This window comes from Elephas maximus, chromosome 3 (assembly GCF_024166365.1).
Source record: "Elephas maximus indicus isolate mEleMax1 chromosome 3, mEleMax1 primary haplotype, whole genome shotgun sequence".
NCBI lineage: Eukaryota > Metazoa > Chordata > Mammalia > Proboscidea > Elephantidae > Elephas > Elephas maximus.
The window spans coordinates 19035784-19096791 of NC_064821.1; the positions used below are offsets into that span (position 1 = coordinate 19035784).

General features: G+C 37.3%; 2 protein-coding genes across 2 annotated transcripts; both read right to left on the reverse strand.

Annotated features, from left to right (window-relative positions):
- Nucleotides 1–22422: 22422 nt before the first annotated feature.
- Nucleotides 22423–23361, reverse strand: LOC126070985 (putative gustatory receptor clone PTE03). The gene has a single exon (XM_049875302.1). It carries the CDS (start codon nt 23359–23361, stop codon nt 22423–22425), a length of 939 nt encoding a protein of 312 aa, XP_049731259.1.
- Nucleotides 23362–45617: 22256 nt separating this feature from the next.
- LOC126074077 (olfactory receptor 7G2-like) lies at nt 45618–46544 on the reverse strand. The gene has a single exon (XM_049881410.1). The coding sequence runs from the start codon at nt 46542–46544 to the stop codon at nt 45618–45620; it is 927 nt and encodes a 308-aa protein (XP_049737367.1).
- Nucleotides 46545–61008: the final 14464 nt, after the last annotated feature.

Here is a 61008-nt window from a genome sequence, read left to right on the forward strand (position 1 = left end):
ATTTTCAGTTGTTCCTCAAAATCTGTCCTTTATATTCTTATTTCCATTTAAATGTTCCATCATTTAGGTTCTTATTCCTTGTCATGGATTCAATTGTGTCTCCCCAAAATATGTATCAATTTGGCTATGCCATGATTCCCAGTATTATGTAAATGTCCACCATTTTGTTATCTGATGTGATTTTCCCATGTATTGCAAATATCCTATCATTATGATGTTAATGAGATGGATCAGCAGCAGTTATGTTGATGAGATCTACAAGATTAGATTGTCTTAAGCCGGTCTCTTTTGAGATATAAAAGAGAGAAATGAACAGAGAGATGTGGGGACCTCATACTACCAAGAAGCAAGAGCCAGGAGAATAGCACATCCTTTGTATCTGGGGTTTCTGCACTGAGAAGCTCCTAGTCCAGAATAAGATTGATGACAAGGGCCTCCCTCCAGAGCCAACAGTAAGAGAAAACCTTACTCTGGAGCTGACACCCCGAATTTGGACTTCTAGCCTACTAGACTGTGAGAGAATAAACTTCTGTCTGCTGAAGCCATCCACGTGTGCTATTTCTGTTATAACAGCACTAGATGACTAGGACGTCCCTTGTTATTATTGTTTTAATTAATAGTATTATCAGAAAGCATAGTAATAAACATCATAATTATTGTAAACCGCTCTCTTTACCAACACTAACACTTACTGATCTCTGATTATTGGCAGGCATAGTTTTCAGGATTTACTATACTACCTGTTTTTATTCTCACAATGGACATATGAATAAGGTGCTCCTATTATCTCACATTTTATCCATGACCTCGTGTAAAGGTAAAAGAAAAGTGAAGTTGCAGATACAAAGTACATGGTACTCTGCAAAGAGGTAAAAACAGGATTTGAATTTTGGCTGCCAGAACTTGGAGCTGACCTTATATGACCACTGTTTTGGGGTGATATAATCTCTGAGTAGGGCAGGACAAGGCATCCTGAAGGGGCAACAAATTCTATTACTTGCCTCTTGAAACCTTTCACCTGAATTAAAACCAAGTGCTTTCCCTGGTATTTGAGGTCACTTGCTCTCTGACCACATAGGTAGTATCCAACAGGTGACAGAATCAAAACAGGACCCAAACTCAGGACGTGATGTCAACCTACAATGTACTAGCTGAAACCTTAAGCTTAACAGCTATTATGAAATGAGATTTCCTTTTCTTCCAGTTATTTGAAGATTGAAATATTATTCTCATAAGTTGATATATACCCATTGCAGGTGAGTTGATTTCCACTCATTGTGACCCTATATGACAGAACTGCCACATAGAATTTCCAAGGCTGAAAACTTAATAGAAGCTGACTGCCATGTCTTTCTCCTGTGGGGAAGCTGGTGTGTTCAAACTGCCAACTTTTGATTAGGAGCTGAGTGCTTAATCACTGCGCTAACAGGGCACCCAGGTGATATGCAGCATATCTTTTTTTACCCAAAGCTCAAGAATGGGAGGAAGGAGGAAATGCATGAGCCTTGAAAAAACTGGAGAAAAAAAGCAACAATTTTTTTAGTGTGTTCAAAGCAGAATCTTGACATCTCTACTTATTAACAATTTTAAAAGATCTTTTGCAGCAGATTTCTCCAAAGAAATACATCATTTGATTTCTTGACTGCTGCTTCCATGGATGTTGATTGTGGTTCCAAGTAAAATGAAATCCTTGACAACTTCAATCTTTTCTCCACTTATCATGATGTTGCTTTTCGACCCAATGTGAAAATTTTTGTTTTCTTTATGTTGAGGTGTAATCCATACTGAGTGCTGTAGTCTTTGGTCTTCATCTGTAGATGTTTCAGCCCTCTTCACTTCCAGCAAGCAAGGTTGTGTCATCTGTACATTACTGATTATTAATTCGTCTTCCTCCAAACCTGATGCTGCGTTCATCTTCATAAAGTCACCTTCGCAGATTAAATGGTCAGCATACAGATTGAACAGATATGGTGAAAGGATACAATTCTGACACACACCTTTTCAGATTTTAAACCATCAAGTATTCCCTCGTTGTATCCGAACAAAAGTCTCTTGGTCTATGTACAGTTCCACAAAAGCACAATTAAGTGTTCTGGAATTCCCATTCTTCCCAGTGTTATCCGTGATTTCTTATGATCCACATGTTTATTTGAATGTGTTTGCATTGTCAATAATAATAATAATAATAAAAGATGGTAAACATCTTTCTCGTTTTCTTTGCTTTCAGTCAAGATCTATGCGGCATCGACAACGATATCCCTGGTTCCACATTCTCTTCTGTATCCAGCTTGAATTTCTGGCAATTCCTTGTCGATGTACTCCTGTAATGGTTTTTTTTTTAATTATCTTCAGCAAAATTTTACTTGTGTGTGATGTTAATCATATTATTTGATAATTTCCACATTGTTATGTCACCTTTCTTTGGAATGGGCACAAATATGGATATCTTCCACTTGATTGGTCAGGTAGCTGTCTTCCAAATTTCTTGGCAAAGATGAGTACTTCCAGCATTGGATACATTTGTTGAAACATCTCAGTTGGTCTTCCCTCAATTCCTAGAGCCTTGTTTTTCACCAATGCCTCAGTGTACCTTGGACATCTTCCTTTAATACTATCAGTTCTTGATTATATGCTACCTCTTGAAATAGTTCAACATCAACCAATTCTTTTTGTACAGTGACTCTATGTATATCTTCCATCTTCTTCTTATGGTTCCTGCATCGTTCAATATTATGCCCATAGAATTCTTCGATATTGCAACTTGAGGATTGAATTTTTTCTTTAGTTCTTTCAGCCTGAAAAATGTCAATCCTGTTCTCCCCTTTTAGTTTTCTAACTCCAGGTCTGGGCACATTTCATTATAATATTATACTTTGTTGTCTCAAGCTTCCCTTTGGAATGTTTTGTCCAGCTCTTTTACTTTATTGTTTCTTCCATTTGCTTAGCTACTCTAAGTTCAAGAGCAAGTTTAAGAGTCAAGAGCAAGTTTTGGTCTTTTCTTTCATTCCTGTCTTTTTTAATGACCTTTTGCTCTCTTCAATTATGATGTCCTTCCACAACTCATCTGGTCTTCAGTTATTAGTGTTTGAAATCTTAAAAAGGAAAGGTGCCACTTGGAGGACTAAAGTGTGCCTGACTCAAGCCATGTTATTTTCAATGGCCTCATGTGCATGAGAAAGCTGGACAACGAAAACAGAAGGCCAAAGAAGAATTGGTGTGTTTAAATTATAGTGTTAGGAAATAATATTGAATATACCATGGACTGCCAGAAGAAGAACAAATCTATCTTGAAAGACATACAGCCAGAATGCTCCTTAGAAGCAAGGATGGCAAGACTTTGTCTCAAGTACTTTGGACATGTTATCAGGAGGGACCAGTCCCTGCAGAAGTACATAATGCTTGGTAAAGTAGAAGATCAGCAAAAAAGTGGAAGACACTCAGTGAGATGGATTGACATGGTGACTGCAACAATGGGCTCAAACAATAGCAACAATCTTGAGAAATGTGTGGGAGTGGACAGTGTTTTGTTCTGTGTAGTACACAGGGTTGCTGAGCCAGAACTGAGCCCATGGCATCTAATAACAACAGCAAGCAGAATCCTAAAATGAGAAAGACACAATCTAACAACACAAACACCTAGGCTGCTTGACAGGAGGGTCCCAACAGTAGTAGAAAATTGAGGAACATTGTCAAGTCAGCCTTAAATGAGAAAAAAACACAGAGCAAAGTACACCTGGACACTTCAGATACTTGTATAATTGTGGTACTTAAAAAATGTAATCAATACAAATTGCTTAGCAGGAAGCCTGGAACCTGGTGAGTGTGAAGTATTAAGATTATCATGATAATTGAATAAGATAATGTAACTTTATTGTTTTAGAAATTTCTTACCTTGTCACACACAACAATGTATGAAATAAACACATATATACTCTTTTCTGTTTAACTGCCGCTCACATTTTTACACATAAATCAGTGGAAAAGGGAACCATTCAATTTCAAAAGTAATGTCACAATTAATATCTATTAATAGGTTATTACTCCTAAATTTATTTTCTCATTTCTTTACTCCCTCCCCATATAGCCCACAGTGATCTGTTCCTCCCTTCCTCTCTCCCTTTTTATGGCAGACGGTGGAAAAAATCCCATGCTGCTCAGTAGCTTCATTGATTCCCTATTCCTTTTATGTTTTGACTCAGCATCTCCATTGTAAAATTAGTAGATGTTAGAAAAAGAAATATTGAAAATCAATCATGGAATTTTGGATCTTCTTTCCTCCTGTAGCTGGTTGGGTCCTATCAAAGCCTGAGTCAGGAAATATTGGCCACTGCCTTGTGTGGGAATCTCAAGGTTGTGTACTGAGATCAACTCTAGGACACTTCCATTTCCTATGTTAAGATGAGACTCTCAAGAATATCTGGATCCCTAAAACCAGGTAAGAGTTAACTGACTATGTCCTTGATGCATTTGCCAATTATTCTTATGAACCAATGCTTTAGAAAAATTCTGTGAAGGAAAACTACAAAACACTACTGCAAGAAACCAAAGGAGACCTACATAAATGGAAAGATATATCATGCTCATGGATAGGTAGACTCAACATTCTGAAAAGGACAATTCTACCCAAAGTTATTTACAAATACAATACAATACCAATCCAAATACCAACAACATTCTTTAAAGAGATGGAAAAAACTTATCATTAACTTCATATGGAAAGGGAAGAAACCCCATAAAGCACAACCAGCCAGGTACTGGTTGTCAAAACAGCCTGGTACTGGTACTGGTATAATGACAGATGCACTGACCAATGGAACAGAATTGAGTACCCAGATGTAAATTCATCCACCTATGGTCACCTGATCTTTGACAAGGGCCTAAAGCCCATCAAATGGGGAAAAGACAGTCTTTTTAACCAATGGTGCGGGCAAAATTGGTGGATGTCCATCTGCAAAAAAGTGAAACAGGACTCACACCTCACACCATATTTAAAAACTAACTCAAAATGGATCAAAGACCTAAATAAGGAGCCTAAAACTATGAAGTTCATAAAAGAAAAAAAAAAAAAAGATCAACACTAGAGGCCCTAATACATGGCCTTAACAAGATACAAACCACAACCAACAACACACAAACTCCAGAAGATAAGCTAGATAACTGGGATCTTCTAAAAATTAAATACTTATGCTCATCAAAATAATCCTCCAAAAGAGTAAAAACAGAATCTACAAACTGGGGGACAAAATGTGGCTGTTACAAATCAGACAAAATTTTAATCTCTAAAATTTACAAGAAAATCCAACGCCTCTAAAACAAAAAGACAAAATTGTCCATTAAAAAATGGGCAAAGGAAATGAACAGACACTTCACCAAAGAAGACATTCAAGCGGCCAACAGACACATGAGGAAATGCTCGTGATCACTAGCCATTAAAAAAAAAAAAAAGAGAAATGCAAATCAAAACCACAATGAAATACCATCTCACCCTGGCATTACTGGCTTGAATTAAAAAAAAAAAAAAAAAAACAGGAAATAACAAAAGTTGGAAAGGTGGTGGGGAGATCAGAACTCTTATGCAGTACCGGTGGGAATGCAAAGTGATGCAACCATTTTGAAAAACAATATGGCTCTTCCTTAGAAAGCTAGAAATAGAAATACCATATGATCCAGCAATCCTACTCCCAGGAATATATTCTAGAGAAATAAGAGTTGTCACATGAGTAGACATATGCACACCCATGTTCACTGCAGCGTTGTTCATAACAGCAAAAAGATGGAAACAACCTAGATGCCCATCAACAGATGAATGGATAATCAAACTGTGGTACATACACACAATGGAATATTACACAACAATAAAGAACAATGATGAATCTATGAAGCATCTCATAAAATGGATGAATCTAAAGGACATTATGCTGAGTGAAATAAGTCAATCACAAAAGGACAAATACTGTATGAGACCACTAGTATAAAAACTCATGAAAAGGTTTACACACAAAAAAAAACAATCTTTGATGGTTATGAGGGAGGGGAGGAATGGGGATGGAAAAACACTAAATAGGCAATAGATGAGCAGCAACTTTGGTGAAGGCTAAGTCAGTACAAAATACTGGGGAAGCCAGCACAACTTGTACAAGGCAAGATCATCAAGCTCCATAGACACATCCAAACTCCCTGAGGTATCGAATTGCTGGGCTGAGGGCTGTGGGGACCATGGTCTTGGGGAACATGTAGCTCAATTGGCATAACATAGTTTATAAAGAAAATGTTCTACATCCTACTTGGTGAGTAGTGTCTGGAGTCTTAAAAGCCTGTGAGCAGCCATCTAGGATACTCCACTGGCCTCACCCCTTCGGGAGCAAGAAAGAACGAAGAAAACTAAAGATACAAGGGAAAGATTAGTCCAAAGGACTAATCGACCACATCTACCATGGCCTCCACCAGACTGAGCCCCGTAAAACTAGATGGTGCCCGGCTACCACCACTGACTGTTATGAAAAGGATCACAATAGACCGTCCCAGACAAAGCTGGAGGAAAATGTAGAACAAAATTCTAACTCAAAAAGAAAGACCAGACTTGCTGGCCTGACAGAGAATGGAGAAACCCTGAGAGTATGGCTCCCGGACACACTTTCCGCTCAGTAATAAAGTCATTCCTGAGGTTCTCCCTTCAGCCAAAGATTAGACAGTCCCTAAGACAAAATGAGACTAAAGGGGCACAGTAGCCCGGGGCAAGGACTAGAAGGCAGGAGGGAACAGGAAAGCTGGTAATAGGAAATCCAATTTCGAGAAGGGAGAGTGTTGACATGTCGTGGGGTTGTTAATGTCATAAAACAATATGTGTACTAACTGTTTAATGAGAAACTACTTTGTTCTGTAAACCCTCATCTAAAGTACAACAACAAAAAAAAGTGACAAGTCAGACCTATCAGCTGACTGACAGAGCGAGGGAGACACAATCAGAGTTCAGGGCTACCAAGGCAGTCAGGACTTAAGAGCCCAAAATCCTAGAAAAAAGGGAACACAGAGAAATGAGCCTCCATTACGTGCTGCTGTTTTCTTTCAGGAATGTGTTTTATTTCCTAGCTGCACAGAGTTAAGACACTCAAGTTGAAAAGGACACACAAAGGCTAAAAATAAACCCTGAGCTTTCTCAGCCTTCACAGGCAGGGACTCTAGTAAACACTCCAAGCTTTCATTAATCAATGAGGATGAAGTTCAATAGTCATTATCTTTTTGAAAGAAATGACTGGGAAGGGAAACCGAGAAGACTTTTGAAGCAGTGTCAATGTTGAATTTTTTGATCTAGGTGGTAGTTACATGACCATGTTTATTTTGCAAAAATCATTAATATATTTGTAATTTGTATACTGTTCTGTATGTATGTTAAATGTTGATAAAGTAGAAAACCAGCATCACTTGCCATAAGAAAAAACAAAACATTGCTAACATAGTAATAAAGGGGGACATTAAAAAAAAAAAAAAGTCTGAGAAAGTGTCTATTTCAAGGGTGAACAACTCATTAAGATTCTTATTTTTTTAGCTTAACTGAGCAAGGCAAAAAATTCTCCCCCAACACAAACATCCAGGCTGTTTGACAGGAAGTTCTGGGCCCTGAGAATGAAAATAAAAAACCATAATAGCATCAATTAATTGGTGTAAGGTTTGGACTCACACACAACTAATTTTAATCCAGTATCTTTTTTTAATCCAGTGGTTTTTTTTTTCTGTCAAAAAGGATTTTTTAGAACTCTGAGAATCTTCCATCACCTCATTGTATAATGGGAACCATCATAAAACCTTATCGCAGTTGGCAAGGATGAAAAACGAATAGACAAAAGTGTCAAGCACAGTGTTCAAAATATAACAACCACTCAGTATTTCCCATTGTGATTTGTTCTGTATGGGCACAACATGATGGTTCATTACAGAAGGGAGTAATTGGTGCATCAAAATCGGGGAAGAGTAGAGAAAGAACATCCCTACCAAGATAACTGCAAATTTTAGGGGGAACAGACATGCTAGAACTTCACTGGGACTCCTCCTCGTGTAAAAAAGCATGGAAAAGAAAGGGCCCAAATGAATATGAATGATATCAACGTTCATTTGTAATGGACATATTATAAAATATATAGCAATTAAAATGAATAAATTAGATACACCAACCCAAATAATAAAAACTCAGAAGAGAAAAGCACCTCATATAAAATGACATCTATAGTAATGGAAAATTTAAACAAGTTTTAAAATTACATATACATAAATTTACACTTTTAATTATGAAACATTTCGAGCATACCGAGAAGCACAGAGAAAAATAATAAAAGCCTATTTTCGCACCAGTTTGCACCATCTAATTAAAGCCCACTTCGCCGAACAATTCACGTAGAAATTGTTGACAGGAAACCTAAATTGCTATTTAAATCTTTACCAAAAATACAATAAAATATTATTTAAAAAAAAATGCTGCCATGCTTCCATTGAGAATTTTTTAAAATAAAATAATGTGTACTTATTTGAAATCCTCTTTTATTTTTACACATTCTCAATATTTTTACCTCCCCCAGGGAAACTGCTACACAGAACTTGGGATGCATTAGTTGCCTGTGTTTTCAGTACATATATTATGATTCTATCCATAAAGAATGTTTTTGTTTCACCTTTGATAACTTTTTACAATACGATTGTTTCTTTAAAATAATACATGTGATGATGTGTCAGTATTGCTTTGGTTCATTAACCCCAGCTACCTTCAGATACTCCACTCTTTGATTACATCACAACTTAACCTTTTTCCAGCTGATGGGCATTGTCGTTGTGGTATACATGCACATGTACAGTTAAAATATACCAGAGACCAACCAAATTCAAGAATGTGGTTGCCTGTTAGGAATGGAAGAAGGGAAATGGAGGGTAATATAAAGGGTATCTTTATGCATTCTACTTAGTTACTTCAAAAAAAAAAAAAACTCTAATAGCAAAAGTCAACATTTATTAATTCTGGAAACATTGATACATGGGTATTTGTCCTATTATTCTGTGCTGTGTTGTCTTTAAAATATTTAGTAGAACACTAGTAGACTTGGAATACAGCTTGTGGGGTCACCCTCATTCTCCACATCCTATCTGAGTCCTCATAGCTCAGGAATTGGGTCAAGACCAAAGGTTTTCCCTACTAAAGGGTGTTAAGACTCAGATACCGAAACATAAGGAGAAGCTGACCACATGCTCTTGCCCCCTACCAAAGAACTAAAAGAAAATTTTAGAGAATTCTAAAGCATTCATAAAAACTGAGCAAGGACAGCTTTCTCTTGAGGAAGAAAAAAATCCCTGGAACTTCAGGGTCAGAGTAGATCGTTAGCAGAATGAGAGCTGATCAAGTACTAGAGCAAAGGTACAAGGAAGCATGTCAAGAATATGATGAACAATTAGGCAGGGACCTCACAGATGATTCCATTCTGCTCCTCTTCTATCTGTACTCAACTCACTGCTGTCCAAAATAGGCTGATAGAAAAAGACCTCTCCCTATTTGCAAAAGATAAACTAGGGCATGTTAGATTACCTTGGTGCCAGAACTAAAGAATGACATTCAGTTCGCCTCTGGAGGTTGAAGGATAAAAATGGAAGCTCTGTATTGAGGAAGCACAAGAGGCAAAGAGAAGGGCCAGGCAGGCTCCTGTGGAAAGTGTTGGTCCTTGGGACAAGGCTCAGGTGTGCTGCTACTTACCAGGGCAGGGCTGTAGAGTGGGTGGTCACAGGTAGACTATTTATAGTCTCTGCCGCCCTTGAGGGTTCAATATTCAAAGCATCTCATTAGTCAAACTCTTGCAAATCCTTATGGAGCAAGTCTCAGAGAGGGAAGAGCTTCATGATGGCTGACTTCCTCATTCTGAGAGGTCAGGAATATGCATTGGTATGCATTACTTTTTCTTCCCTCCACCTCCTTCTTCTCACATCCACTTCAGATAACTTACAAACATGGGCACACCTCTATTCTGTAATTGATGCTAGTCTTCTTCCACAATATATGTTGAAAGAAACTGCTACCCTAACTACAATGTCAGGAAGACTAACACCTCATTTAGGCTAAAAAAAATTAGTGTATTTATATATATATTTTTTTATTTATAAAGTGATATGAATTCCTGATATACATACAAGTGATAATATAGTAAATGTATCCTAAAAAATGAAAGCACCAACAACTATTTCTATGTATATTGCTCATTGGAGGTTTATCCAATTTCTACATATTATTTCAGCACTTTCTATTTTCTGTAATCAAAATCAGCTGAACATGTAACAGACATTTTATTACCTTTTGAAAGTTTTACTACCAATGTTTTCAATTTCAAATTAGTAACTTCAATATACATTTCTTTTCCACTATGGGTTGAGACTATTGCTCTTTGTTATCAACAATGTTGAAGTAGATTATGAATGATCAGATACCCAGTCAACATGACATACAGTGTACCTTGGTGATTGTAACTAACTGTTGTTTGGGGTGCGTTCCTTAAGACAGTAAACTTGTTTTTTGCTGACTGCTATGCTACCATAATTAAAACCTGCAATTCTGATGCAGGGGTAGATAAAACAGAGCTCTTGATCTGAAAAGAGAGCCCCTCAAAAAAGACCAACACATAAATGGGCAGTTTATGTCTAAAATGGTATTACAAAGAATGGCTCCATTCTTTAACAAAAACAAAGGGCTCTCCAGATATATCATAAATATATACTTCCCAAAAGAAGAAAAATAATGGGCTATAGCATGTGAAAGAGTCTCAACCTCATAATAAATATTATTATTTAATATTATGTAATAATTTTTTTATTTAATATTATGTAATAATATTTTAATAATATTTTATACCCACTAAATCATCACGATAAATGAAAATGTATTGTTGAAGAAGTCAAACACCAGGGACTTCTAAAACCAAAAACAAAAAAAACCAAACCCAGTGCAGTGGAGTCGTTTCCTACTCATAGCGACCCTATAGGACAGAGTAGAACTGCCCCATAAAATTTCCAAGGAGCGCCTGGCAGATTCAAACTGTCGACCGTTTGGTTAGCAGCCATAGCACTTAACCACTACGCCACCAGGGTTTCTGGGACTTCTAAAGGGAGTTTAAATTGATTCAATCACTTAGGAAAACCCTCTGGAACTACATGGAGGCAAACAGACCTTCACTATACCCAACAACATTACCCCAAGTATAAAACTCTTGCTCATTTGCACAAGGACATGTACAAAAATATTCAAACAACTTCATTCATAATAGCAAAAAACTAGCTACCAGCAGTTCCATTGACATCAGAAGGAGGCTATTTTTTTTTAAATCACCATGCATAATGTAAAAATATACAGTATTGGAAATAAATGAATTAGTGCTACACCCGACAATAGGGTTGGACTTCAGAAGCACAATGGCGAGACAGACTATCAAGACCCCATATTTATCTATTATGATTAAATTTTTAATAAGTTTTATAAGAGGCACATTTATTTAATAAATCATCTACAGATTCATACAGCAGTGATATAAAGATGCTATTGAATACTTTGAAAATGTGCGATTGTAAATCAAAAAATGATTAAATACTGGAAATTTCATAAAATACAACCTGATAGAAAAAATCACACACACACACAAAAATATAAAAACAGAACTCAGGATAATAGTTATCATTGGGAATTGGGAAGGTGATGTGATTAGATGAATGCAAGTGGAATCTATGGGGGTAGTAATTTTTTTTTCTTAATTCAGTGATGGGTATATGTGTTTTCATTATACTACTATTCTGTAAGAACTACAGATACATTTTATACATTACTTTGGATATGATATTTTTTTATTGTGGTGAAAATAAACATAAAATTCACCATCTCAACTATTTCTATGTGTACAGTTCAGTGACACTGATTACTTTTTTCAAGTTGTACAACCATTATCATGACCATTTTCCAATACATTCCACCACTTTTAACATAACCTCAATGCCCCCTAAGAAAAACTTCCCCTTCCCCTGGTAACAACTAATAATCTTTCCTTTCTATATATTTGCTTATTTCATATAAGTGAGATCATACATTATTTTTCCTTTTGTCACTGACCCATTTCACTCAATATGATGTTTTCAAGGTTTATCCATATAGCAGCATGCATCAAGACTTCATTTGTCTTTATGGCTGAGTCATTTTCCATTTTATGCATATACCACATTACATTTATCTATTTATCTGTTGATGGACATTTCTACCCTTTGGCTATTGTGAGAAGTGCTCAACAAACATTGATGTATAGGTTATATAGACATTTTAACAAGTTGAGGAAAGGCCTTTTATATTCCAGATTATAAATATATTCTCCCATGTTCTTCTAATATTAATGCCTGATAGTCAGATTTCATGGTACATAAGAATTTTCAAAAAGTGCTTCAGGAGTCTCTTCCTTTAGGTGTCTCCCCAGAGATTCAAAGTCAGTAATTTTTGGATAAGGTCGAGGACTCTGCAGTATGGACAAGTGTTTCAGGTGACTAGGGTCTTCAAGTGTTCTGTGGACATCAGTGTACGAAGGTCTGCACTAGAAAATACCTTGAGTACATGGTGGGGAGCTGTCCTCCAGCTTGATTAAAAACTACTGATAATTATTACAATGAGGATAAACAAATATAACCACTGAAGCAAGTGTTAAAAATATGTGAGACCCAAATTATTAGAAGACTTACGAATATAGGCCATACCTGGAACACAATAATACTATTTAAGTTTTATTGAATATTTACTATTGTGCCAGACATTTTTTGTAAGTACTCGTTATGGTTATGGGGATTAGTGTCCCAACAGGAATTACACTTCAGATGGTCAGTCTAAGATTTTCATACTAACCATTTTTCCCCACACCAGGTATTAGACTGAGAACGGGCATATGATCCTACTCTCAGTCATGAGATGGGAAGGAATATTTCTAGATAATTCCATGGGAAGGCCTATTACCAATACACCCAGTAAAGCCCAGTAAGTTTTCTCTCTGGGCAACATGTGTGGGTATAACACCTGCATCTTCTGCAGCAATCAGATGACGAGGGGAACAAGTTCTAGGATGGAACCACTTCATGGGAGACTAAATACAGTGCTTGTGTCCTGCTCTTGTGCATTCTCTATCTGTGAAGTCTTTTCCTTTTCATGAAAATTAACTCTTTGTATTGTTCGAGCACATTAGAGTCAGGATTTATATATCCTTATTGGATCTGGTGAGGCAGTGGTTAAGAGCTTGGCTGCTAAAGAAAAGGTCAGCAGTTCAAATCCACCAGCCACTCCTTGGCATCCTTATGGGACAGTTCTAGTCTGTCCTATAGGGTCGACATGAGTAGGAATTGACTTGACAGCAACAGGTTTGGTATAGTTTTTGTTTTACTAGAATTGAAGACTTCCACATACGGGAAGCTCAAATACCTCAAAATCATCTCAAGCCAATTGAGATCACCTAATTAGCCAATTCTATAGATGACGCCCACCACACATCAGTCAGTTTGTTGTGCTGTGGTGGCTTGTGTGTTGTTGTGATGCTTGAAGCTATGCAACTAATATTTCAAATATCAGCAGGGTCACCCATGATTGACAGGTTTCAGCAGAGCTTCCAGACTAATACAGATTAGGAAGAAGGACCTGGTGATCTACTTCTAAAAAACAAATAGCCAGTGAAACCTCATGAAATGCAGTGGGACATTGTCTGATATAGTGCTGGGAGATGAGCCCCTCAGGTTAGAAGACACTCAAAATACAACTGGGGAAGAGCTGCCTCCTCAAAGTAGAGTTGACCTTAATGACTTGAATGGAGTCAAGCTTTCGAGACCTTCATTTGCTGATGTGCCACTACTCAAAATGAGAAGAAACAGTTGCAAACATCCATTAATAATCAGAAAATGGAATGTACAAAGTATTAATCAAGGAAAATTGGAGTCATCAAAAATGAAAAGGAAAGCATGAGGATTGATATCCTGTGCATTAGTGAGCTGAAATGGACTAGTATTGGCCATTTTGAATTCAACAATCACATGGTCTTCTATGCCGGGAATGACAAATTGAAGAGGAATGGCATCACATTCATCATCAAATAAAACATTCCAAGACCTATTCTGAAGTACAGCGCTGTCAGTGAGAACATAATATCCATACACTTACAAGGAAGATCAGTTCATATGACTATTATTCAAATTTATGCACCAACCACTAATGCAAAGATGAGGAAATTGAAGATTTTTACCAACTTCTGCAGTCTGAAATTGATCAAACATGCAATCAAGATACACTGATAATTAGAGCTGAATGGAATGTGAAATTTAGAAACAAAGAAGATGGATCCATAATTGGAAATATGGCCTTGATGATAGAAACTATACTGGAGCTTGCATGAGAGATTTATGCAAGACCAATGATTTATTCGTTGAAAATATCTTTTTTCAACAACATAAATGGTGATTATACATGTGAACATCACAATGTGGAAAACACAAGAATAAAATTGAGTACATCTGTGGGAAGACACAATAGAAAGCTCAATATCATCTGCCAGAACAAGACCAGAAGACTACTGCAGAACAGACCATCCATTGCTCATATGGAGTTCAAGATGAAGCTGAAGAAAATTAAAACAAGTCAGTGGGAGCCAAAGAACAACCCTAAGTATCTTACAGCTGGATTTGGAAACTATTTCAAGAATACATTTGACACATTGAACACTAAAGACCCAAGATCAGACAAGTTGCAGGATGACATCAAAAACATCATTCATGAAGAAAACAAAAAAGTTATCAAAAATACAGAAAAGACCAAAATGGATGTTAGAAGAGGCTCTGAAACTAGCTCTTGAACATAGAGTAGCTAAAGCAAATGGGAGAAATAATCACATAAAAGGATTGAACAAAAGATTTCCAAGGGCAGCCTGAGAAGACAAAGTATTATAAAGAAATATGCAAAGACCTGGAGTTAGAAAACCAAAATAGAAGAACAGGATTGGCATTTATCAAGCTGGAAGGACTGGAGAAAAGATTCACGACTTGAGTTTCAGTTTTGAAGTATTCTATGGGCAAAATATTGAAAGACGTAGGAAGCATTATAAGAAGATGGAAGAAATACACAGATTCATTGTACCAAAAAGAATTGTCCATGTTCATTGACTTCACGAGGTAGCATATGATCAAGAACTGATGGTATTGAAGGAGGAAGTTCAACCTGCACTGAAGGTATTGATGAAGACAAGGCTCCAGGAATTGACAGAATACCAATTGTGATGCTTCAACAAATGGATGCAGTGCTGGAGGTGCTCACTTGCCTATGCCAAGAAATTTGGAAGACAGCTACTAGGCCAACAGAGTGGAAGAGATTCTTATTTGTGCCCATTTCAAAGAAAGGTGACCCAACAGAATGTGGAAATTATTGAACAATACCTTTATTATCACACATAAGTAAAATTTTGTTAAGATATCAAAACTTTTTTCAAGCTGGATTCAGAAGAGAAAGTGGAACAAGGTATCAGATGAATCTCGGATGAAAGCAGAGAATTCCAGAAATACCTTTGTTTCATTGACAATGCAAAGGCATTCTACTGTGTGGATCATAAAATAATACAAATAACATTTTGAAGAATGAGAATTACAGAACAAATAATCGTCTCATGTGGAACCTATACATAGACCGAGAAGCACTCATAAGAACAGAACAAGGGAATACTGCATGGTTGAAAATAAGGAAAAGTGTGTGTCAGGGTTATATCCTTTCACAATTCTTATTCAATCTGTATGTTGAGCAAATAATCTGAGAACTGGAGTATACAAAGAACACAGCATCAGGATGGAAGGAAGACCGATTTAACAACCTGCTACATGCAGATGACAGCCTTGTTTGCTTGAAAGTGAAGAGGACTTAAAGCACTTACTAATGAAGTTCATAGGCTACAGCCTTCAATATGGACTGCACCTCCACATAAACAAAACAAACAAACAAAATCCTCACAACCAGACTAAAAGTAACATCCCAATAAATGAAAAAAACACTGAAGTTGTCAAGGATTTCATTTTACTTGAATCCACAATCAATACCCTTGGAAGCAGCAGTCAAGAAATCAAATGACATTGTATTGGGCAAATCTGCTGCAAAGACCTCTTTCAAGCATTGGAAAGCAAAGATGTTGCTTTGAACGTTAAGGTGCACCTGAAACAACCCATCATATTTTCAATTGTCTCGTATGAAAGCAAAACCGGGACAATGAATAAGGAAGACCAAAAAAGAATTGACACATTTGAATTATGGTTTGGGCAAAGAATATTGCATATACCATGGACTACCATAAGAAGGGACAAGTGTGTCCTGGAAGAAGTACAGAGCGTTCCTTCGAAGCCAGCATGCCAAGACTTCATCTCACATACTTTGGACATGTTATCAGGAGGGACCAGTCCCTGGAGAAGGATATCATGATTGGTATGACAGAGGGTCAGCATAAAAGAGGAAGACCCTAGACGAGATGGATTGACACAGTGGCTACAACAATGGGTTCATACATAGAAAGGATTGTGAGAATGTCACAGAACTGGACAGTGTTTCATTCTGTTGTGCATAAGCTTACTATGAGTTGGAATGGACTCGATGACATCTAACATCAAAGAACAGCTTATCATTGAGCCCAAGTGCCCTCTCTCTGTGAATTCTTGTCTTCACAACACTCACATTAAATTGATAATTTATTATGAGCATAATGTTAAGAAATGCTTGATGTTATTAATACAATCCAATTATGTTGTAAACTAGGATTTTAAATCGGTTAGGTAGTATTAAAATTTAAGCTTAAAATGTGGAGGCGGTAACACACTTAGATCTAGGCAAAAGGAGTCCCTATGCTGGGACCCAGCTCTAAAGGCCCTCTGGATTTCATAAATGTTCAAAAAAATAAATTTATTAAAAAATATGGGAGCCTTGAGCACTTTGAACACTTGTAACCTTGAATGACTCATAATCTTACAGTTCCACTCTTGAGATTTATAATAACACTCAGGCCCCTCGCAAGAATTTTTCATCAATTTTGGCCTGTCGTTGAGACAACGGTGACTGTGCCTAAATGCCACACTGCTCTATGGGTTGTGATGCTGATGACAGCAGTGAGAGATTATGTTCCAGAAACCAGGGAGAATTTGAATGGTGGAAATAGTTAAGTAAAAACAAACACAAATTAGTTTGTCAAATCCTTCCTCTCAAAGGGCATTAATGTTTAGTTTTTGTAAAGTTTCTTTTCCCAGTAGTGCTGAGTATCCTCTTCATGTTTCAATAGATGTTGCAGGGGTACTCACATCAATCTTAACATTTGCAACCATTGCACATTCTGCAATACTATTTTACTTCTAAATCTGTACATATACAGGATGTAATATACATGAAACTTGGTACTATTTGTTTACTGTAACAGTCTAGATAATGCTTTTAAAAAGGTATATGATAAAATTAAAAACATTTAGAATTTTTTTCTGCAATAATAACTTACCATTTATAATCCATTACAATGTGCACATGTGATATATAAATTCATGCCTGATTTCTGGCTCACAATATGGATTTAAAACTTCTCATTGATAGTTTCAATTACTGCCATCTGAGCAAAGTTCCTCCAAATTGATTTTAATTTTTTTAACTTTATTGAGATATAAATCAAATGCCATACAATTTACTAATTCAAAGTGCACAATTCAATGGTTTTTAGTCTATTCACAGATACATGCAGCCATCACCACAGTCAATTTTAGAACATTTTCATCACTTGGAAAAGAATCTGTGTACTCTTTAGTTATCACTCCCTGTCCTTTCATTCCACACCCACCCCTAGCCCTAGCCCTCTGTTCTCTTTCTCTATAGATTTCCATGTTCTGGGTAATTTATTTAAATAGTAGTATGTAATATGTGGTCTTTTGTGACTGGCTCCTTTCACTTAGTATAATGTTTCAGACTTCATCCATGTTGCAGCATGTAGGACTACTTCATACATTTTTATGGCCAAATAATATTCCAATGTACATACATATCACATTTTGTTTATCCATCCATTACTTGACAGTCATCTGAGATGCCGTGATAAACATTTGCATACAATTTTTTGAACGGACTTAAGTTTTCTTTTTTAGATTCCTAGGATGAGATTACTGGGTCATATGGTAACTATGTTTAATTATTTGAGGAACTACCAGAATATTTTCCAAAATGGCTGTACCATTTCACATTCCCTTCAACAATGTATAAAAGTTCCAATTTCTCCACATCTTTGCCAATGTTTGTTTTTTTTCTTTTTTTTTTAATTTTTAATAGGTGCTATTTTTTTTATCCTAGTGGATGTGAAGTGGTATCTCACTGAAGTTCTGCTTTGCATTTTCCTGAAGATTAATGATGTTGAGTATTTTTTCTTATGCATTTCTTCTTTGAAGAAACATCTACTCAAGTCCTTTTTTTTTTTTTGAATTGGTTGTCTTTTCATGTTTGATTAAAAATGTAATATATATGGTTTGCAAATATTTTCTCTAATTCTATGGATTGTCTTTTTATTTCTTTCATGGTATCCTTTGAAGCACAATGTTTTCAAATTTAATTTATCTGTTTCTTGTTTTTTGCATGTGCTTTTGGTGCCATATCTAAGAATCCTTTGCCAAGCCCAAGGTCAAGATTTGCCCCTAGGTTTTCTAAACATTTTACAGTTTTAGTACTTTCATTTAGGTCTTTGATTCACTTAGAGTTTTTTTTTTTTAATCTCATTTGAGGTAAGAGTTCTACTTTATACTTTTGCTTGTGGCTATCCATTTGTCCTAGTACCATTTGTCAGACAGGCTAGTCTTGCCCCTTTGGATGATCTTGGCACCTTTGTTGAGAAGAGTTTTATATATATATATATATATTTCAAGACTCTCAGTTCTAATCTATTTATATGTCTATCTTTGCACCAGTACCACACTATCTTGATTACTGTTGCTTTGTGGTAAGTTTGAAATCAACAAGTGTAAGTTTTCCTATTCTGTTCTTCTTTTCAAGATTGTTTTGGTTATTCTGTGTCCTTGCAATTCCATATGAATTTTAGAATCAGTTCATCCATTTGTATAAAGAAAAAATCTGGAATTCTGATAGGGACTGTGTTTAATCTGTAGATCAGCTTGGAAAATATTGCCATTTTAACAATTCATGTACATGGTGTATTTTTTCCAATTATTTAGATCTTGTTAAGTTTATTTAAACAATGTTTTGTACTTTTCAATATATGTCTTATACTTCTTTGTTTACATTTATTCCTAAGTATTTTATTCTTTTTGATGCTTTTGTAAATGGAATTCTTTCTTAATTAAATTTTTGGTTTATTAATTGCAAGTATGTAGAACTACAATTGATTTTTGCATATTGATCTTGTATTCTGCAACTCTGCTGAGTGTGTTTATTAGTCCAAATAGTGATTTAGTGGACTCTTTAGGATTTTCACTACATCATCTCTCATATCATCTGCAAATACAGATAGCTTTACTTTTTCTTTTTCAATTTGGGTACCTATTAATTATTTATTTTCTTTTACTTTTTTATTTTTTGCATAATTCCCCTAGCTAGAACTGCCACCACAGGTAGAAGTAGAAAGAATGGACATTTTTTTTTTCCTGATCCTAGAGGGAGGCACCCAGCCCATTAAGTGCAATGTTAGCTGTGAGTTTTTCACAGATGTCATTTATGAGATGGAGGAAAGGGATGTATGTAGAAGTGGCAAAACTATTTTGTTCAAATGCATGGAATTGGCAGTTCAGTAGATCAAAAATTGAAATGCTGGCAATTTCATAGGGTTCATCTCAAAATAAGGAACAGCAAAAAAAAAAAAAGATAAATACAAATTCAGGATAGTACTTACTTCTGGGAGATAGGGAGGGCACCACAGGGGGATTCTAAGATGACTGTAATTATCTACTTTTCAATTTAGGTGATGGTTATGTGCTTTTATTATATGAAGATTCTACAAGAACTACAGGTACATTGCACACACTTTCTATGTATGACATATTTCACAAATAAAATTGAAAAAAGTCTTTCATACACCAGGTTCTAAATATATTCTAGTATTAAAACTACATTTCCAGAACATAAAGCTCATCACTATTTCACAAGGGTCTTGTTAACCATACTTTCCCTAGGGACCAATCCCCAGGGTCCAAAATCTTTGGTCCTTGAATGAGGTCCAGGAATCTGCAGCTTTAACCAAGGCCCAAGATGCTGCAGGAGATTTAAGACCATCATTGGGTGAACCACTGCCATAGCAAAGGTCTTTGGTGCTAGTCTGGGAGCTGTCCCCAGAAGTGGTGCTGAAAACAATGGAACTCAGTTAAGACCAGAACAGAAGGCTCTCTGGGCACTCAGTTCTCCAAGGAGTCATCCATTCTCACCAGGAATTATCTCCTTAGTTTAAAAGTGATCCCCAGTAAAAGCAAACTTTCTACTTGGTTGCCAATAGCACCACACACAACACCTCTCCTACATGGCAGAGTCCTTCTAAGACCACAGTGATTCTATTAGCTTTATTAAAACACATTTGATGTGTGGATTTTATCTGAAATGAAAAAGAAGCAGTCAAAATGGTAATACAAGAAATAAATGAAAAAATGAAAGTCATTGCTAGCAAGTAACCAATGAGAAGGAATCAAACAAATCAACTGTCAGGAAAATATAATTCACCTTAGCCTGCAAACCCAATAATTATGTCTTTGTTTATATTACTAGGTTCACCTGAAATGCTGATATATACTTAAATTAAGGTAAGCAAAGCTAAGTGCTAAAGCAAATGTTAAAAAATGTGTGAAAGCAAAAGAATTGAAAGGACCAAGGATAGGGGACTAGATATGGAATACAATGATACTAGCTAAATTTCAATGAGTACTTACTGTGTGCCAGATATTGTGCCTATTGAGTTTCCAACAGTAATTACATTTTAGATCGATGTCACACAAAGTGTAATACTTGGACTATGCACACAGGCATCACATATGAGCTTGTTAGAAGTGCACATTCATGGGCCCACCTCACACTAACCAAAACCCAAACCAAACCCATTGCTGTTGATGCAATTCCTACTCATAGCGACCCTATAGGACAGAATAGAACTGCCCCCATAGGGTTTACAAGGAGCAGCTGCTGAATCTATCAAATGCTTATCCCCTATGGCTCCAGGGTGCTGAAATCGCAGAGGAAGGACACAAGAATCTGTGTATTAACAAGTTCTCCAGTTCTCATACACATTAAGGATGGAGAACAACTGTTTTAGACGATATGTAAAATCAACTCATAATAATTCCATTCCCCTCATCAGAGAATAAAGAAGGGGTCTGTATGTCCCAGTTCAGGCTTATAAGTTGTGAAAGGATGTCTTCTGAGTGACTCACTGGAAAAGTCACCTCATTATTAAAAAAAAAAAAAGAAGAAGAAATCATAGTCAGCTTTCTGGGATATAATGCATGCAAGTGATACAGCCAAATGGCGACCTTCAGAAAAACCTGTCCTAGTATGCAATCAATCAAATATCACAAAGCTAGAGAAGAGCAAAATCAGTTTTCATACCTATTTTGCACTGCTGTTAGTCATTATGGTATATAATAATTGTAGCAAAAGAATTGAAAGCAGGAACACAGATACTTGTACACCAATGTTCCTTGCAGCATTATTCACAATAACCATAAGGTGGAAACAGGCTCAATGCCCACCAACAGATGAATGGATAAACAAAATATCATCCATACAATGGAATACTGCTGGACATAAAGATAAATAAAGCCCTGACACATGCTACAGCATAGATGAACCTTGAAAACCTTATGCCAAGTGAAATGTCAGTTAGAAAAGAATAAATATTTTATGATCCCAATTGCATGAAATACCTAGAATAGGCAAGTGTATAGAGACCAAACTCTATTAGTGGTTATCAGGGGTGGTGAGGAGGAAAAAAGAAAGGAAGACTCATTGTGTAGGAGTTACTAAGCTAAGAGTGATGCAAAAATTTGAAAATGGGTAGTAATGGCAGTTGAACATGAAGAACGTAATTAATGTCACTGAATAGTACAAGTACAAAATGTGGACATGACAAATGTTTTGTTACATACATATTGACCAAATTAAACATAAAAAAATAAATGCTTTAACATGTCTTGCTAACAAGGTAAAAATTGTCACAAGAGAGAAGCATGTGTAAGTAAATATACACATAGGTAAAAATGCATATGAATTAATATAAAGATAAAACGATTTTTATTATCAAAATGTAAAAAACAAAAACTTGCTACTAGAAGGTTCTAACATTCTGATTCACCCAGTATTCTTTCACTATGACTCATTCTAGAAGCCCAAACCTAAAGCAGATAACACAATCATGAACAGGAAAATGTTCTCCACAGGAGTTTCTTCAAGGCTCCCTTCATGTCCCTGTTCCTCAGGCTGTAGATAAATGGGTTCATCATTGGAGGGACCACAGTGTACATCACTGAGGCTACTGCTGTCTTCTTGGAAGAATGAGTAACTGCAGAACTAATGTACACCCCCAAAACTGTCCCATAGAATAAGAAAACCACTGACAGGTGAGACCCACAGGTGGAGAAAGCTTTATACATTCCACCAGCTGATGGTATTCTCAGAATGGAAGAAATAATTTTAATATAAGAGCAAATAATCCTAAGGAGAGGAACACCACCCAGTATACTAGTTAGTAAATATACCAGGATGTTATTGAGAAGAGTATTAGAGCAGGCAAGTTTGATGACCTGAGCAAGTTCACAGAAGAAGTGAGGGATTTCCCTGTCTGTGCAGAAGGACAGCCTTAGTATCATCAGCCTGTGGAGCAGAGCATCCACCAAACTAATGAACAAGGAGAGGAGAATCAGCAGGCCACAGAGGTGAGAGTTCATGATGACTGTGTACCTCAGTGGTTGGCAGATGGCCACATAGCGGTCATAGGCCATTGCCACAAGGAGAAAATTTTCCATGCCTGCAAACATCATGACAAAGCAAACCTGGGTGAGGCAGCCTGTGTAACTGATGGATTTGCTCTGTGTCTGGATGTTCATCAGCATCTTGGGGACCGTGGTGGTGCTGAAACAGATGTCAGTGAAGGACAGGTTGGAGAGGAAAAAGCACATGGGGGTGTGGAGGTGGGAGTCTGAGCTGATGGCCAGGATAATGAGTAGGTTCTCCAACACAGTGACGAGGTACATGGTCAGGAATAGTCCGAAGAGGAAGGGCTGCAGTTCTGAATCCTCTGAGAGCCCCAGGAGGAAGAATGCTGCTATACCAGTTTGGTTTTCTGATGTCATGTTGTTGATGAGTCTGAGGATGGAAGTGATAGGAAAGAGATCTAAAAGGGTTGCTTATTTCAGAGAAATTCTCGCATCTGTATTGTGAAATGAAGTGAATACTACAAATCTTTCTACTCTCTGTCTCCTTCTCCCTCCCCCTCTTTCTATTCCTTCATCTGTCTTTGTCCCACCCTCCCTTCCCCCCTACTTCTGTTTTCTCTCTTATCCATTACCGTACCACTGCACCATATCTCCCCCAAAATTTCCACCTGAATAAAGACCAAAATAGCCTCCTCGATTTTTTTTTTCTTGTTGTTGTTCTGTGCCTTGAGTTAAATCAGACTCATAGCAACCCTGTAAGACAAAGTAGAACTGCCCCCTAGGGTTTCCAATGAGCAGCTGGTAGATTTGAACTGCTGATCTTTGGTTAGCAGCCAAACTTTTAGACACTATGACACTAGTGCTCCTTGCTTTAAAAGTCTTCAACTCTCTGACCACATAGGTAGTATTTATGTGTTTATTGAATATCTATTCTTTATCCACATTGTGCCAAGTAATAGGAATAAAAGAGAAAAAATACATAGCTTTTTCCTTGGGAATTTTCCCAAGCCTTCGAGCTAGCAGAAAAACAAACTCTACATCCGTGTTTTAGAACAATGGTTCTCAAACTGCTTTTTGTCAGAATCAGTTGAAGGACTTGTTGAGCCCCCACACTCAGACTATTGGCTTCAGAATTTGGGATCTAAGGCTCTAAAATTGTTCTTTCTAACAAATTCTCAAATGCTATTGCTGATGGCCTGGGACTATACTTTGAGGTCCACTCTTCTAGAAAATCAACCATTGTGGTTCATGTACAATCAACTCATCTGCAGGGAGGAAAAGATGTGGTGCACTTCATGAGGAGATGGGGACCTGGCTCACCAGGCTCTGCAGAGGGACTTGGGGAGGAGTTCAAGCCCTCGACTCAATCAAGCTTCTTCATTTTCATTTTTTCCTCAAAATTTGTCGTTTCAATTTTCTATTTCCATTGGAATGTCCCATCATTTAGGTTCTTATCCCTTGTTGTTATTGCTCTAATTAATAGTTGTATCATCAGAATTGATAATAATAAATGTCAAAATTGTCAAAAACTGCTGCCATTACCACTACTAACACTTACTGAGCTCTAGCAATTCCAAGCCATTTTTAGGATTTGCTACAGATTCCATCACTTGCCACTTGAAAAGTTCCAACTGAATTAAAACCCAGTTGCTTTCCGTGGTATTCAAAGTCACCTAAACTTTGACCACGTAGGTAGTGACAGCATCAAAACAAGACCCACAGTCAGAACCTGAGGTCAAGATAGAGTGTGCTATATGAAAGTTCATGCTGTTATCCGATTATGGCAATGAGACTCTTTTCTTCTAATTATTTGAAGATGGAAACTTTATTCCCATAAATGATATATACCCATTGCCACTAAGTGATTCCAACTCATAGCATCCCTATAGAACAGAGTTACAGTGCTGTATAGAGTTTCCAAGGCTGAAATCTTTGCAAAAACAGACTGCTACATCATTCCCCGATGGAGGAGCTGGCAGATTGGAACTGCCAACCTTTCAGTTAGCAACAGAGCTCTTAATCACTGCACCATAAGGGCACCAAGGTGATATGTAGTACATCTTTTTTTCCCCCAAAACAGAGGAAAGGGGGGAAAAAGAAAATACATGCTTTTCAAAAACTGGAGAAAAAAAAAGCAACAATTTGTTAGTGTGTCCTAAGCAGAATTCTGATCGCTTTGCTTTTTAACACTTTAAAGAGGTCTTTGGCAGCAGATTTGCCCAATGCAATATGCCATCTGATTTCCTGCCTGCTGCTTCCGTGGGTGTTGATTGTAGATCTCAGTAAAATGAAATCCTTGACAACTTCAATATTTTCTCCCTTTATCATGATGTTGCTTAATGTCTGAGTTGTGAGATTTCCATTTTCTTTATATTTAGGTGTAATCCATGGTGATGAAGGCTGTAATCTTTGATCTTCATCTGCAAATGCTTCAAGCTCTTTTAATTTTCAGGAAGCAAACCTGTGTCATCTGCACATTGCAGGTTGTTAATGAATCTTCTTCCAGTCCTGATACCCTGTTCTTCTTCATAAAGTCCAGCCTCTTAGATTATTGCCTCAGCATACGTGTTGAATTAGCATGGTGAAAAGATACAACTCTGACACACACTATTCCTGATTTTAAACTATGCTGTGTCCCCTTGTTCTGTTTGAACAACTGCCTCTCAGCCTATGTACAGGCTCTGCATGAGCACACTTGACTGTTCTGGAATTTTAATCTTTCTCAGTGTTATCCATAATTTGTTATGATACACACAATTGAATGTCTTTGCATAGTAAATCAAACACAGGTAAACATCTTTCTGGTATTCTCTGCTTTTAGCCAATACCCATCTGACATCTGCAATGATATCCCTCATATCACATCCTTTCCTTTGTTCCGCATCCTTTTCTGAATTATCTTCAGCAAAATTTTACTTACTTGTGATATTAATGAAATTGTTCAATGATTTCTGTATTCCGTTGAATCACCTTTCTTCGCAATGGGCAAAAATATGGATCTCTTCCAGTCAGTTGTCCAGGTAGCTGTCTTCCAAATTTCTTGGCATAGACGAGCGACCACTTTCAGCATTAAATCTGTTAGTTGAAATATCTCAATTGGTATTCCATCAATTTCTGAAGACTTGTTTTTCACCAATGACTTCCATGCAGCCTGGACTTCTTCCTTCAATACAACTGGTTGTCATCATATACCTCCTGAAATGGTTGAACACAGATCTTTTTTTTTTTTTTTTGGTGTGGCAACTCTGTGTATTCCTTCCATCTTCTTTTGATGCTTCCTGTATTGTTCAATATTTTGCCCATAGAATTCTTCAGAACTCCAACTCAAGATTTGAATTCTTTCTTCAGTCCTTTCAGCTTGAAAAATGCCAAGCATGTTCTTCCCTTTTGGTTTTATATTTCCAGGTCTTTGTACATTTCGTTATAATACTTTAATTTTTATAATACTTTATAATTTCATTATAATACATTATAATACTTTAAGCTCACCTTTGAAATCTTCTGTTCAGCTCTTTTACTTCAACATTTCTTCCATTTGCTTTAGCTACTCCGTGTTCAAGGGCAAGATTCAGAGTCTCTTCTGACATCCATTTTGATCTTTTATTTCTTTCCTATCTTTTTAACGGCCCTGTGCTTTTGTAATGTATGACGTTTTGATGTCATCCACAACTCATCTGGTCTTCAGTCACTGGTGTTTAAAGTCAAAAATGAAAGATGTCACTTTGAGGATTAAGATGCACCTGATTCAAGCTATGGTATTTTCAATGGTCTCATACACATGGGAAAGATGGACAAAAAAATAAGGAAGATTAAAGAAGAATTGATGCATTTGAATTATGGTGTCAGCAAAGAATATTTACAATACCATGGACTTACAGAAGAACGAAAAAATCTGTCTTGGAGGGAGTAGAGCCAGAATGGTCCTTAGAAGCAAGGTATGTGAGAATTTGTCTCAGATCCATTGAACATGTTATCTCCAGTCCCTGGAGAAGAACATGATGCTTGGTAATGTAGAGGGTCTGCAAAAACTAGGAACACTGTCAACAAGATGGATTGACACAGTGGCTGCAACAATGGGCTTAAGCATAACAAGGATCATGAGGATGGTGCAGTACCAGGCAGTGTTTTGTTCTGTTATACATAGGGTCACTATGAGTCCAGAACTGACTCGCTAGTACCTAACAAAAAGAACAACAAGCAGAATTGAGAATAAGAAAGACATACTCTATCAATACAACCATCTAGGCTTCTTACAGAGGGTCTCAATGGTAGTAGAAAAAGAAGAATGATTGCCAAGTCACCTTAAAGGAGAAAAAAGACACTGAGCAAAGTATAAGAGGACACATTAAATACTTATATAGTTGCAGGACTTAAAAAATTTAATCAATACAAGTTGCTTAGCAAGGAGCCTGGCATCTGGTGAGTGTGAAGTATTATTTAAGACCATCACGATAATAGAATACAATAATGGAACTTATTTTTTAGTAATTCCTTACCTTCTCAAATGCAGCAATGTATGAAATATACACTCTTTTCTGTTTAACTGCCACTCACATTTTTACATGTAAATCAATGGAAAAAGAAACCACAGAATTTCAAATTTCATATGGAATAATTAATCTCTTATTAATAGGTTTTTACTTCTAAATTTATTTTCTTCTTCCTCTCCTCTCTTTTCAGATAGCCCACTGTGATCTGTCCTTCTCGTCCTCTCTTCCATTTTATGCCAGAGGATTGGAATAATCCCTCACTGCTCAGTAGCTTCGTTCATCCCCTCTTCCTTTTATGTTTTGACTCATAGTCTCCATAGTATAAGCAGCAGGTGTTAGGAAAAGAAATATTGAAAATCAGTCGTGGAATTTTGGCACTTCTTTTCGTCTGTTTCTGGCTGGGCCACATCAAACCTTGGGTAGGAAACATGGGCACTGGCTCTTATGAGAATCCTGAGGTTGTGTACCAAGTTAAACTCTAGGACACTTCCACTTCTGATGTTAAAATGAGCCTTCTGAAAATACCTGGATCCCTGAAACCAGGTAAGAGTTGATTGACTACAACCTCGATGCATTTTCCCATTTTTCTAATGAACGGATGCTTTAGAAAAAGTCGTGAAAGTGCCTGTTTCTAGGGTGAACAACTCATTAGGAATCTTATTTTTGTATCTTAATGGTACTAGGCGAACAAACTCTGTCCCCTCAACACAAATATCCAGGCAGCTTGACAGGAGGGTCTGACCTTAAGCTTGGGGTCCTGACAACAAGCAACCTTAACAGCATCAATTAATTGGTGTAATATTTGGACTCTGACAGACCCGACTTTCATCCAGTCTCTAGCACTTGCTTTATCAACAAGAATATTTCTAGAACTCTTTGAGAATCTTCCATTACCTCATTGTATAGTGGGAACCATCACAAAACCTTACAGGAATTTTACAAGGATGAAAAATGAACAGGTAAAACCCTCAAACAAGATGTTCAGCATATGACACCCTCTCAGTATTTCCTGTTGTGTTTTGTTCTGCATGGGCACAACCTGATGGTTCATTACAGAAGTGAGTAATTGGTGCACCAAAATAAAAGAAGTATAAAGAGAGAAAAAACTTCCCTAGCAAGGTAATTAAAAATTTTAGGGAGGAATATATATGCTAAAACTCTCCTGGGACTCTTCCTCATGTAAAAAAGCATGGGAAAGAAAGAATCCAACTGCATATGAATGATATCAGTGTTCATTTCTAATGATATAAAATGTATAGAAATTAAATTAATAAAGTACACCTTTTTAGATGTATCAACACAAATAATGAAAACCCAAAAGAGAAAAGTACCTTGTCTAAAATGACATCTATAGTAAGGAAAAATTTAAATAAGTTTTAAAATTACGTGCATATAAATTGACACTTTTTATTCTGAAACATTTCAAGGATCTGAGCAGTATGGAGAAAAACACTAAATGCCTGTTTTTTCACCACGCTCCACCATCAAATTAAAACCAACGTCACTGTATAATTTCTGTAGAAATTATTGAATGGGAACCTAAACCACCGTGTAATCTTCAGCAAAAACACAATAACATATTATTTTAAAAAATATGTTGCCACACTTTCATTTTTTTTAATAAAATAATGTGTACTTACTTGAAATACTCCCTTATTTCTCACATTCTCAATATTTTTCCCTCTTTCAGAAAAACTAACACAGAATTTGCATGTGTTAATCTCCTGTGTTTCCAATACCTCTATTATGATTCTATCCATAAATAATATTTTAGTTTTGCTTTGATACTTTTATATACAGTAATTGCTTCTTAAAATGATACATTTAATGATTTATCAGTCTTGGTATACTTTGTTTTGGTTCATTAACTCTAGCTACCTTAAGATATTCCATTCTTTGTTTACATCACAATTTATCCTTTCTCTAGCTGATGGGCATTTTTATTGTGGTACACACATACACAGTTTAAAATGCACTGGAGACCAACGAAATTCAAGACCATGGTTGTCTTTTAGGAAGGGAAGAAGAGAAATGAAAGGAAATATAAAGGATGTGTCTTACTCATGCGCATTATTTTGTTACTTTACAAGAAGAACTTTAATGGCAAAATATCAGCATCTTTTAATTCTGGAAACATTGATACATGGGTGTTTGCCCTATTACTCTGTGCTGTGCTACATTTAAAATATTTAAGAGAACACTGGTTCACTTGGGATGTAGCTAGTGCAGTCTCCCTGGTTCTCCGTCTACTTTCTGAGTCCTCATATCATTGTAATCAGGTCAAGACCAAAGATCCCCCCTACTAAAGTGTGTCAAGGCCAAGGAACTGAAAGATTTGGAGAAGCTGACCATATGCCCCAGCCCCCGCCAAATAAATAAGAGAATATTTTAGAGAATTCTAAAACATTCATAAAAATTGAGCAAGGACAGTTTTGTTTTGAGGATGAAAAAAAAAATCTCTCCAACTTCAGGGTCAGAGTAGGTGATTAGGAGACTGAGAGCTGCTGAAGTACTTGTGCAAAAGTACAAGTAATTATGTCAAGAAGATGATGAACAATTAGGCAGGGACCTCACAGATGATTCCATTCGGCTCCTCTTCTACCTGTACTTAACTCACTGCTGCCCCAAATAGGCTCATAGACAACCACCTTTCCCTATTTGCAAAAGATAAACTAGAGGATACCAGATTACCTGGGTGTCATCACTAAGGAATGACATTCAGTTCTCCCTTGAAGGTTGAAGGATAAAAATGGAAGTTCTGTATTGAGGGAGCACAGAAGACAGGGGAAGGACCAGGTAGGATCCTGTGGAAAGTGATGGCCCCTGGGACGAGGTCGAGGTGTGCTGCCTACTGACCTGGGCCAGCTGCTGAGTGGGTGGTCACAGACAGACTATTTGTAGTCTCTGTAGCCCTTGAGGGTTCAATATCCAAAGCTCCTCATTAGTCAAACTTGCTTGCAAATCCTTATGGAGCAAGTCTAAAAGGAGCAAGAGCATCACTTTGGCTGACTCCTTCATTCTGAGAGGCCAGGACTATGCGCTGGTATGCATCACTTCCTCTTCCCTCCACCTCCTTCTTTTCACATCCATCTCAAGTACCTCACACACATGGACACACCTCCATTTGTAACTAATGCTAGTCTTGTTCCATTATGTACATTGAAAGTAATCGCTATGCTAACTACAACATCAGGAAGACTGACACCACATTTAGGCTAAAAAATATAGTGTATTTATGTAGTGATATGAATTCCTAATAGAAATACAAGTGATAATATATCAAATGTATCCTAAAAATGCAAATACTAACAACTATTTCTGTATATATTGCTCATTGAAGTTTTATCTGGTTTCTACACATTATATTCAGCATTTTCTAAAATACTTTCAGGAATCAATATGGACTGAACATGTAACAGATATTTTATTCCCTTTTTTAAAGTTTTACTACCAACTTTTCCCAATGTCAAAGTAGTAGCTGCAATATACGTTTCTTTTCCACAGTGGGTTGAGTTTAGCACATTTCGTTACCAATAATGTTGAAGTAGATTACAGATGATCAGATAACCAGTCACTGTCATACAGTGTAACTTGGTGGTTGTAAACTAACAGTTATTTGGGGTGTGTTCCTTAAGACAGCAAACTTATTTTTTTCTGACTGGTATGCTACCGTAATTAAGACCAGCAATTCTGATACAGGGATAGATAAAACAGGTCTCTTGGTTTGAAAATAGAGCCCTCTCAAAAAGATCAACATATAAATGGAGAGTTAATATATGAAGTGGTGTTACAGAAAATGGATCCATTATTTAATAAAAACAAAGAGCTCACTAGAAATACCATAAACATATACTTCCCAAAAGAGCTCTCAATCTCATAATAAATATTAGCATGTGAAAGAGCTCTCAATCTCGTAATATATATTAAAATTATGTAACAATAGTTTTTTGAATAGTTATGGTGAAAGAATACAACCCTGGTGCACACCTTTCCTGACTTTAAACCAACCAGTATCCCCTTGTTCTGTTCAAACAACTGCCTCTTGATCTATGGAAAGATTCCTCCACTATTAAGTGTTCCGGAATTCCCATTCTATGCAATGTTATCCATAATTTGTTATGATCCACACAGTCGAATGCCTTTGCATAGTCAATAAAACACAGGTAAACATCCTTCTGGTATTCTCTGCTTTTAGCCAGGGTCCATCCGACATCAGCAATGATATCCCTGGTTCCACGTCCTCTTCTGAAACTGGCCTGAATTTCTGGCAGTTCCCTGTGCATATACTACTGCAACCATTTTTGAATGATCTTCAGCAAAATTTTGCTTTTGTGTGATACTAATGATATTGTTCAATAATTTCCACATTTGGTGGATCATCTTTCTTGGGAATAGGTATAAACGTAGATCTCTTCCAGTCAGAATCGGGCATCAGGATTGGAGGAAGACTCATTAATAACCTGCGTTATGCAGATGACACAACCTTGCTTGCTGAAAGTGAAGAGGACTTGAAGTACTTACTAATGAAGATCAAAGACCACAGCCTTCAGTATGGATTACACCTCAACAGAAAGGAAACAAAAATCCTCACAACTGGACCAATGAGCAATATCATGATAAACAGAGAAAAGATTGAAGTTGTCAAGGATTTCATTTTACTTGGATCCACAATCAACACCCATGGAAGCAGCAGTCAAGAAATCAAAAGATGCGTTGCATTGGACAAATCTGCTGCAAAGAACCTCTTTAAAGTGTTGAAGAGCAAAGATGTCACCTTGAAGACTAAGGTGTGCCTGACCCAAGCCATAGTATTTTCAATCTCATCATATGCATGTGAAAGCTGGACAATGAAGAAGGAAGACCGAAAAAGAATTCATGCCTTTGAATTGCGTTGGCAAAGAATATTGAATACACCATGGACTGCCAAAAGAATGAATAAATCTGTCTTAGAAGAACAGCCAAAATGCTCCTTAGAGGCAAGGATGGCGAGACTGCGTCTTATATACTTTGGAAATGTTGTCAGAAGGGATCAGTCCCTGGAGAAGGACATCATGTTTGGCAGAGTACACAGTCAGAGGAAATGAAGAAGACCCTCAACGAGGTGGATTGACGCAGTGGCTGCAACAATGAGCTCAAGCATAACAACGATTATAAGGATGGCTCAGAACCGGGCAGTGCTTCGTTCTGTTGTGCATAGGGTCGCTATGAGTTGGAATCAACTCAGTGGCACCCAGCAACAACAACAATAAATTTAGATTTAAGCAAAAGGAATCCCTACCCTGGCCCCACTCTAGAAGCTCTGTATATTTCATAAAGATTCAAAAAAATAGATTTATTAAAGAATACATGAGCCTTGAGCACTTCCAACACTTATAATCTTGTATGACTCATAACCTTGAACTTCCACTCTTGAGATTTACAATACCATGCAGGGCCCCAGCAAGAATATTTCATCATTTTTGGCCTAAATCATTGAGACAAAGGTGAGTACATCTAAATTCCATGAAGCTCTATGGCTTGTGATGCTGATGACATCAGTGAGAGATTAAGCTCCAGAAAGCAGGTAGAATTTGAATGGAGGAAGTACTTCATCAGAGAAAACACAAATTAGCTAATTTATCAAATCCTTCTCCTCAGATAGCATTAATGTTTAGTTTTTATGAAGTTTCTTTTCTCAGTATTGTTGTGTAGTCTCTTCATGTTCCAAAAGGCATTGCAGTGGTAATCACAGCAAACTCAATACTTGCAACTGTTACACATTTTGCAATTCATTTTTAAATTTATATTTCAACATAAAATATATATTAAATTATATTTATATTACAATTTATATTACTTTTAAATCTGTGCCTGTACAGGATGTAATATACATGAAACATGATACTATGTTTACATTAAGAATCTATACAGTGCTTTAAAAAAGGTGCATGATAAAATTAAAAGTGTTTATATTTTTTTTTCTGCAATAAAACCATATATAACCTGTTGTAGGGTAAAAACATCACAAAGTTTAATAAAGCAAAATGAAAGGTTTATTCAGCATATATTCAAAAAGGCAAGAGCGGGAAGTGGACAAGCATGCTGCCAGAGCTCATGTCTACCCAGATCCAAGGAAATATTGCAGAATAGGAAAGAAGAGAAAACAAACAAGGATGTTGCTAGACTCATGTCTATCTGAGTCCAAGGAAATATTACAGAATAGGCAAGAATGGGAAAACGGGGAAGCATGCTGCTAGAGCTATGTCTGCCAGAGTCCAAGGAACATTACAGAGTCATCAGTATATATTAACATTACAAATGGTCAAAACCATTGGAAAAGCTTCTTTTCAGGAATTAGCTAGAAAATGTGATCCTACAATCATTGGTACAGGTTTCAGTAATGACAGTCAGAGGGTCTTCATTGGTCCAACAAATTTTCTATTCACTAAATGCTAATAGAAAAAAAAAGAGTGGAAAGTCTTTTGTGTTCTGTTTGATTAGTTTATGTGAAAGGATCCCTAAAAGATATTTTCCAACGTTGTCTTAACTATTGTCTTTTTAACTCAGGGCCCAGTTGATGTGCCCTTGTGAGTTCTTGTGTGTCCAGGTCCAGCTGGGTCATATTCTGCATGCTCAAGAAAAGGGAATAATGATTCCAATAGTATTTCCTAAATCGATCCCATTACAATGTTTGCACGTAATATACACAATTCATAGCTAATTTCTGGGTCACAAAATGGATTTAAAACTTCTCATTGGTAATTTCAAATACCACTATCTGAGCAGAAAGTTTCCTCTGAATAGATTCTAATTTTTTAACAACTGTCATGGATTCAATTGTGTCCCCCCAAAAATGTGTGTATCAATTTAGATGGGCCATGATTCCCGGTATTATATGATTGTCCACAGTTTTGACATCTGATGTGATTTTCTTATGTGTTGTAAATCCTGCCTCTATGATGTTAACGAGGCAGGATGGGTGGCAGTTGCGTTGACGAGGCAGAACTCAAATCTACGGATTGGATTGTGTCTTGAGCATGTTTCTTTTGGGATATAAAACAGAGAAGCAAGCAGAGACACAGGGGGACCTCAAATCACCAAGAAAGCAGTGGCTGGAGCACAGTGTGTCCTTTGGACTCGGGGTTCCTGTGAGGAGAAGCTCCTAGTCCAGGGGAAGACCTGGTGAGAAGGGCCTTCCTCCAGAGCCCACAGTTCCCGTGGAACTGATGCCCTGAATTTGGACTTCTAGCCTACTTTACTGTGAAGAAATAAATATCTCTTTTTTAAAGTCATCTGCTTGTGGTATTTCTCTTATAGCAACACTAAACAACTCAGACAACAACTTCATTAAGGTATAAATCAAAGCCATACAATTTACTCATTTAAAGTGTACAATTCAATGGTTTTTAGTAAATTCACAGATATGTGTAACCATCACTTTAGTCAATTTTAGAACATTTTCATCATTTTAAAAAGAAACCGTGTACTCTTTTTACACTTAACTGTGCTCATGAAGAACCTGTATATAGACCAAGAAGCAGTCATTAGAACAGAAAAAAGGGAGACTGTGTGGTTTAAGTCAGGAAAGGTGTGTGTCAGGGTTGTATACTTTCACCATACCTATTCAATCTGTATGTTGAGCAAATAATCCGAGAAGCTGGACTATATGGAGAAGAATGGGCATCAGGATTGGAGGAAGACTCGTTAACAACCTGGGCTTTTTAATATGCAAATAACTCAACCTTGCTTGTTGAAAGTGAAGAGGACTTGAAGCACTTACTGATGAAGATGGAAGACCACAGCCTTCAGTTTGGATTACACCTCAACATAAAGAAAACAAAAATTCTCACAACTGGATCAGTAAGTCACATCATGATAAATGGGGAAAAGACTAAAGTTGTCGAGAATTTCATTTTACTTGGATTCACAATCAAAACCCACAGAAGCAGCAGTCAAGAAATCGAAAGATGCATTCCACAACTGCTGTCAGCATTGCATTGGGTAAATCTGCTGCAAAAGAGCTTTTCAAGTGTTGAAAAGCAAATATGTCACCTTGAAGACTAAAGTGTGCCTGACCCAAACACTGGTGTTTTCAATCGCCTCATATACATGTGAAAGCTGATGAATAAGGAAGGCCAAAACAGAATGGATGCCTTTGAATTGTGAAGTCACTGAAGAATATTGAATATTCCATGGGGTGCCAAAGAACAAACAAATCTGTCTTGGGAGAAGTACAACCAGAATGCTCCTTAGAAGCAAGAATGGTGAGACTAGGTCTCACACACTTTGGACATGTTATCAGCAGGGATCAGTCCCTGGAGAGGGACATCATGCTTGGTAAAGGAGAGGGTCAGTGAAAAAGAGGAAAACCCTCAATGAGATGGATTGACACAGTGGCTGCAACAATTGGCTAAAGCATAACCATTGTGAGCATGGCACAGGACCAGGCAGTGTTTCATTCTGTTGTGCATAGGGTCGCTATGAGTTGGAATCAACTCAATGGCACCTAACAACAACAACAATCATCTCATTCCGCTTCCACTCCCAGCCCTGAGAAAACTATAGATTCCCCAGTTCTGGACATTTCATTTAAATAGAATCATGTAATATACGGTCTCTAGTGATTGACTCTTCTCACTTAGCGTAATATTTACAGAGTTCATCCACATTGTAGCAGGTAGCATTACTTCATTCACTCTTATGGCCAAATAACATTCCATTGTACAGATATGTCACAATTTTTTATCCATTTGTTACTTCATAGCTATTTGAGATGCTGCTGTAAACATTTGTTTACAATTTTTGCATGGATATATGTTTTCTTTTTTTAGATATATACCTAGGAATGAAATTACAGGGTCATATATGGTAACTAAGTTTAATAATTTGAGGGACTACCAGAATATTTTCCCAAATGGCTGTACCATTTTAAGACTGGGGATCCAGAGGCCCCTGAGGTCAGCTCTAACCTTGTAGTAACCGAAGCTGCAAATAGACAAGGGACAAGCAACAACAGACAAAACGCATCCTGGAACAATGAGTCAAAGCAACCTAATGATAGAGCTCACAGATTTCCTCAAAGCTGTCTTTTTTTTTCAAAAGCAGCCAGATGGAACCAGCCCTATGGACATGCGCAGAACATCCACCTCTGACTGCTATGTGATCTTCTACCAGAGGCAACAGAGAGCTACAGCTGAATCCGGGGAACTGAACTGGGGAAGCAGCACTCCATAATAAGTCCTGCTATGAACCCCAGAAGCCCGGGGGACTGGAGCTGTCTTGAAGCCATCTTAGAAAACCTCTGCGTGTGTACCTTAATTAACATATCCCCACCCAAATGGGCTACTTCCTGGAAAACCCCGCCTATGCCCACGAATAAACATAAATCCTTTCCCCACTCAAAGACCTTTAAAAACCTATGCAAGTTCTTAGTTCAGGGAGATGGCAGTAAGCATTCCCTAGGCCCTCCTCATCTCCGCTTGCAAGCCTCTTTTAATAAAGCTTTGCTTATATGGAAAATTCTCCATGCCTCACCTGTTCATTCTTGATCCGTGAAAGTCAAGAACCTCCTTTTAATTAATTAAATTAATTAATTAAAGGTGAAGAGGTGCTGGCAACAATTTTACATTCCCATGAGGAATACACAAAATTTTTAATTTCTCCACATTTTCACCAACACATGCTTTTTTTCTTTTTTTTTTTTTAAATAGGAGCTATCCTAGTGGGAATGAAGTGGTATCTCACTGAAGTTTTGATTTGCATTTCCCCGATGACTAATAATGTTGAGTATCTTTTTTCCTGTGGATTTCTTCTTTGTAGAACTGTCTATTCAAGTCTTTTATTCTCTTTTTAATTGGTTATTTGTTTATTTTGGAATAAAACTATATGAAATATATTTGATTTACAAATATTTTCTCTAATTCTATGGGTTTTCACTTCTTCAATGCAATCCTTTGAAGCACAAAGTTTTCAAATTCAATTTATCTATTTTTTTCCTTGGTTGCATGTGCTTTTGGTCTACATTTAAGAATCTTTTGCCAAATCCAAGGTCAAGATTTGTCCGTGTGTTTTCTAAGCATTTCACAGTTTTAGTTCTTACATTCAGGCCCTTGATTCACTTTGAGTTTTTTTTTAAATCTCATTTGAGGTAATCATCCTATTTTATCATTTTGCATGTGGTTTTGTCCATTTGTCCTAGCACCATTTATCAAAAAGACTATTCTTTCCCCATTGGATGATCTTGGCACCTTTGTTGAGATGAGTTCTACGTACATGTGTGTGTGTATATATATGGGTTAATTTCTAAACTTTCAATTCTAATCTATTGATCTATATGTCTATTCTTGCACTAGTAGCACATTATCTTGATTACTGTTGCTTTGTAGTAAGTTTGAAATCAAGAAGTGTGAGTTCTCCTACTTTGTCCTTCTTTTTCAAGATTGCTTTGGTTATCCTGTGTCCCTAGTAATTCCATACGAATTTTAGAATCAGTTTGTCAATTTGTGTAAATAAATAATCTGGAATTCTTATGTTGTTATTGTTGTTAGGTGCCGTCGAGACGGTTCCGACTCATATCGACCCTATGCACAACAGAACGAAACACTGCCCTGTCCTGCGCCATCCTTACAATCGTTGTTATGTTTGAGTGCATTGTTGCAGCCACTGTGTCAATCCACCTCGTTGAGGGTCTTCCTCTTTTCCACTGACCCTGTACTCTGCCAAGCATGATGTCCTCCAGAAACTAATCCCTCCTGACAACAAGTCCAAAGTATACAAAATGCAGTCTCGCCATCCTTGCCTCTAAGGAGCACACTGGCCGCACTTCTTTCAAGACAGATTTGTACCTTCTTTTGGCAGTGCATGGTATATTCAATATTCTTCATCAAGGCCACAATTCAAAGGCGTCAACTCTTCTTCGGTCTTCCTTATTCATTGTCCAGCTTTCCCATGCATATGATGTGATTGAAAATACCATGACTTGGTTCAGTCACACCTTAGTCTTCAAGGTGACATCTTTGCTCTTCAACATTTTGAAGAGGTCCGTTGCAGCAGATTTGCCCAATGCAATGCATCTTTTGATTTCTTGACTGCTGCTTCCATGGGTGCTGATTGTGGATCCAAGTAAAATGAAATCCTTGGCAACTTCAATCTTTTCTCCATTTATCATGATGTTGCTCATTGGTCCAGTTGTGAGGATTTTTGTTTTCTTTATGTTGTGGTGTAATCCATACTGAAGGCTGTGGTCTTTGATCTTCTATTAGTAAGTACTTCAAGTCCTCTTCACTTTCAGCAAGCAAGGTTGTGTCATTTGCATAACGCAGGTTGTTAATGAGTCTTCCTCCAATCCTGATGCCCTGTTCTTCTTTACATAGTCCAGCTTCTCGGATTATTTGCTCAACATATAGATTAAATAGGTATGGTGAAAGAATACAACCCTGAGACACAACTTTCCTGACTTTAAACCAATCTGTATCCCCTTGTTCTGTCTGAACAACTGCCTCTTGATCTATGTAAAGGTTCCTCGTGAGCACAATTAAGTATTCTGGAATTCCCACTCTTCACAGCGTTATCCATAGTTTGTTATGATCCACATAGTTGAATGCCTTTGCATAGTCAATAAAACAAAGGGAAACATCCTTCTGGTATTCTCTGCTTTCAGCCAGGATCCATCTGACATCAGCAATGATATCCCTGGTTCCACGTCCTCTTCTGAAACTGGTCTGAATTTCTAGCAGTTTCCTGTCGATATATTGCTGCAGCCGTTTTTGAATGATCTTCAGCAAAATTTTGCTTGCATGTGATATTAATGATATTGTTCTATAATTTCCACATTCAGTTCGATCACCTTTCTTGGGACTAGGCATAAATATGGATCTCTTCCAGTCAGTTGGCCAGGAAGCTGTCTTCCATATTTCCTGGCATAGATGAGTGAGCACCTCCAGCACTGCATCTGTTTGCTGAAACATTTCAATTGATATTCCGTCAATTCCTGAAGCTTTGTTTTTCGCCAATGCCTTCAGAGCAGCCTGGACTTCTTCCTTCAGTACCATCGGTTCCTAATCATATGCCACCTCTTCAAATGGTTGAATATCAACTAATTCTTTTTGGTATAATGACTCTGTGTATTCTTTCCATCTTCTTTTGATGCTTCCTGCGTCTTTTAATATTTTCCCCATGGAATCCTTCACTATTGCAACTTCAGGCTTGAATTTTTTTCTTCAGTTCTTTCAGCTTGAGAAACACCCAACATGTTCTTCCCTTTTGGTTTTCTACTTCCAGCTCTTTGCACATGTCATTATAATACTTTACTTTGTCTTCTCGAGAAGCCTTTGAAATCTTCTGTTCAGGTCTTTTACTTCATCAATTCTTCCTTTTGCTTTTGCTGCTCGACGCTCAAGAGCAAGTTTCAGAGTCTCCTCTGACATCCACCTTGGTCTTTTCTTTCTTTTCTGTCTTTTCAGTGACCTCTTGCTTTCTTCATGGATGATGTCCTTGATGTCATTCCACAACTCATCTGGTCTTCAGTCACTAGTGTTCAACGTGTGAAACCTATTCTTGAGATGGTCTCTAAATTCAGGTGGGATACACTCAAGGTCATATTTTGGCTCTCATGGACTTGCTCTGATTTTCTTCAGTTTCAGCTTGAACTTGCATATGAGTTATTGATGGTCTGTTCCACAGTCGGCCCCTGGCCTTGTTCTGACTGATGATATTGCTCTTTTCCATCATCTCTTTCCACAGATGTTGTCAATTTGATTTCTGCGTGTTCCATTTGGCGAAGTCCATGTGTATAGTCGCCGTTTATGTTGGTGAAAGATGGTATCTGCAATGAAGAAGTCGTTGGTCTTGCAAAATTCTATCATTTGATCTCCGGCATTGTTTCTATCACCAAGGCCATATTTTCCAACTACTGATCCTTCTTCTTTGTTTCCAACTTTCTCATTCCAATTGCCAGTAATTAGCAATGCATCTTGATTGCATGTTTGATAGATTTCAGACTGCAGCAGCTGATAAAAATCTTCTATTTCTTCATCTTTGGCCCTAGTGGTTGGTGTATAAATTTGAATAATAGTTGTATTAACTGGTATTCCTTGTAGGCATATGAATATTATCCTATCACTGACAGCGTTGTACTTCAGGATAGATCTTGAAACGTTCTTTTTGACGATGAATGCAACACCATGCTTCTTCGAGTTGTCATTCCCGGCATAGTAGACTATATGATTGTCCGATTGAAAATGGCCAATGCCAGTCTATTTCAGCTCACTAATGCCTAGAATATCGATGTTTATGTGTTTCATTTCATTTTTGACAATTTCCAATTTTCCTAGATTCATACTTTGTACATTCCAGGTTCCAATTATTAATGGAGGTTTGCAGCTGTTTCTTCTCATTTTGCATTGTACCACATCAGCAAATGAAGGTCCTGAAAGTTTTACTCCATCCACATCATTAAGATCGACTCTACTTTGAGGAGGCAGCTCTTCCCCAGTCATCTTTTGAGTGCCTTCCAACCTGGGAGGCTCATGTTCCAGCACTATATCAGACAATGCTCTGCTGCTATTCATAAGGTTTTCACTGGCTAATGCTTTTCAGGAGTAGACTGCCGGGTTCTTCTTCCTAGTCTTTCTTAGTCTGGAAGCTCAGCTGAAACCTGTCCTCTTTGGTGACCCTGCTGGCATCTGAATACCAGTGGCATAGCTTCCAGCATCACAGCAACACACAAGCCCCCACAGTACGACAAACTGACAGACACGTGGGGGGAATTCTTATAGGGATTGTGTAATCAGTAGATCAGTTTGGAGAATATTGCCATCTTAAAAATGCTAATTTTTCCAACTCATGAACATGATGTATTTTTTCTAATTATTTAGATCTTAAAGTTATGTCAACAATGGCTTTTACTTTTCAATACGTGTCTTACACTTCTTTTCTAAAACTTATTCCTAAGTAGTTTATTCTGTAATTTTTGATGCTTTTCTAAATGGAATTTTTTGCTTAATTTCATTTTTAGATTATTCATTGCAAGTATATAGAAATAGAATTGATTTTGGTATATTGATCTTGTATCTTACAACCTTGCATTTATTAGTCCAAATAGTGTCTTAGTGGATTAAGATTTTCTCTACATCACCTCTCATGTCACCTGCAAATATAAATAGCTTTACGTTTTTCTTTCTAATTTGGGTACCTATTATTTCTTTGCCACGTAGAGTTTCCAAGGAGCACCTGGTGGATTCAAACTGCCGACCTTTTGGTTAGCAGCCATAGCACTTAACCACTATGCCACTAGGGTTTTTTTTTTTTTAATAAAAAAAAAACACTTTTTAAAGAATATTTTAGGTGGCATTAAAATTTAATCTTATAATTTGGAGGCAGTAACACACTTAGATCTAGACAAAAGGAGTCCCTATCCTGGGTCCCCACTCTAGAGGCCATCTGTATTTCATGTTGTTGTTGTTAGGTGCCATCAAGTCAGTTCCGACTCATAGTGACCATATGAATTACAGAACTAAACACTGCATGGTCCTGCACCATCCTCACAGTCGTTGTTATGCTTGAACTCATTGTTGCAGCCACTGTGTCAATTCATCTTGTTGAGGGTCTTCCTCGTTTTTGCTGACCCTCCACTTTACCAAGCATGACATCCTTCTCCAGGGACTGATACCACCTGATAACATGTCCAAAGTAGATGAGACATAATCTTGCTATCCTTGCTTCCAAGGAGCATTCTGGTTGTACTTTTTCCAAGACAGATTTGTTCATTTTTTTGCGGTCCACGGTATATTCTCCACTAACACCGTAACTCAAAGGCGTCAATTCTTTGGTCTTCATCATTCATTGTCCAGCTTTCCCATGCATATGAGGCAATTGAAAACACCATGGTCTGGGACAGGCATGCCTTAATCTTCAAAGTGACATCTTTGCTTTTCAGGGCTTTAAAGAGACCTTTTGCAGCATTCCAATTCATGAATATGGTGTATTTTTTCTAATTATTTAGATCTTCTCAAATTTATTTCTACAATATTTTGCACTTTTAAAAATGTGTCTTACACTTCTTTTATTATATTTATCCCTAAGCATTTCATTGTATTCTTCTTGATGCTTTTGCAAAGTGAATCGTTCCTCTTAGTTTCAATTTTTGGATTGTTTATTTCAAGTATATAAAATTCAATTGGCTTTTGCACATTGATCTTGTATCCTGCAACCTTGCTGAGAGTGTATATTAGTCCAAATAGAATTTTAGCAGATTCTTTAGGATTTTCTCTATGTCATCTGCAAATAGAGGGAGTTTTATTTCTTCCTTTCCAAGTTGGTGCCTTTTACTTCTTCTTCTTCCTCTTCTTATTCTTCCTTTTTTGCATAATTGCCCTATCTACAACCTCCACCGCAAGTTGAATAGATATAGAATGAGTGGACACCCTTTTTTTGTTCCTGATCCAAAAGGAAAGTATGCAGTCCATTAAGTACAATGTTAGCTGCGGGTTTTCCATAGATTCCATTTATGAAGTGGAAGAAAGGGATATATGTAGAGGTAGTAAGACTATTATGTTGAAATACATGAAAACAGTACTTTTATATGTCAAAAAGAGTGAAACGTTGGGAATTTCATAGAATTCATCCCAATATAAGGAATAGCTAAGAAAATGTTAAATACAAAATTCAGGATAGTGGTTATTTCTTGGCAAGAGGGAGGATGATTAGACTGAGAGTCTCACAGGAGGATTCTAGATGACTGTAAATGTTATTTTTCCATTTAAGTGGTGGACATATATGTTCATATTATATGAATATTCTATAAGAAAAATAGTTAAATTACACAAATTTTATATGTGTGCTATGTTTCACAAAAAGTAATCTTTCATGTATCATATTTTAAATACATTCTACTATTAAAGATATGTTTCCAGAATATAGAACTCATCACTATTTCACAAGGGTCTTTTTAACCATGTTTTCTCTAAGGGCCTATCCACAGGGTCCAGAGTCAGTGGTCCTTAAATGAGGGGCAGATAGCTGCAGATTTAACAAAGACCCAAGATGCTGCAGGTGGCTAAGGCCATAACTGGGTGAAATCCTGCCCTAGAAAATGCCGTGGAGGCCAGTCCGAGAGCTGTCCCCAGAAGTGGTCGTGAAAATAATGGAAGTCAGTGAGGAAGAGAACAAAAGGCTCTCTGGCATTCAGTTTTCCAGGGAGTCATCCATTCTCACTGTGAATTATCTCCTTAGATCAAAAAAGATCCTCGATAAAACCAAACTTTCTCCTTGCTTCCCTATAGTGTCACATCCAACACCTCCCCTATACAGTTGAGTCCTTCAAAGACTACAGTGGCCTTATTAGCTTTATTCAAGCACATTTGATGTGTGGATTTCATCTGAAATGAATAAGAAACAACAGAAAGGGTGACACGAGGTAAAAAGAAGTCAAACTCATTGCTAGCAGGTAATCAATGAGAAGGAATCAAAGGAAATTAACTGTCAGGGAAACATAATTCATCTTAGCCTGCAAAACCCATAATTGTGTCTTGGATTATATTACTAGATTCACTCAAAACACTGACACATATTTAAATAAAGATGAGGAAAACTAACTGCTAAAGCAAATGTTAAAAAATGTGCGAAAGCAAAAAGATTGCAAGGTCCAAGAATAGATGGCTATATATGGAATACAATATTAGCTAAATTTCATTGAGTACTTACGGTATGCCAGACATGGTGCCAACTGCATTCCCAATGGTAATTGCATTCTTGATCAGTGTCACTCCAACTGTAATACTTGGACTATCCACAGTGAAATCAGCTATGAGCTTGTCAGACATGCACATTCACAGGCCCACTTCACAATAACCAAAGCCAAACCCATTGCTGTTGAGTCAATTCTGACTCATAGCAGCTCCATAGGGTAGCGTAGAACTGCACCCATAGGGTTTACAAGGAGCATTTGTTGGATTCAAACTCACTACCTTTTGGTTAGCAGGCAAATGCTTAACTACTGCACCACCAGGGCTACCAAAATCCCTGAGGATGAGCCCAGGAATCTGTGAATTAACAAGTTCTCCAGTTCTCATACACATTAACGCTGGAGAACAACTGCTGTAGGCAATATGTCAAATCCACTCATAATAATTCCATTCCCTTAACCAGAGAATGGTTTATGAAGGGTTTTGTATGTCCCAATTCAGGCACATCAGCTGTGAAAGGATGTCTTCTAAAAGAGTCATTGGAAAAGTAACCTCTTTATTAAAGAAAAAGAAAAGAAAAAAAGGCATAGTCAGCTTTCCGGTATACAATGCCTGTAAGTGATGCAGCCATCTGGTAACCTGGAGGAAAACCTGTCCTAGCACACAATCAATCAAATATCACAAAGCTAGAGAGGAGCAAAGTCAGCTTCCCATACCTATTTTGCACTACTGTTAGTCACTATGGTATATAGCCATTGTAGCAAAAGAATTGAAGGCAAGAACACAGATACTCGTACACCAATGTTCATTGCAGCATATTCACAATAGCCATAGGGCAGAAACAGGCTAAATGCCCGTGAACAGATGAATGGATAAGCAAAATGTCATAATGCAATGGAGTACTACTTGCCATAAACAGAAATAGTCCTGATACATCCTACAACATAGATGAACCTTGAAAACATTATGCTGAATGAAATGTCAGTTACAAAAGGACAAATACTATATGATCCCACATAAATGAAATACCTAGAATAAGCAAGTGTATAGAGACCAAAGTTTATTACTGCTTATCAGGGTCAGTGAGTAAGAAAAAAGAAAGGGAGACTCATTGCTTAGGGACATTGGCTAAGAGTGATGGAAAAATTTAAACATGAATAGTGGTGATGATTGCACAACATGAAGAAAGTAATTAATGTCACTAAATGGCACATGTAAAAAATGTTGAAATGACAAATGTTTCATTACATATATAGTTACCAAAATAAACATAAATAAATAAATGCTTTAACACGCCTTGCTAATAAGGTAAAAATTGTCACAAGACAGAAGCATGTATAAATAAATAAATATACTCATAAGTAAAAATGCATTTGAATTGATAAACATATAAAGCTTTTTATCATCAAAATGAAAAAAAAAAAAAAGACTCTTGTTACCACAAAAATGTAACATTCTGATTCCCCCAGTACAATTTCACTATGACTCATCTAGAAGCCCAAGGCTAAGGCAGATAATACAATCATGAAAAAGATGTTCTCCACAGGAGTTTCTTCAAGGCTCCCTTCATGTCCCTGTTCCTCAGGCTGTAGATAAATGGGTTCATCATTGGAGGGACCACAGTGTACATCACTGAGGCTACTGCTGTCTTCTTGGAAAAGTGAGTAACTGCAGAACTAATGTACACCCTAAAAGCTGTCCCATAGAATAAGAGAACCACTGACAGGTGAGACCCACAGGTGGAGAAAGCTTTATACATTCCACCAGCTGATGGTATTCTCAGAATGGAAGAAACAATTTCAATGTAAGAGAAAATAATCCCTAGGAAAGTAACACCACCCAGTATACTACTTAGTAAATATGTCAGGATGTTATTGACAAGAGTATTGGAGCAGGCAAGTTTGATGACCTGAGCAAGTTCACAGAAGAAGTGAGGGATTTCCCTGTCTGTGCAGAAGGACAGCCTTAGACTGTGGAGCAGAGCATCCATCAAACTAATAAGCAAGGACAGCAGAATCAGCAGGCCACAGAGGTGAGAGTTCATGATGACCGTGTACCTCAGTGGTTGGCAGATGGCCACATAGCGGTCATAGGCCATTGCTGCAAGGAGAAAATTTTCCATGCCTGCGAATATCATGACAAAGCAAACCTGGGTGAGGCAGCCTGTGTAACTGATGGTTTTGCTCTGTGTCTGGATGTTCATCAGCATCTTGGGGGCCGTGGTGGTGCTGAAACAGATGTCAGTGAAGGACAGGTTGGAGAGGAAAAAGTACATGGGGGTGTGGAGGTGGGAGCCTGAGCTGATGGCCAGGATAATGAGTAGGTTCCCCAACACAGTGACGAGGTACATGGTCAGGAATAGTCCGAAGCGGAAGGGCTGCAGTTCTGAATCCTCTGAGAGCCCCAGGAGGGAGAATGCTGCTACACCAGTTTGGTTTTCTGACGTCATGTTGTTGATTAGTCTCATGATGGAAGTGATAGGAAACAGATCTACAAAGATTGCTTATTTTAGAGAAATCCTCACATTTGTATTGTGAAATGAAGTGAACACTACAAATATTTTTTCTGTCTCCTTCCCTCTCCCACTCTTTCCTTTCATCTGCCTCTGTCCCATCCTCTCTATCTTCCTCCCTTCTTCTGTTTTCTATCACTTCTGTTATCATATCAACAAAAAAAATTCCATCTGAATAAATACCCAAGTGGTCTCCTTGATTTTGTTCTTGTTGTGTGCCTTGAGTGATATCAGTCTGATAACAGCCCTATAGGACAGAGTAGAACTGGCCCCTAGGGTTTTTCAAGAAGGAGCTGGTGGATTTCAACTGCTGACCTTTTAGTTAGCAGCCAAGCTCTTAAACGCTATGCTACCAGGGCTCTTTGCTTTAAAAGTCTTGAAGTCTCTGACCACGTAGGTAATATCTATGTGTTTATTGAATACTGTTTATCAACATTGTGCCCAGTAATAGGAATGAAATAGAAAAAAGTACATGGTTTTTACCTTTGGAATTTTCCAAAGCCTTCAAACTAGCAGAAAAACAAATTCTACATCTGCGTTTTAGAGCAATGTTTCTCAAACTGCTTTTCATCAGAATTAGCTGAAGGGCTTTTTGAGCCTCCACAGAGTATAGGCTTCAGAATTTGGAGTCTAAGCCTCTAAATTTGTTCTTTCTAACAAATTCTCAAATGCTATTGCTGATGGCCTGGGACCACCCTTTGAGGTCCACTCTTCTAGAACATCAACCATTATGGCCCATGTACAATCAGCTCATCTGCAGGGAGGAACAGATGTGGTGCACTTCATGAGGAGATGGGGACCTGGCTCACCAGGCTCTGCAGAGGGACTTGGGGAGGAGTTCAAGCCCTTGACTCAACCATTTTCAGTTCTTCCTCAAAATTATACCTTTCAATTTTTTGTTTCCATTTAAAGTCCCATCATTTAAGTTCTTATTCCTTGTTATTATTGTTCTAATTAATAGCAGTATTATTAGAATGTATAATAATAAATATCATAATTGTCAAAAACTGCTGCCATTACTACTACTAACACTTACTGCGTCCTGACTATTTCAGGAAGTTTTCAGGATTTGCTGTAGTTATTCTCACAACAGAGATGTGAATTAGGAACTTCTATTTTCCTACATTATACCCATGACCTCAAGTGAAGGTAAAGGAGAAGTGTGGTGAATTTACAGATACAAAGTACATGGTACTCTGGAAAACAGCACTAACAGGATTTGAACTCAGGCTGTGAGATCTTAGAGCATACATCATACCACCACATGATACAACCTCTGTGTAGGGGATGACCAGGTATCCTGAAGGGTCAACAGATTCCATCACTTGCCTTTTGGAAAGTTCCAACTGAATTAAAACCCAAGTGCTTTCCCTGGTATTCAGGGTTATCTAAACTCTGACCACATAGGTAGTGACAGCATCAAAACAGGACCCACACTCAGGAACTGAAGTCAAGACAGAATGTGCTACCTGAAATCTCAAGCTGTTATCCTATTATGTCAATGAGACTCTTTTCTTCCATTTATTTGAAGATGGAAACATTATCTTCATAAATGGTATATACCCATTGTTACAGAGTTGATTCCAAATTACAGCATCCCTATAGAACAGAGTGACACTGCTATATAGTTTCCAAGGCTGAAATCTTTGGGAAAATAGACTGCCACATCATTCCCCCATGGAGAAGCTGGTGGATTGGACAGCCAACCTTTCATTTAGCAACAGAGCTCTTAATCACTGCACCACCAGGGCAACAAGGTGATATGTAGCACATCCTTTTTTCCCAAAACAGAAGAATGGGAGGAAAGAGGAAATGCATGAGTCTTCAAAAACTGGAAAATAAAAAAAGCAACAATTTGTTAGTGTGTCCTAAGCAAAATCCTGACATCTTTGCTTTTTAACACTTTAAAGAGGTTTTTGGCAGCAGATTTGCCCAATGCAATGTCATCTGATTTCCTGACTGCTGCTTCCATGGGCACTGATTGTGGATACAAGTAAAATGAAATCCGTGATAACTTCAACAGTTTCTCTATTCATCATGCTGCTTATTGGTCCAGTTGTGAGGATTTTTGTCTTCTCTTTGTTGAGGTCTAATGCATACTGAAGGCTGTAGTCTTTGATCTCCATCTGTAAGTGCTTCAAGTCCTCTTCACTTCCAGCAAGCAAGGGTGTATCATCTGCATATTGCAGTTTGTTGATGAGTCTTCCTCCAATCCTGATGCCCCATTCTTCTTCATAAAGTTCTGCTTCCAAGATTATTTCCTCAGAATACAGATTGAATTAGCATGGTGAAAAGATAAAACCCTGATGCACACCTTTCTTGATTTTAAACCATGCTGTATGTCCTTGTTCTGTTTGTACAACTACCTCTCAGTCTATGTACAAGTTCTGCATGAGCACACTTAAGTGTGCTGGAATTCCCATTTTTCACAATGTTATCCATAATTTGTTACGACCCACACAACTGAATGTCTTTGCATAGTAAATAAAACACAGGTAAACATCTTTCTGGTATTTTCTGCTTTTAGCCAATATCAGCCTGACATCTGCAACGATGTACCTCATTTCAAATTCTCTTCTTCGTTTCACAGCCTCTTCTGAATCCTGTTTGAATTTCTGACAGTTCCCTATTGATGAACATGTTACAACCATTTTTTAATTACCTTCAGCAAAATTTTACTTGTGATATTAATGAAATTTTTCAATAATTTCTGTATTCCATTGAATCAACTCTCTTTGCAAAGGGCACAAATATGGATCTCTTCCAGTCAGTTGTCCAGAAATTTGTCTTCCAAATTTCTTGGCATAGACGAGCAACCGCTTTCAGCATTAAATCTGTTATTTGAAACATCTCAATTGGTATTCTATCAATTTCCAGAGACTTGTTTTTAACCTATGACTTCAGCGCAGCCTGGACTTCTTCCTTCAATACAACTGGTTCTGCGTCATCTGCTACCTCCTGAGATGGTTGAACATTGATCAATGTTTTTTGGTGTTGTGACTCTGTATTCCTTCCATCTTCTTTTGATACTTCCTGTGTTGTTCAATATTTTGCCCATAGAATTCTTCAGAATTGCAACTTTATGTCTGAATTCCTTCCTCAGTTCTTTCAGCCTGAAAAATGCCAAGCATGTTCTTCCATTTTGGTTTTATATTTCCTGGTCTTTGCACATTTCATTATAATACTTTAATATTTCTTCTTTAGCTGACCTTTGAAATCTTCTGTTCATCTCTTTTACTTCAACATTTCTTCCATTTGCTTTAGCTACTGAAGTTCAAGAGCAAGATTCAGAGTCTTTTCTTCATCCATTTTGGTCTTTACTTCATTTCCTGTCTTTTTAATGACCTTTTTCTTTCTTAATGCATGATGTCCTTGATGTCATCCACAACTCATCTGGTCTTCAGTCACTGGTGTTTAAAGTCTTAAAAATGAAAAGTGTCACTTTGAGGACAAAGATTCACCTGGTTCAAAGCATGGTATTTTCTATCATCTTATATGCATGGGAAAGATGGACAGTGAATAAGGAAGACTGAAGAAGAATCGATGCATTTGAATTATAGTGTTGGCAAAGAATATTTATAATACCATGGACTTCCAGAAGAATGAACAAATATGTCTTGGAGGGAATACAGCCAGAATTGTCCTTAGAAGTGAGGTAGGTGAAAATTTGTCACACTTACACTGAACATGTTATCTCCAATCCCTGGAGAAGAACATGATGCTTGGTAATGTAGAGGGTCAGTAAAAACAAGGAAGAACCTCAACAAGATGGATTGACACAGCAGCTGAAACAATGGGTTCAAGCATAACAAGAATCATGAGGATGGCGCAGTGACTTGTTCTATTGTACATAGGGTCACTAGGAGTCAGAACTGACTTGTTAGCACCGAACAACAACAACGAGCAGAGCCAAGAATAAGAAAGACACACTCTACCAACACAAACATCTAGGCTGCTTACCGGAGGATCTCAATGGTAGTAGAAAAAGAAGAAAGATTGTCAAGTCAGCCTTAAAGGAGAAAAAAGACACTGAGCAAAGTACAGCTGGACACCTCAAATATTTATGTAGTTGTGGGACTTAAAAAATTCAATCAATACAAGTTGCTCAGCAAGGAGCCTGACATCTGGTCGTTGTGAAGTACTATTTAAGGCTATGGTGATGACTGAATAAGATAATGGAACTTATTTTTAGAAATTCCTGACCTTCCCAAATGCAACAATGTATGAAATAAACACATATAAACTCTTTTCTGTTTGACTGTCACTCACATTTTTACATGTAAATCAATGGGAAAAGAAACCACAGAATTTCAAATTTCAAATGGAATAGAACTCATAATTAATCTCTATTAATAGATTATTACTTTCAGATTTATTTTTTCATTCCTTTCCTCTCTTTCCAGATAGCACGTTGGATCTGTTCCTCCCTTCCTCGTTCCCTTTTTATGACAGAGTATTCGAATAACCCCTCCCTGCTCAATAGCTTCATCCATTCCCTCTCCTTTTTATGTTTTGACTCATAGTCTACACTGTATAATTAGCATATGTTAGAAAAGGTAATATGAAAATCAATTGTGATACTTTGAATCTTCTTTCCTTCTGTTCCTGGCTTGGCCCCATCAAACCTGGGTCAGGAAGCATGGGCACTGGTTCTTTTGGGAATCCTGAGGCTGTGTACTGAGATCAACTCCAGGACACTCCCATTTTTCCAATATTAAGATGAGACCCCTGAAGATATCTCGATCTCTAAAACAGGTAACAGTTGATCGACTACATCTTCGATACATTTCCCCTTTATTCTTATAAACCAATGCTGTAGAAAAAGTCTGTGAAAGTGTCTATTTCAAAGATGAACAACTCATTAGGATCCTTGTTTTTTTAGCTTAATGGCACAAGGCAAACAAACTCTGCTCTCCCAACACAAACATCCAGGCTGCTTGAAAAGAGGCTCTGGCTGTAAGCATGAAGTTCTGACAACAAGCAACCTTAATAACCAGAAACCATGAAACCCAGAGCTGTCAAGTCAATTCTGGCTCATAGTGACCCTATGGGACAGAGTGGAACTGCCCCATAGAGTTTCCAAGGAGCGCCTGGTGGATTTGAACTGTCGACCCTTTGGTTAGCAGCCGTAGCCCTTAACCACTATGCCACCAGGGTTTCCAGCAACCTTAATAGCATCAATCAGTTGGTTTAACATTCGGTCACAGACACTCCTGACTTTAATCCAGCCTGTAGCACTTGCTTTATCAACAAAGATATTTTTAGAACTCCTTGAGAATCTTCCATCACCTCATTGTATGATAGGAACCATCATAAAACCTTACTGCAATTTTGTAAGGATGAAAATGAGTAGACAAAACCATCAAGTATGGTGTTCAACAAATGACGTCGTCTCAATATTTCCTGTTCTGATTTGTTCTGCATGGGCATAACCTGATGGCTTATTATAGAACTGAGTAATTGTTGCACAAGAATCAGGGAAGGGTAGAGAGAGAAAGGACATACCTAGCAAGATAATTAACAAATTTTACGGAGGAATAGATATGCTAAAAGTCCACTGGGACTCTTCCTCATGTAAAAAAGCAAAGGGAAGAAAGAACCCCAATGAATACGAATGATATCAATGTTCATCTCTAATGATATATTATAAAATATATAGCAATTAAATTGAATAAGTTAGATCTAGATGTATCAACACAAATAATGAAAACTCAAAAGAAAAAAGTACCTTGTCTAAAATGACATGTATAGGAAGGGAAAATTTAAATAAGTTTTAAAATAACATAGATATAAATTTACATTTTTTTTATCACGAAACATTTCAAGCATGCTGAGAAGTACAGAGAAAAATAATAAAATCCTGGTTTTTCACCACTCTGCACCATCAAATTAAAATCAATGTCACTGAACAATTTGTGTAGAAATTATTGAATGGAAACCTAACCTGCTATGTAAATCTTCATCAAAAACACAATATTATCTAAAAAATATGTTGCCATGTTTCCATTATTTTTTTTAATGAAATAATGCATGTTTATTTGAAATCCTCCTTTATTTTTCACATCTCAGTATTTTTCCCTCCTCCAGGTGAACAACACAGAACTTCTATACATTAGTCCCCTGTGTATTCAATATATTTATTATTATGATGCTATCCATAAGCAATGTTTTTGTTTTGCTTTAATACATTTATATACTCTAATTACTCCTTAAAAATAATACATTTAATAATTTATCAGTCTTGGTATTCTTTGTTTTGATTCATTAACTCTAACTACCTTAAGATATTCCAGTCGATCACATCACAATTTATGCTTTTTCCAGGTGATGGGCATTTTTACTGGGGTATATATAAAAAATTATATATTTTTCATACACACACACACACTTTAAACTGCACTGGAGACCAACCAGATTCGAGACTGTGGTTGCCTCTTAGGAAGCAAAGAAGGGAAATGGAGGGGACTATAAAGAGTATGTCTTCTTTATGTGTACCATTTTGTTACTTTAACAAAAAAAAATGGCAAAATGTCAGCATTCATTAATTCTGGAAGCGTTGGTACATAGGTGTTTATCCTATTACTCTGTGCTGTATTTTCTTTAAAATATTTAATAGAACACTGGTACACTTCAGATGTAGCTTGTGGAGTCAACCTGGTTCTCCAACTCCACTCTGAGTCCTCAGAGCCCAGTAATGGGGCCAAGGCCAAAGATACCCCCACGAAAGGGTGTCAAGACCCAAGTACTGAAAGATAAGGAGAAGCTGACCACATGCCCCAGCCCCCTGCCAAAGAAATAAAAGAAAATTTTAAAGAATCTAAAACATTTATAAAAATTGAGCAAGGACAGGTTTCTTTTGGGGTTGGAAAAAAATTCATGGAGCTTGAGGGTCAGAGTAGATGATTAGCAGAATGAGACCTGCTCAAGTATTGCTGCAAATGTACAAGGAAGTATGTCAATAAGGTGATGAATAATTAGGCAGGGACCTCACCTATGATTCCACTCTGCTCCTCTTCTACCAGTACACAACTCACTGCTGCCCCAAATAGGCTGATAGACAAAGACCTCTCCCTATTTTCAAAGGATAAACTAGGTGTCAAATTACCTTGGTGCCAGCACTAAGGAATGACATTCAGTTCTCCCAGGAAGTTGAAGGATAAAAATGGAAGCTCTGTATTGATGGAGCACAGAGGAGAGGGGATGGGCCAGGAAGCCTCCTGTGGAAAGTGATGGTCCCTGGGACAAGGCTCAGATGTGCTACCTACTGGCCTGGTCAGGGTTGTTGAGTGCATGGCCACAGGCAGACTATTTATAGTCTCTGCAACCTTAGAGCGTTCAATATCCAAAGCTCCTCATTAGTCAAATTCTTTTGCAAATCCTTACGGAGTAAGTCTCAGAGAAGGAAGAGCTTCACTTTGGCTGACTCCCTCATTCTGAGAGGCCAGGAATACGCATTGATACCCGTCACTTCCTCTTTTCTCTATCTCCTTCTGCTCACATCCATTTCAAGTACCTTACACACATGGACACACCTACCTTCTGTAATTGACTCTAGTCTTCTTTCATTAGGTATGTTGAAAAGAACTGCTGTCCTAACAACATCAGGAAGAATGATACCACATGCAGGCTCAAAAGTACAGTGCGTTTATATGGGTGTATGAATTCCCAATACAAATACAAATATAGCAAATGTATCCTGAAAAATGTACACTAACGACTATTTCTATACATTACTCATTAGAGGTTTATCAGGTTTGTACATATTATATTTAGCCCTTTCTAATACATTTTCTGTAATCAATATGGACTGAACATGTAACAGACATTTTACATGCTTTTTAAAATTTTTCTACCAAATTTTCTCAATTTCAGATTAGTAGGTTCAATATACATTTGTTTTCCACTATAGTTTGAGATCATGGCTCTTTGTTACCAATATTGTTGAAGTAGATTACAAAGAATCAAATAATCAGTCTACCTCTCATGTAATGTACCTTGGTGGTTATAACTGACTGTTGCTTGGGGTATGTTCCTTAAGACAGCAAACTTATTTTTAGGTGAGAGATATGCTATAATAATTAAGACCTGTGATCCTGATGCAGGAATAGATACAACAGACCACTTGATCTGAAAAGAGAGCCCCTCAAAAATATCAACATGAATGGACAGTGTATTTTCTTTTTAATTTTTTTGTGCTTTAAGTCAAAGTTTACAAATCAAGTCAGTCTCTCGTATAAAAATTTATGTACACCTCGCTTATATACTGCTAGTTGCTCTCCCCCTAATGAAACAGCATGCTACTTCCCTCCACTTTCTATTTTCATGTCCACTTGGCTACCTTCTGACCCCTCTGCCCTCTCTTCTCCCCTCCGGACAAGAGCTGCCCACATAGTCTCATGTGCCTACTTGATCCAAGAAGCTCACTCCTCACCAATATCATTTCCTATCCCATAGACCAGTACAATCCCTGTCTGAAGAGTTGGCTTTGGGTATGGTTCCTATCTCGGGCCAAGAAATGGTCTGGGGACCATGACCTCTATGGTCCTTCTAGTCTCAGTCAGACCATTAAGTCCAGTCTTTTTATGAGAATTTGAGGTCACATCCCACTGCTTTTCCTGCTACCTCAGTGTTTTTTTGTTGTGTTCCCTGTAAGGGCGGTCATCAGTAGCAGCCGGGCAAGATCTAGTTCTTCTCGTCTCAGGCTGATGCAGCCTCTGGTTTATGTGGCCCTTTCTGTCTTTTGGGCTAGTAATCACCTTGTGTCTTTGGTGTTCTTCATTCTCCTTTGGTCCAGGTGGGTTATGATCAGTTGATGCATATTGGATGGCTGCTTGCTAGCATTTAAGACCCCAGATGCCACTCTCCAAAGTGGGATGCAAAATGTTTTCTTAATAGATTTTATTATGCCAATGGACTTAGATGTCCCCTGAAACCATGGTCCCCAAACCCCCGCCCTTGACACACTGGACTTTGAAGCATTCAGTTCATTCAGGAAACTTCTTTCCTTTTGGTTTAGTCCAGTTGTGTTGACCTCACCTGCATTATGTGTTATCGTTCCCTTCACCTAAAGTAGTTCTTATCTTCTAATTAGTGAAAACTCCTCTCCCTCCCTCCTTCCCCTTTCTCATAACCATCAAAGAATATTTTCTTCTCTATTTAAACTGTTTTTTCAGTTCTTATAATAGTGGTCTCTTACAATATTTGTCCTTTTGCAACTGACTAATTTCACTCAGCGTAACGCCTTCCAGATTCCTCCATGTTATGAAAGGTTTCACAGATTCCTCATTTTTCTTTATTGATGCATAGTATTCCACTGTGCAAATATACCATAATTTATCCATTCATCCGCTGATGGGCACCTTGATTGCTTCCATCTTTTTGCTATTGTAAACAGTACTGCAATGAACATGGGTGTGCATATATCTGTCCGTGTAAAGGCTCTTTTTTCTCTAGGATATATTCCAAGGAGTGGGATTGCTGGATCATATGGTAGTTCTATTTCTAGCTTTTTAAGGAAGTGCCAAATCAATTTCCAAAGTGGTTGTACCATTTTACATTCCCACCAGCAGTGTAGAAGTGTTTCCATCTCTCCACAACCTCTCCAACATTTATTATTTTGTATTTTTTGGATTAATGCCAGCCTTGTTGGAGTGAGATGGAATCTCATTGTAGTTTTGATTCGCATTTCTGTAATGGCCAATGAAGAAGACCATTTCCTTATGTATCTGTTAGCTACCTGAATGTCTTCTTCAGTGAAGTGTCTGTTCATATCTTTTGCGTATCTTTTAATTGGGTTTTTTCATAGTTGATTTTTTGCAGTATCCTGTAGATTTTAGACATAAGACACTGATCAGAAATGTCATAGCTAAAAACTTTTTCCCAGTCTGTAGATAATCTTTTTACTCTTTTGGTGAAGTCTTTGGATGACCATGTTGCTGTTGTTAGGTGCTGTCGATTTGGTTCCAACTCATAGAGGCCCTATGCAAAACAGAATGAAACACTCCCCAGTCCTGAGCCATCCTTACAATCCTCGTTATGCTTAAGCTCATTGTTGCAGCCACTGTGTCAATCCACCTTCAAAGTATGTAAGATGCAGTCTCACCATCCTTGCTTCTAAGGAGCATTCTGGCTGTACTTCTAAGACAGATTTGTTCGTTCTTTTGGCAGTCCATGGTATATTCAATATTCTTCACCAACACCACAATTCAAAGGCATCAATTCTTCTTCGGTCTTCCTTATTCATTGTCCTGCTTTCACATGCAAATGATATGATTGAAAATACCATGGCTTGGGTCAGGCACACCTTGGTCTTCAAGGTGACATCTTTACTCTTCAACACTTTAAAGAGGTCGTTTGCAGCAGATTTACCCAATGCAATGCATCTTTTGATTTCTTGACTGCTGCTTGAATGGCTGTTAATTGTGGATCCAAGTAAAATGAAATCCTTGACAACTTCAATCTTTTCTCTGTTTTTCATGATGTTGCTTGTTGGTCCAGTTGTGAGGATTTTTGTTTTCTTTATGTTGAGGTGCGTAAAGAATGAGCATAGATGTTTGATTTTTAGGAGCTCCCTGTTATCTAGTTTTTCTTCTCCATTTTTAATAATGTTTTATATACAGTTTATGACATGTATTAGGGCTCCTAGCATTGTTACTATTTTTTCTTCCATGGTCTCTATTGTTTTAGATTTTATATTTAGGTCTTTGATCCATTTTGAGTTAGTTTTTTCAATGGTGTAAGGTATGGATCTTGTTTCTTTTCTTTTCTTTTTACAGATTGATACCCAGTTATGCCAGCAGCATTTGTTAAAAACACTGTCTTTTCCCCGTTTAAGTGACTTTGAGGCTTTGTCAAATATCAGCTGCACATATGTGGTTGGATTTATGTCTGGATTCTCAATTCTATTCCATTGGTTTATGTATCTGTTGTTGTACCAGTACCAGGCTGTTTTTACTACTGTGATGGTATAATATGTTCTAAAATCAGGTAGAGTGAGGCCTCCCACCTTGTCCTTTTTCAGTAATGCTTTACTTATCCAGGGCCTCTTTCACTTCCATATGCAGTTGGTGATTTATTTCTCCATCTCATCAAAAAATTGTCATTGGTATTTGGATCAGAATTGCATTGTATCTATAGGAAGGTTTTGGTAGAATAGACATTTTGACAATGTTATATCTTCCTATCCATGAGCAAGCTTTGTTTCTCCACTTACATAGTTCTCTTTTGGTTTCTTGCAGTACTCTTGCAGTTTTCTATGTATAGGTCTTTTACATCTCTGGTAGGATTTATTCCTAAGTATTTTATCTTCTTGGGGGCTACTGTAAATCGTATTGATTTGGTGATTTCCTCTTCAATGTTCTTTTTGTTGGTGTAGAGGAAGCCATCTGATTTTTGTATGTTTATCTTGTATCCTGATCCTCTGCTGAACTCCTCTATTAGTTTCAGTAGTTTTCTTGAGGATTCTTTAGGGTGTTCTGTGTATAAGATCATGTCATCTGCAAATAGAGATACTTTTACTTCTTCCTTACCAATCTGGATGCACTTTATTTATTTATCGAGCCTAATTGCTCGGGCTAGGAACTCCAGCACGATGTTGAATAGAGTGGTAATAAAGGGCATCCTTGTCTGGTTCCTGATCTCAAGGGGAATACTTTCAGACTCTCTCCATTTAGGATGATGTTGGCCGTTGCCTGTTGGCTTTGTATAAATTCCCTCTATTATGTTGAGGAATTCTCCTTCTGTTCCTATTTTGCTGAGAGTTCTTATCATGAATGGGTGTTGAACTTTGTCAAATGCCTTTTCTGTATCAGTTGATAACATCATGTGGTTCTTGTCTTTTTTTTTATTTATATGATGGATTACATTAATTGTTTTTCTAATGTTGAACCATTCCTGCATACTTGGTATGAATCCCACTTGGTCATGGTGAGTTATTATTATTATTTTTGATGTGTTGAATTCTATTGACTAGAAGTTTTTTGAGGATTTTTGCATCTAAGTTCATGAGGGATATATTTCTGTAATTTTCTTTTTGTGTGGTGTCTTCACCTGGTTTTGGTATCAGGGATATGCTGACTGCATAGAATAAGTTTGGGAGTATTCCATCCTTTTCTATGCTCTGAAATACCTTTAGCAGAAGTGGTGTGAACTCTTCTCTGAAAGTTTGGTAGAACTCTGCAGAGAAGCTGTCCAGCCTAGGGCTTTTTGTTGTTGTTGTTGTTGGGAGTTTTTTTGATTACCTTTTCAATCTCCTCTTTTGTTATGGGTTTATTTAGTTGTTCTACCTCTGTTTGTGTTAGCTTAGGTAGGTAGTGTGTTTCTAGAAATTCATTCATTTCTTCTAGGTTTTCAAATTTGTTAGAGTACAATTTTTTCTAGTAATCTGATATGATTCTTTTAATTTCAGTTGCATCTGTTCTAATATCGCCATCTCATTTCTTATTTGTGTTATTTGCTTCCTCTCCTGTTTTTCTTTTGTCAGTTTGGCCAATGGTTTATCAATTTTGTTGGCTTTTTCACAAAAACAGCTTTTGGTCTTCTTAACTCTTTTGATTGTTTTTCTGTTTTCTATTTCATTTAATTCTGCTCTGATTTTTATTATTTCCTTTCTTCTAGTGCCTGAGGGTTTCTTTTTTTGTTCTTTTTCTATTTGTTCAAGTTGTAGGGATTATTCTTTGATTTTGACCCTCTCTTCTTTTTGTATATGTGCATTTATTGACATAAAGTGACCTCTGGGCACTGCTTTCGCTGTGTCCCAAAGGATATCATAGGAAGTGTTTTCATTCTCATTGGATTCTATGAATTTCTTTATCCCATCCTTCATGTCTTCTATGACCCAGCCATTTTTGAGCAGGATATTATTCAGTTTCCAAGTATTTGATTTCTTTTCCCTGCTTTTTCTGTTATTGATTTCTACTTCTATGACTCCATGGTCAGAGAAGATACTTTGTAATATTTCAGTGTTTTGGATTCTGCTAAGGCTTGCTTTATGACTTAATACGTGGTCTATTCTAGAGAATGTTCTGTGCGCACTAGAAAAGAAAGTATACTTGGCTGCTGTTGGGTGGAGTATTCTGTATATGTCTATGAGGTCAAGTTTTTTGTTGTGGCATTTATATCTTCCATGTCTCTAGTGAGCTTCTTTCTGGATGTCCTGTTCTTCACCAAAAGTGGTGTTTTGAAGTCTCCTTCTATAATTGTGCAGCTGTCTATCTCACTGTCCAATTCTGTTAGAGTCTGTTTTATGTATCTCGCAGTCCTGTCATTGGATGCATAAATATTTAATATGGTTATATCCTTCTGGCATATTGTCCCTTTAATCATTATTTAGTGTCCTTCCTTATCCTTTGTTGTGGATTTAACTTTGAATTCTATTTTGTCAGAAATTAATATTACCACCCCTGCTCTTTTTTGATTGTTGTTTGCTTGATACACTGATATATTCTTTTCCATCCTTTGAATTTTAGTTTGTCTGTGTCACTAAGTCTAAGGTGTGTCTCTTGTACTGAGAATATAGACAGATTTTTTTTTAATCCAGTCTGCCACTCTCTGTCTCTTTATTGGTGCATTTAGTCCATTTACATTCAGCATAATTATGGATAGGTATGAGTTTTTTTTTTTTTATGAGTTTAGTGCTGTCATTTTGATGTCTTTTTTTGTGTGTTGTTGACAGTTTCTATTTTCCACTTATTTTTTTGTGCTGAGTAGTTTATCTTTGTGTATTGTCTTTTCCTGTTATTCGTTGTTCATTTTGTTTCTGCTGAATCTCTATTTTTTTCTTGCATTTTATTTTGATGAATGTGATAGTTAGTCACCTTTGTGGTTACCTTAATATTTACCCCTATTTTTTAAAGTTTAAACCTGACTTTTCTTTCCTTATATCGCCTTGTCTTCCTCTCCATGTGAAAGATCTATGACTACATTTCTTAGTCCCTCTTTATTGTTGTGTTGTTGTCCTCTTTTACACAATGACATCGCTGTTGCCTTGTTTTGAACATTGTCTTTAATCCTGATTTACTTCTGTCCTTTCCCTGTCGGGATGGACATCTGATTGCTCCGTCCAGTTTCCTAGTCTTGGGTTGATATCTGATATTATTTTCCAACCAAAGAAGTCCCTTTAGTATTTCTTGTAGTTTCGGTTTGGCTTTTAAAAATTCCCTAAACTTCTGTTTATCTGGAAATGTCTTAATTTCACCTTCATACCTGAGAGACAGTTTTGCTGGGTATATGATTTTTGGCTGGCAGTTGTAAGTCATCCCATTGCTTTCTTGCCTGCGTGGTTTCTGCCGAGGAGTCCAATTTTATTCTTACGGACTCTCCTTTGTAGGTGACTTTTTGTTTATCTCTAGCTGCTCTTAAAGTTCTCTCTTTATCTTTGGTTTTGGCAAGTTTGGTTATAGTA

Bases quoted from the DNA above. Each gene is read 5' to 3' on its own strand.
- LOC126070985 (XM_049875302.1), bottom strand. From the start codon at position 23,361: ATGACATCAGAAAACCAAACTGGTATAGCAGCATTCTTCCTCCTGGGG.
- LOC126074077 (XM_049881410.1), bottom strand. From the start codon at position 46,544: ATGACGTCAGAAAACCAAACTGGTGTAGCAGCATTCTCCCTCCTGGGG.